The sequence below is a fragment of the Nicotiana tabacum genome, chromosome 3, assembly GCF_000715075.1.
Source record: "Nicotiana tabacum cultivar K326 chromosome 3, ASM71507v2, whole genome shotgun sequence".
Lineage (NCBI taxonomy): Eukaryota > Viridiplantae > Streptophyta > Magnoliopsida > Solanales > Solanaceae > Nicotiana > Nicotiana tabacum.
Genome location: NC_134082.1, coordinates 212,798,617 through 212,863,517, shown reverse-complemented (window position 1 = coordinate 212,863,517; position 64,901 = coordinate 212,798,617). Strand labels below are relative to the sequence as shown.

Here is a 64,901-nt window from a genome sequence, read left to right as displayed (position 1 = left end):
CGATGGAGCTGCAAACGCGAAAGGGGTTGGAATAGGAGCAGTACTCATCTCTGAAACAGGACGGCATTATCCTGTTACGGCTCAACTACGCTTCTATTGCACCAACAATATGGCCAAGTATGAGGCTTGCATTCTAGGTCTGCGCTTGGCTGCTGACATGGATGTCCAAGACGTCTTGGTCTTGGGAGACTCGGACCTCTTGGTACACCAGATTTAGGGTGAATGGGAAACACGAGATCTAAAACTCATACCATACCGACAATGCTTGCATGATCTGAGCAAGCAATTTCGATCGGTGAAATTCAAACACATCCCGAGAGTTCACAATGAGGTTGCGGATGCCTTGGCCACCTTAGCATCAATGCTGCACCACCCTGACAAAATGTATGTTGATCCTCTGCACATCCAGGTCCGTGATCAGCACGCCTACTGCAATGCCATAGAAGAAGAAGTAGATGGCGAACCCTGGTTTCATGATATCAAGGAATACCTCAGAATGGGGATATATCCAGAACATGCCTCTGGAGACCAAAAAGAGCCCTTCGGCGTTTGTCGAATGGTTTCCTCCTCAGCGGAGGAGTATTGTACAAAAGAACCCCGGATTTGGTATTGTTGAGATGCATAGATGACAGTCGAGCAACGACGGTTATGGCAGAGGTACATGCTGGAGTTTGTGGGCCACACATGAGCGGATATGTATTGGAAAGAAAGATACTTCGAACAGGGTGTTATTGGCTCACCATGGAACACGACTGTATCACTTTCGTGAGGAAATGCCATCAGTGCCAGATACATGGAGATTTGATTCATTCTCCGCCAACGGAGTTACATACTATGTCAGCACTCTGGCCGTTTGTGGCATGGGGCATGGATGTCATTGGGCCCATCGAGCCGGCAGCATCCAACGGTCATAGGTTCATTCTAGTGACCATTGATTACTTCACCAAATGGGTCGAGGCTAAAACCTTCAAATCAGTAACCAAAAAGGCAGTGGTGGACTTTGTCCATTCCCATATCATCTGCAGATTTGGGATCCCAAAAGTGATCATCACGGATAACGGTGCAAATCTTAATAGCAGCCTGATGAGAGAGGTATGCCAACAATTCAAGATTACACACCGCAATTCCACCTTATATTGTCCCAAGGCGAATGGAGCGGTCGAAGCAGCCAATAAGAATATCAAAAAGATACTGCGAAAGATGGTGGAAGGATCCAGACAGTGGCACGAGAGATTACCCTTTGCTTTGTTGGGTTACCGCACTACTGTCCGGACTTCCATAGGTACAACTCCTTATTTGTTGGGGTACGGAACTGAAGCCGTAATACCGGCGGAGGTCGAAATTCCTTCCCTCCGAATTATCGCTGAAACCGGGATTAATGATGATGAATGGGTCAAAGCTCGATTGGAACAGTTGAGCCTGATAGATGAGAAACGATTGGCAGCAGTGTGCCATGGTCAGCTGTACCAGAAGAGAATGGCAAGAACATATAATAAGAAGGTGCGCCCTAGGAAGTTTGAAGTAGGGCAGCAGGTATTGAAGAAGATCCTCCCACATCAGGTCGAGGCGAAAGGCAAATTCGCCCCAAATTGGCAAGGGCCTTATATCGTGACCAGAGTATTGTCCAACGGTGCCTTGTATTTGACAGATGTCGAGGGTAGATGTGTCGACATGGCTATCAATTCAGACGCAGTCAAGAGATATTATGCGTAATTTCTTTAATTATGGCAATTTTGGTTTATTTGTTTGTATTTGGCATTTATTGGATAACGAGATGATGGAGGCAATTCTTTCTTCTATCCAAACACTTTTAACCCCTTGCTTCCCCCTTTGAGCCTTAAGTTATTCTTTCATACCCCTCTTTTGGAATCACTAATGGAAAAGACATGAAAAAAAAAATGAAAAGAAGGAAAAAAAAAAGAAGATAAAATCATAAGAAATACAAAAGGTGGGAACTACGTTTGACCTGATTCCTCAAAGAGGATACGTAGGCGCCTCACGGCTCGGTCATAGTATGCATCATAGTGAATATAGGATGCATAATGTACATAGTGTGCATAATAGGCACAGTGCGCGTAACGCACATAGCGCAACATAAGTGTAAAAAATAAATTCCCCAAGCAAGAAAACTGGGGCAGTAATTATGTTTTAAGTTCCAACAAAGGTTTAATTCCAAAAGTTGTAGCACATCACCCATCAAATTATTTTCATTTTTATAGCCTTTCTTTAACCCCACACCAAAACCAACATCAACGTCCAAAAGACCCCCGATCAATATCCAAGAGATGCCAAGTCAGGCAAATAAGGCCGAGAATAATACACCGATCCCCAGCAAAGAAGAGATCATAAGACCGGGATTGAATTGATGGTCAAAGGGGTCTCCAGAAGAGAGGGTCGTATCGATAACACCCCGATTCTTCAATAAAGAAATAAAATGACAGAGTCTTATCGGTGAAAACCTTCACAGGCACCGAAAGGCGACGTAAGATGAGAGATATGAAATGAGAGAGTCTTATTGGTGAAAACCTTCACAGGCACCATAAGGCGCCGGGAGATGAGAGAAAAGAGAGAGTCTCATTGGTGAAAACCCCTCGAAGGGCACTATGAGGCGACAAGACAGATCAACAAAAAGCGACCACATTCGCAACGAAGTGGACAGTCATTTATCATCCCCAGCAAGTCAGACCATCGGGCAAATCGATTGATACAAATAGACTGGGTCGGGAATCTATGGTGCACGTCATGATCACGAGGACCAGTCATGTCCTCCAGATAAGTTCTTCTGAGTTTCTTCTCCCACCAAATATTGGTTCAGAAAGATTTTCTCCTTTTCTAGCTTTTATTTCTCTTCCTAAAATTTGTCTTGAAAAGGATTTTTCAAAGCTTACTACCAGAGACCGAAGGGGAGTTCATCCAATGCAGAATAACACAAACAGTCTTAAAAGCCGGCCCTAGGCAATGCAATAATCGTGCCTCGCAGTTTTGGAGGAAGTAAGCTCCAAAGGGAATGGTTTCGGGAGTAAAAGCAGATTCCCACAGCATGTGCTTAAAGAGAAAGCAGAAAAGGGAACAAATTGAAAACCAGCCCCAGCAGGCTAGAGACCCCTAGCAGGCAATTTTGTCCACTCCCCAATTATGGGGACATAGAGCAAGGAAAAGGGAAGAGAGGAAAAATCATCCGCCGGAAGGGCACCCTCTACCACCACAATTAAAACTAATTAAATCTTTTTATCTGCTGCAGGAAAACAAAGGATTGATGATGGCAGCAAGATGCAACGCCAGGGAAGTCACTAAAAATCGGGGCAGAAAATTTTCTGCCAATTGTCAAAAAGTTTCTCGAAGGAACGGGGGAAACAATTTCAATACTTTTAAGTTCTAGGTCGCCCACCAGTATAATGCGGGAATACATTTAAGTTCTAGGTCGCCCACCAGTATAATGCGGGAATACTTTTAAGTTCTAAGTCGCCCACCAGTATAATGCGGGAATACATTTAAGTTCTAGGTCGCCCACCAGTATAATGCGGGAATACATTTAAGTTCTAGGTCGCCCACCAGTATAATACGGAAATACATTTAAGTTCTAGGTCGCCCACCAGTATAATGCGGGAATACTTTTAAGTTCTAGGTCGCCCACCAGTATAATGCGGGAATACTTTTAAGTTCTAGGTCGCCCACTAGTATAATGCGGGAATACATTTAAGTTCTAGGTCGCCCACCAGTATAATGCGGGAATACATTTAAGTTCTAGGTCGCCCACCAGTATAATGCGGGAATACATTTAAGTTCTAGGTCGCCCACCAGTATAATGCGGGAATACATTTAAGTTCTAGGTCGCCCACCAGTATAATGCGGGAATACGTTTAAGTTCTAGGTCGCCCACCAGTATAATGCGGGAATACGTTTAAGTTCTAGGTCGCCCACCAGTATAATGCGGGAATACATTTAAGTTCTAGGTCGCCCACCAGTATAATGCGGGAATACATTTAAGTTCTAGGTCGCCCACCAGTATAATGCGGGAATACATTTAAGTTCTAGGTCGCCCACCAGTATAATGCGGGAATACATTTAAGTTCTAGGTTGCCCACCAGTATAATGCGGGAATACATTTAAGTTCTAGGTCGCCCACCAGTATAATGCGGGAATACTTTTAAGTTCTAGGTCGCCCACCAGTATAATGCGGGAATACGTTTAAGTTCTAGGTCGCCCACCAGTATAATGCGGGAATACTTTTAAGTTCTAGGTCGCCCACCAGTATAATGCGGGAATACATTTAAGTTCTAGGTCGCCCACCAGTATAATGCGTGAATACATTTAAGTTCTAGGTCGCCCACCAGTATAATGCGGGAATACTTTTAAGTTCTAGGTCGCCCACCAGTATAATGCGGGAATACGTTTAAGTTCTAGGTCGCCCACCAGTATAATGCGGGAATACGTTTAAATTCTAGGTCGCTCACCAGTATAATGCGGGAATACATTTAAGTTCTAGGTCGCCCACAAGTATAATGCGGGAATACATTTAAGTTCTAGGTTGCCCACCAGTATAATGCGGGAATACATTTAAGTTCTAGGTCGCCCACCAGTATAATGCGGGAATACTTTTAAGTTCTAGGTCGCCCACCAGTATAATGCGGGAATACGTTTAAGTTCTAGGTCGCCCACCAGTATAATGCGGGAATACGTTTAAGTTCTAGGTCGCCCACCAGTATAATGCGGGAATACATTTAAGTTCTAGGTCGCCCACCAGTATAATGCGGGAATACATTTAAGTTCTAGGTCGCCCACCAATATAATGCGGGAATACATTTAAGTTCTAGGTCGCCCACCAGTATAATGCGGGAATACATTTAAGTTCTAGGTCGCCCACCAGTATAATGCGGGAATACTTTTAAGTTCTAGGTCGCCCACCAGTATAATGCGGGAATACGTTTAAGTTCTAGGTCGCCCACCAGTATAATGCGGGAATACTTTTAAGTTCTAGGTCGCCCACCAGTATAATGCGGGAATACTTTTAAGTTTTAGGTCGCCCACCAGTATGATGCGGGAATACATTTAAGTTCTAGGTCGCCCACCAGTATAATGCGGGAATACATTTAAGTTCTAGGTTGCCCACCAGTATAATGCGGGAATACTTTTAAGTTCTAGGTCGCCCACCAGTATAATGCGGGAATACGTTTAAGTTCTAGGTCGTCCACCAGTATAATGCGGGAATACATTTAAGTTCTAGGTCGCCCACCAGTATAATGCGGGAATACTTTTAAGTTCTAGGTCGCCCACCAGTATAATGCGGGAATACATTTAAGTTCTAGGTCGCCCACCAGTATAATGCGGGAATACATTTAAGTTCTAGGTTGCCCACCAGTATAATGCGGGAATACATTTAAGTTCTAGGTCGCCCACCAGTATAATGCGGGAATACTTTTAAGTTCTAGGTCGCCCACCAGTATAATGCGGGAATACGTTTAAGTTCTAGGTCGCCCACCAGTATAATGCGGGAATACGTTTAAGTTCTAGGTCGCCCACCAGTATAATGCGGGAATACTTTTAAGTTCTAGGTCACCCACCAGTATAATGCGGGAATACATTTGAGTTCTAGGTCGCCCACCAGTATAATGCAGGAATACATTTGAGTTCTAGGTTGCCCACCAGTATAATGCGGGAATACATTTAAGTTCTAGGTCGTCCACCAGTATAATGCGGGAATACATTTAAGTTCTAGGTCGCCCACCAGTAAAATGCGGGAATATATTTAAGTTCTAGGTCGCCCACCAGTAAAATACGGGAATACTTTTTAGCTCTAGATTTTGGAATCAGTAACCCCACCTGAAGACGGAAGGTTACAACAAAGATCCCCCAAGCAGGAAACAATAAAATCCCCAGCGCCAAGAAGCAGAAGGCTGTACTAAATATAACAGAGTACATTGAAAGATTTTGAACGTGTCTCAGAAGAAGCAGTTTGGGAACGTTGTAGCATGCCAATATAACAATTTTGATGAAGAAAGTCATACCACTGAAGAAACCATTGAAAGATTTAAAGAAGAAAGCCATGTTCCCAGCAAATCAAGCAAAGTGATGAAAACTGGCATTCAAAAAAGGCGAAGGACCAGTATCATCCCCCAAGTTCACAAAATAAGGGCATCAGAGGAAAGCGTTAGCCGACAAGAAAGCAAGGCAACAAGAACAAGTTAAAGATGGACGAGATCTCATGTTCCATAGTCTAGCTTAGCTTCTTGTTTTTCCTTTTAGAACAATGTAACAAGGAGATCAGTGAGCAGTAGCATCCTACAGCAGCATGCAACAGCGCACAACAAACAGCAAGCACTACAGTCACACGGTAGTCCCAGCTACCAAAGTTTCCCGAACTACATTGACCTGATTCCTGTTCAGCCCAGGATATGTAGGAAACCTCTGAAGCAAAGGTTCGGTCAAATCTTTTTCAAAAAATGCTTCACACGGAGTACTCGGACGAGCAAAAATCGTCCGCTTTATCTTTGCGCGAAAACCCTTCGTGTCCTCGTGCAAAGAGGGGCAGCTGTAAGCACGTGATTTTTGCTTCACGGACAATCGCTCCAAAAGAAAATAAAAATAGTGACAAATGATTTCGCTGTACAATTTTTCGAGTTTTCCGTGACATGTGCTGGTAGTCATTTGTGTTTCCGTACAATTTTTCTTCTTTCATTGTATCTTAACGAACAAAATACAAAAATATGTATTTCATGGTGATTAAACCATAATTCGATCAGTAAAAGAAAATTCAAAAAATATATATGCATCTTTTATTCTAGGTTGTGATTTAACCTACTTAAAATTTTCATATGTGTGTGATAATGAGGTTAAGTGATTAAATTAATGATGGTTTTTAATTTCATTTTTTTATTATTATTTATTTTCTTTAAAATTAAAAAAAAAAAAGGAGTAATGAAATTGGTTTGGGCCAAAAAATGAATTAAAATTCGGCCCAAAACCAGGACACAGGTCCAGTCCAAACATAAGCTGCCCGGGTACGTCCCAAACGACGCCGTATCAGCGTCCCTGTGCCGAGCCGTTGATCTGACTCAAACGAACGGTCCTGAATCAGGCCACTCATTCAACCCCAAACGACGTCGTCTTAGGAAATTGATCTGAGCCGTCCAACCCCTTGATCCAACGGACCTAGGCCATTCCCCTTAAACCCGTCAAACCTTGACCCGATCCAGCCTCACCCGGTCTCACCCACTATCAAACCCAAAACGACACCGTCTTCCCTAAGTGAATAGATCCTGGCCATAGATCTCATTTGATCCAACGGCCAGGATCTAAACCCCTAGATCGTATATAAGCTTTCTATCGTACCCCACGCCCCCTATTCGAACCCCCCCTCCACTCATCGTCTTCTCCAAACACTGAAACCCCTCCCCCCGAACCCTAGCAGCCACCCTAGTCTCCTCGCCATTAAAGCCAGCGGCATGAACGCCGGTGACCACCTCCTGAACACCCTAAGACCCCCTCACTCTCCTGAACATGGATCTGTCACCCCCTAGCCTCGAATCACCTTCCTTCGTCTCGAATCTTCATTTGAAGATTCGAGTCGAACCCGGACCTATACCAAACCACCCCATCTTCATACCAGACACTCCCCTGACCCTCCTCGTGACCAAACCAAGCTTGGTTTGGTCCGAATCTACCCACAACTTCTAAAAAACCAGATCTGAAAATCCAGACCTCAGAACACATGCACCTGGGGAATCCGGCCGATCTTGACAGGGGTTTGAGGTCTAATGGACCTTAACCAAGGTGTTCTCGTGTGAGAACACCCTGATTAAAGTTTGTTCGGCCTCAAATGGTCGAAGCTAAGTTGAATTTGGTTCAGTTTAGTTTAAACTTTTTCAGTAAGTTTTCCCTTTCTTTGTTTTAGTTTTTGATTGAGTTGTTAGCATGCTTTGTTGTGACTGTGTGTTATTGTATGATGTTTTTCTTAATTTCTTCCGTCTCTGTCAAAGACCTTTTATTTGGTCGTTTGATTTTCTATGTGTGTTCTGAATGTACTCTGTGATATACATGCTCGTCAATTAGATTAATCGTCAAATAAGTTAACTCATATAGGTTCCCAGTAATTGAACAAAGATATTTGAAGTCATTCGGGACCCTGTATGTGTAGTTTATATGAGCGATTGATTATTACCTATTATAATTAGTATAGTCGAGTATTTCGGCCACGTGATTAGCAGTGAATGGGGTGAGTATCAATTTATCCAAGGTTGTAGGTTAGGGGAAAGTTGTGAATATTTCTACAGCACAATAGAGTGAGACTAGCCAGTTAGGAGTTAGACTAAGAATGCCATTGGTCGTCTATTGATGCAGGGCTTTACCTGCTAGTTTTTACTATACCAGCCATCTATTTCGTATTTCGTATTCTGTATTTCATATCTCTTATAAAACTGTTATTTTATTATGCATTTTTATGGTACTAATATATCGTCTCCTGTTGTTTTTTGGAGCCGAGGGTCTCCTGGAAACAGCCTCTCTACCCTTCGGGGTAGGGGTAAGATCTGCGTACATATTACCCTCCCCAGACCCCACTTGTAAGATTATACTGGGTCGTTGTTGTTGTTGTAAACACACATGTCGAAACCACTATCTTCTAAAGAAGAGAAAAAAGAAAAATGGCTGGAGCCCACCTGGGCATGGTGATTTAAAAGGTTTAAAGGAGAAAATTGCATCTCTTATTTCGGAGGGAATATAATATTATGAAGAGATGAGAGGTCAATAGATTTATGGCTAGGGGGATCAGATTTAATAGATCTCCGATTTGAGTTGTCATGGTTAGTAGTAAAAGCATGGAAGTCGGAGTAAGTGTGATCCATTACTTTAGGAGGATCATCAATCCAATTTTGGTTATCAGAGCCCGATCTTTGGCATCCCAAATAGTTGACAAACAACGAAATCAGTCCAGTGATGACGGAATTTTGAGGGTGGAAGCTCAGCTTCAGGCGTTTATCGAAGAATCGGGAAGAGGATAGATAAAATTGAAGAAAAATAGGAGAAATACGATACGCAAATGGAGGAGCACAAAAAGGATTGAGCTAATGTTGATAGATGAATACATCGAGCGGTACGGATTTTTCTTCCAGCAAATGATACGATTCCCCGACCATTGGAGGCCAATCTTCTGTAGCAGGTATTTGAGAGATAATTCTTCCCTAGTCACTCCTAATGCCTCTTTTGCACTTCATAACACTCCCATATCAAGCCCCAGTCCACTCGACTAGCTCTTTAGTGCATGCAATGGTCTCTGCTGGTGCTGGGCCTTCAATGAACCCACCCCTAAACCCTTCTGCAACAGCTTTTAGACCCTTGTCGAACCCATATCCAATGTTCACCTAACTTTATTACCCTCAATTTACCAGTTCCTATCCCATGTCAACTCAACCATTTTGTTCTCAGAGTATGCCTTTTACCTCAGCCCAGAACTACACAAACACCAATAATCCTTGTGCCACTAACCTTTTTCCCATACCTCTCATATATCCCCTATCCTTACCTGTTTGTTCCCCTGTACCGTTTGGGTCATTTCAACCCATGAATGTTGGGTGGCCTCCGTCGAGTCAAGGCGTGACAGAACCCCAAGGAGTTTCATTTTCAAAACTTTCCAAAGCTAAATTATCATTCCTAGACTTTGACGAACACAATCCTAGGAGCTGGCTGAGGCGCTGCACTAAGTCTTTTGACTTGTACCAGGTGGAAGATAAGGAGAAAATGACATACATGGCAATCCATTTGAAGGATTATGTTGATAGTTGGTTCGATAGCTATATTGTGGACCATGGAGGAAGGGTCTCTTGGGCCCAATTCTGTTTTGATGTGTGTAAGCGATTTGGTAACACACGGCCCGTTGAGATAGTGGTTGAATTTAATAGTTTGGAAAAAAACTACTGATGTTGAGAGCTATAAACGAAAATTTGAGGAATTAAGATGTTTAGTGGTTTTGATTAATCCCATGTTTCAAGAGTCCTATTTTGTTTATTGTTTTGTCGGTGCAATTAAGCCCGATATCTTACCCTTAGTACAAAATGCTAATCCTAAATCATTGATGGAGGTATACAAATGAGCAAGGTTGCATGAAAAAAATCATTCAACGCCCTTTACCAACAAATAACCTCCCAGCTTAATTCCAATATGATGCCCATGACTTTTTCTAATAATCCCAAGCCTGCATTACCCCTGATAAACCCCAAAAACTCCACTGTTGTGAACACCAAAATCTTGCAACAAAGGAACATGACATTAGATATGTTGAGGGAACAGAACATTTGCTTCAAGTGCTATGAAAAATACCACCCTAGGCACCAATGCAAAAATAGAGCTATCAACAACCTGGAGGCAAAGGATTTCGTGGATGCTAATGATAAAATTAAGGAACAGGCCATAGAACCAGAAGCTGAAGCCCACGATCAAGGGGAGGTCAAATTGAATGTTATTATGGGCCATGGAAAGGCCTCGTCTACTATCCGGATTGAAGGGAGAGTTAAAGGGCTAAAAGTGATGGTGTTGATTGACTATGGATCCACACATAGTTTTGTGGAATCCCAAGTGGAAAAATTGGGCTCAACAACTATTGAGGAGCTAAAAAAGCCCTTGAGAGTGAGGGTGGCCAATGGTCAATTCCTATACAGCAGGCAAGTGTGAAACAAGTTTAAGTGAAAGATGCAGCAATTAGATTTCAAATTTCAACTAAGACTACTCAAAGTGGGAGGTTGTGATATCGTCGTAGGGATGGACGGGATAGATTCTATGATGCCTATCCTATTGAGTACTCGGCCTAAATGCATCTCTTTCAACTATGGCACTGAGAGGGTCACATTAATGGGCGTTGAGGATGTGGGCAAAATGGCCCAAATAGATGTTAAGGCTTTTTCCGAGGCAGTACAAAAGGGGCCAATAAAACTTTGTGACTCAAGTATTTTTGGTTGAATCAACTGAGGCCTGAGAGCTAGTCCCAAAAGAGGTGTCCAATCTGTTAGAACAATTTGAAGATCTATTCCAAGAACCAAAAGGACTACCTCCCAAAAGAGAATGCGACCATGCAATTGAATTACAAGCTGGTTCCCAGCCCATTAATTTGAGGCCCTACAGGTACTCATTTGAGCAGAAAAATGCTATTGAAGAAATGGTTGCTGAAATGCTCAAAGCCCGGACTATTACTAAGAGTGTCTATCTTTTTGCTTCACCTGTCTTGTTGGTGAAAAAGAAGGACTTGAGCTAGAGAATATGCGTTGATTATCGCAAGCTAAATGAGATCACAGTAAAAAACAAGTATCCAATCCCAATGATAGAAGATTTGCTAGATGAATTACAAGGTGCTCGATTCTATTCGAAATTGGACTTGCGATCTGGGTACCACCAAATTCAAATGAGGGAGGGGGATGAGTTCAAAACAGCTTTCAGAACCCACCACAGCCTCTGGGAATTAGTGTTATGCCGTTTGGGCTTACTAACTCTCCAGCCACTTTTCAGGCTTTGATGCATCAGATTTTCGGCCCATTCATTAGGTAGTTTGTGTTGGTCTTTTTCGACCACATCTTAGTGTATAGTGCTACTCTAGATGGTCACTTAAGTCATTTACAGCTTGTATTTGATTTATTAAGGGCCAACCAAAGTTGTCCAAATGCAATTTTGGCCAAAGTAAAGTCGAGTATTTCGGCCACGTGATTAGCAGTGAATGGGGTGAGTATCAATTTATCCAAGGTTGTAGGTTAGGGGAAAGTTGTGAATATTTCTACAGCACAATAGAGTGAGACTAGCCAGTTAGGAGTTAGACTAAGAATGCCATTGGTCGTCTATTGATGCAGGGCTTTACCTGCTAGTTTTTACTATACCAGCCATCTATTTCGTATTTCGTATTCTGTATTTCATATCTCTTATAAAACTGTTATTTTATTATGCATTTTTATGGTACTAATATATCGTCTCCTATTGTTTTTTTGAGTCGAGGGTCTCCTGGAAACAGCCTCTCTACCCTTCGGGGTAGGGGTAAGATCTGCGTACATATTACCCTCCCCAGACCCCACTTGTAAGATTATACTGGGTCGTTGTTGTTGTTGTAAACACACATGTCGAAACCACTATCTTCTAAAGAAGAGAAAAAAGAAAAATGGCTGGAGCCCACCTGGGCATGGTGATTTAAAAGGTTTAAAGGAGAAAATTGCATCTCTTATTTCGGAGGGAATATAATATTATGAAGAGATGAGAGGTCGATAGATTTATGGCTAGGGGGATCAGATTTAATAGATCTCCGATTTGAGTTGTCATGGTTAGTAGTAAAAGCATGGAAGTCGGAGTAAGTGTGATCCATTACTTTAGGAGGATCATCAATCCAATTTTGGTTATCAGAGCCCGATCTTTGGCATCCCAAATAGTTGACAAACAACGAAATCAGTCCAGTGATGACGGAATTTTGAGGGTGGAAGCTCAGCTTCAGGCGTTTATCGAAGAATCGGGAAGAGGATAGATAAAATTGAAGAAAAATAGGAGAAATACGATACGCAAATGGAGGAGCACAAAAAGGATTGAGCTAATGTTGATAGATGAATCCATCGAGCGGTACGGATTTTTCTTCCAGCAAATGATACGATTCCCCGACCATTGGAGGCCAATCTTCTGTAGCAGGTATTTGAGATATAATTCTTCCCTAGTCACTCCTAATGCCTCTTTTGCACTTCATAACACTCCCATATCAAGCCCCAGTCCACTCGACTAGCTCTTTAGTGCATGCAATGGTCTCTGCTGGTGCTGGGCCTTCAATGAACCCACCCCTAAACCCTTCTGCAACAGCTTTTAGACCCTTGTCGAACCCATATCCAATGTTCACCTAACTTTATTACCCCAATTTACCAGTTCCTATCCCATGTCAACTCAACCATTTTGTTCTCAGAGTATGCCTTTTACCTCAGCCCAGGACTACACAAACACCAATAATCCTTGTGCCACTAACCTTTTTCCCATACCTCTCATATATCCCCTATCCTTACCTGTTTGTTCCCCTGTACCGTTTGGGTCATTTCAACCCATGAATGTTGGGTGGTCTCCGTCGAGTCACGGCGTGACAGAACCCCAAGGAGTTTCATTTTCAAAACTTTCCAAAGCTAAATTATCATTCCTAGACTTTGACGAACACAATCCTAGGAGCTGGCTGAGGCGCTGCACTAAGTCTTTTGACTTGTACCAGGTGGAAGATAGGGAGAAAATGACATACATGGCAATCCATTTGAAGGATTATGTTGATAGTTGGTTCGATAGCTATATTATGGACCATGGAGGAAGGGTCTCTTGGGCCCAATTCTGTTTTGATGTGTGTAAGCGATTTGGTAACACACGGCCCGTTGAGATAGTGGCTGAATTTAATCGTTTGGAAAAAACTACTGATGTTGAGAGCTATAAACGAAAATTTGAGGAATTAAGATGTTTAGTGGTTTTGATTAATCCCATGTTTGAAGAGTCCTATTTTGTTTATTGTTTTGTCGGTGCACTTAAGCCCGATATCTTACCCTTAGTACAAAATGCTAATCCTAAATCATTGATGGAGGCATATAAATGAGCAAGGTTGCATGAAAAAAATCATTCAACGCCCTTTACCAACAAATAACCTCCCAGCTTAATTCCAATATGATGCCCATGACTTTTTCTAATAATCCCAAGCCTGCATTACCCCTGATAAACCCCAGAAACTCCACTGTTGTGAACACCAAAATCTTGCAACAAAGGAACATGACATTAGATATGTTGAGGGAACAGAACATTTGCTTCAAGTGCTATGAAAAATACCACCCTAGGCACCAATGCAAAAATAGAGCTATCAACAACCTGGAGGCAAGGGATTTCGTGGATGCTAATGATAAAATTAAGGAACAGGCCATAGAACTAGAAGCTGAAGCCCACGATCAAGGGGAGGTCAAATTGAATGCTATTATGGGCCATGGAAAGGCCTCGTCTACTATCCGGATTGAAGGGAGAGTTAAAGGGCTAAAAGTGATGGTGTTGATTGACTAGGGATCCACACATAGTTTTGTGGAATCCCAAGTGGCAAAATTGGGCTCAACAACTATTGAGGAGCTAAAAAGGCCCATGAGAGTGAGGGTGGCCAATGGTCAATTCCTATACAGCAGGCAAGTGTGCAACAAGTTTAAGTGAAGGATGCAGCAATTAGATTTCAAATTTCAACTAAGACTACTCAAAGTGGGAGGTTGTGATATCGTCGTAGGGATGGACGGGATAGATTCTATGATGCCTATCCTATTGAGTACTCGGCCTAAATGCATCTCTTTCAACTATGGCACTGAGAGGGTCACATTAATGGGCGTTGAGGATGTGGGCAAAATGGCCCAAATAGATGTTAAGGCTTTTTCCGAGGCAGTACAAAAGGGGCCAATAAAACTTTGTGACTCAAGTATTTTTGGTTGAATCAACTGAGGCCTGAGAGCTAGTCCCAAAAGAGGTGTCCAATCTGTTAGAACAATTTGAAGATCTATTCCAAGAACCAAAAGGACTACCTCCCAAAAGAGAATGCGACCATGCAATTGAATTACAAGCTGGTTCCCAGCCCATTAATTTGAGGCCCTACAGGTACTCATTTGAGCAGAAAAATGCTATTGAAGAAATGGTTGCTGAAATGCTCAAAGCCCGGACTATTACTAAGAGTGTCTATCTTTTTGCTTCACCTGTCTTGTTGGTGAAAAAGAAGGACTTGAGCTAGAGAATATGCGTTGATTATCGCAAGCTAAATGAGATCACAGTAAAAAACAAGTATCCAATCCCAATGATAGAAGATTTGCTAGATGAATTACAAGGTGCTCGATTCTATTCGAAATTGGACTTGCGATCTGGGTACCACCAAATTCAAATGAGGGAGGGGGATGAGTTCAAAACAGCTTTCAGAACCCACCACAGCCTCTGGGAATTAGTGTTATGCCGTTTGGGCTTACTAACTCTCCAGCCACTTTTCAGGCTTTGATGCATCAGATTTTCGGCCCATTCATTAGGTAGTTTGTGTTGGTCTTTTTCGACCACATCTTAGTGTATAGTGCTACTCTAGATGGTCACTTAAGTCATTTACAGCTTGTATTTGATTTATTAAGGGCCAACCAAAGTTGTCCAAATGCAATTTTGGCCAAAGTAAAGTCGAGTATTTCGGCCACGTGATTAGCAGTGAATGGGGTGAGTATCAATTTATCCAAGGTTGTAGGTTAGGGGAAAGTTGTGAATATTTCTACAGCACAATAGAGTGAGACTAGCCAGTTAGGAGTTAGACTAAGAATGCCATTGGTCGTCTATTGATGCAGGGCTTTACCTGCTAGTTTTTACTATACCAGCCATCTATTTCGTATTTCGTATTCTGTATTTCATATCTCTTATAAAACTGTTATTTTATTATGCATTTTTATGGTACTAATATATCGTCTCCTATTGTTTTTTTGAGTCGAGGGTCTCCTGGAAACAGCCTCTCTACCCTTCGGGGTAGGGGTAAGATCTGCGTACATATTACCCTCCCCAGACCCCACTTGTAAGATTATACTGGGTCGTTGTTGTTGTTGTAAACACACATGTCGAAACCACTATCTTCTAAAGAAGAGAAAAAAGAAAAATGGCTGGAGCCCACCTGGGCATGGTGATTTAAAAGGTTTAAAGGAGAAAATTGCATCTCTTATTTCGGAGGGAATATAATATTATGAAGAGATGAGAGGTCGATAGATTTATGGCTAGGGGGATCAGATTTAATAGATCTCTGATTTGAGTTGTCATGGTTAGTAGTAAAAGCATGGAAGTCGGAGTAAGTGTGATCCATTACTTTAGGAGGATCATCAATCCAATTTTGGTTATCAGAGCCCGATCTTTGGCATCCCAAATAGTTGACAAACAACGAAATCAGTCCAGTGATGACGGAATTTTGAGGGTGGAAGCTCAGCTTCAGGCGTTTATCGAAGAATCGGGAAGAGGATAGATAAAATTGAAGAAAAATAGGAGAAATACGATACGCAAATGGAGGAGCACAAAAAGGATTGAGCTAATGTTGATAGATGAATCCATCGAGCGGTACGGATTTTTCTTCCAGCAAATGATACGATTCCCCGACCATTGGAGGCCAATCTTCTGTAGCAGGTATTTGAGAGATAATTCTTCCCTAGTCACTCCTAATGCCTCTTTTGCACTTCATAACACTCCCATATCAAGCCCCAGTCCACTCGACTAGCTCTTTAGTGCATGCAATGGTCTCTGCTGGTGCTGGGCCTTCAATGAACCCACCCCTAAACCCTTCTGCAACAGCTTTTAGACCCTTGTCGAACCCATATCCAATGTTCACCTAACTTTATTACCCCAATTTACCAGTTCCTATCCCATGTCAACTCAACCATTTTGTTCTCAGAGTATGCCTTTTACCTCAGCCCAGGACTACACAAACACCAATAATCCTTGTGCCACTAACCTTTTTCCCATACCTCTCATATATCCCCTATCCTTACCTGTTTGTTCCCCTGTACCGTTTGGGTCATTTCAACCCATGAATGTTGGGTGGTCTCCGTCGAGTCACGGCGTGACAGAACCCCAAGGAGTTTCATTTTCAAAACTTTCCAAAGCTAAATTATCATTCCTAGACTTTGACGAACACAATCCTAGGAGCTGGCTGAGGCGCTGCACTAAGTCTTTTGACTTGTACCAGGTGGAAGATAGGGAGAAAATGACATACATGGCAATCCATTTGAAGGATTATGTTGATAGTTGGTTCGATAGCTATATTATGGACCATGGAGGAAGGGTCTCTTGGGCCCAATTCTGTTTTGATGTGTGTAAGCGATTTGGTAACACACGGCCCGTTGAGATAGTGGCTGAATTTAATCGTTTGGAAAAAACTACTGATGTTGAGAGCTATAAACGAAAATTTGAGGAATTAAGATGTTTAGTGGTTTTGATTAATCCCATGTTTGAAGAGTCCTATTTTGTTTATTGTTTTGTCGGTGCACTTAAGCCCGATATCTTACCCTTAGTACAAAATGCTAATCCTAAATCATTGATGGAGGCATATAAATGAGCAAGGTTGCATGAAAAAAATCATTCAACGCCCTTTACCAACAAATAACCTCCCAGCTTAATTCCAATATGATGCCCATGACTTTTTCTAATAATCCCAAGCCTGCATTACCCCTGATAAACCCCAGAAACTCCACTGTTGTGAACACCAAAATCTTGCAACAAAGGAACATGACATTAGATATGTTGAGGGAACAGAACATTTGCTTCAAGTGCTATGAAAAATACCACCCTAGGCACCAATGCAAAAATAGAGCTATCAACAACCTGGAGGCAAGGGATTTCGTGGATGCTAATGATAAAATTAAGGAACAGGCCATAGAACTAGAAGCTGAAGCCCACGATCAAGGGGAGGTCAAATTGAATGCTATTATGGGCCATGGAAAGGCCTCGTCTACTATCCGGATTGAAGGGAGAGTTAAAGGGCTAAAAGTGATGGTGTTGATTGACTAGGGATCCACACATAGTTTTGTGGAATCCCAAGTGGCAAAATTGGGCTCAACAACTATTGAGGAGCTAAAAAGGCCCATGAGAGTGAGGGTGGCCAATGGTCAATTCCTATACAGCAGGCAAGTGTGCAACAAGTTTAAGTGAAGGATGCAGCAATTAGATTTCAAATTTCAACTAAGACTACTCAAAGTGGGAGGTTGTGATATCGTCGTAGGGATGGACGGGATAGATTCTATGATGCCTATCCTATTGAGTACTCGGCCTAAATGCATCTCTTTCAACTATGGCACTGAGAGGGTCACATTAATGGGCGTTGAGGATGTGGGCAAAATGGCCCAAATAGATGTTAAGGCTTTTTCCGAGGCAGTACAAAAGGGGCCAATAAAACTTTGTGACTCAAGTATTTTTGGTTGAATCAACTGAGGCCTGAGAGCTAGTCCCAAAAGAGGTGTCCAATCTGTTAGAACAATTTGAAGATCTATTCCAAGAACCAAAAGGACTACCTCCCAAAAGAGAATGCGACCATGCAATTGAATTACAAGCTGGTTCCCAGCCCATTAATTTGAGGCCCTACAGGTACTCATTTGAGCAGAAAAATGCTATTGAAGAAATGGTTGCTGAAATGCTCAAAGCCCGGACTATTACTAAGAGTGTCTATCTTTTTGCTTCACCTGTCTTGTTGGTGAAAAAGAAGGACTTGAGCTAGAGAATATGCGTTGATTATCGCAAGCTAAATGAGATCACAGTAAAAAACAAGTATCCAATCCCAATGATAGAAGATTTGCTAGATGAATTACAAGGTGCTCGATTCTATTCGAAATTGGACTTGCGATCTGGGTACCACCAAATTCAAATGAGGGAGGGGGATGAGTTCAAAACAGCTTTCAGAACCCACCACAGCCTCTGGGAATTAGTGTTATGCCGTTTGGGCTTACTAACTCTCCAGCCACTTTTCAGGCTTTGATGCATCAGATTTTCGGCCCATTCATTAGGTAGTTTGTGTTGGTCTTTTTCGACCACATCTTAGTGTATAGTGCTACTCTAGATGGTCACTTAAGTCATTTACAGCTTGTATTTGATTTATTAAGGGCCAACCAAAGTTGTCCAAATGCAATTTTGGCCAAAGTAAAGTCGAGTATTTCGGCCACGTGATTAGCAGTGAATGGGGTGAGTATCAATTTATCCAAGGTTGTAGGTTAGGGGAAAGTTGTGAATATTTCTACAGCACAATAGAGTGAGACTAGCCAGTTAGGAGTTAGACTAAGAATGCCATTGGTCGTCTATTGATGCAGGGCTTTACCTGCTAGTTTTTACTATACCAGCCATCTATTTCGTATTTCGTATTCTGTATTTCATATCTCTTATAAAACTGTTATTTTATTATGCATTTTTATGGTACTAATATATCGTCTCCTATTGTTTTTTTGAGTCGAGGGTCTCCTGGAAACAGCCTCTCTACCCTTCGGGGTAGGGGTAAGATCTGCGTACATATTACCCTCCCCAGACCCCACTTGTAAGATTATACTGGGTCGTTGTTGTTGTTGTAAACACACATGTCGAAACCACTATCTTCTAAAGAAGAGAAAAAAGAAAAATGGCTGGAGCCCACCTGGGCATGGTGATTTAAAAGGTTTAAAGGAGAAAATTGCATCTCTTATTTCGGAGGGAATATAATATTATGAAGAGATGAGAGGTCGATAGATTTATGGCTAGGGGGATCAGATTTAATAGATCTCCGATTTGAGTTGTCATGGTTAGTAGTAAAAGCATGGAAGTCGGAGTAAGTGTGATCCATTACTTTAGGAGGATCATCAATCCAATTTTGGTTATCAGAGCCCGATCTTTGGCATCCCAAATAGTTGACAAACAACGAAATCAGTCCAGTGATGACGGAATTTTGAGGGTGGAAGCTCAGCTTCAGGCGTTTATCGAAGAATCGGGAAGAGGATAGATAAAATTGAAGAAAAATAGGAGAAATACGATACGCAAATGGAGGAGCACAAAAAGGATTGAGCTAATGTTGATAGATGAATCCATCGAGCGGTACGGATTTTTCTTCCAGCAAATGATACGATTCCCCGACCATTGGAGGCCAATCTTCTGTAGCAGGTATTTGAGAGATAATTCTTCCCTAGTCACTCCTAATGCCTCTTTTGCACTTCATAACACTCCCATATCAAGCCCCAGTCCACTCGACTAGCTCTTTAGTGCATGCAATGGTCTCTGCTGGTGCTGGGCCTTCAATGAACCCACCCCTAAACCCTTCTGCAACAGCTTTTAGACCCTTGTCGAACCCATATCCAATGTTCACCTAACTTTATTACCCCAATTTACCAGTTCCTATCCCATGTCAACTCAACCATTTTGTTCTCAGAGTATGCCTTTTACCTCAGCCCAGGACTACACAAACACCAATAATCCTTGTGCCACTAACCTTTTTCCCATACCTCTCATATATCCCCTATCCTTACCTGTTTGTTCCCCTGTACCGTTTGGGTCATTTCAACCCATGAATGTTGGGTGGTCTCCGTCGAGTCACGGCGTGACAGAACCCCAAGGAGTTTCATTTTCAAAACTTTCCAAAGCTAAATTATCATTCCTAGACTTTGACGAACACAATCCTAGGAGCTGGCTGAGGCGCTGCACTAAGTCTTTTGACTTGTACCAGGTGGAAGATAGGGAGAAAATGACATACATGGCAATCCATTTGAAGGATTATGTTGATAGTTGGTTCGATAGCTATATTATGGACCATGGAGGAAGGGTCTCTTGGGCCCAATTCTGTTTTGATGTGTGTAAGCGATTTGGTAACACACGGCCCGTTGAGATAGTGGCTGAATTTAATCGTTTGGAAAAAACTACTGATGTTGAGAGCTATAAACGAAAATTTGAGGAATTAAGATGTTTAGTGGTTTTGATTAATCCCATGTTTGAAGAGTCCTATTTTGTTTATTGTTTTGTCGGTGCACTTAAGCCCGATATCTTACCCTTAGTACAAAATGCTAATCCTAAATCATTGATGGAGGCATATAAATGAGCAAGGTTGCATGAAAAAAATCATTCAACGCCCTTTACCAACAAATAACCTCCCAGCTTAATTCCAATATGATGCCCATGACTTTTTCTAATAATCCCAAGCCTGCATTACCCCTGATAAACCCCAGAAACTCCACTGTTGTGAACACCAAAATCTTGCAACAAAGGAACATGACATTAGATATGTTGAGGGAACAGAACATTTGCTTCAAGTGCTATGAAAAATACCACCCTAGGCACCAATGCAAAAATAGAGCTATCAACAACCTGGAGGCAAGGGATTTCGTGGATGCTAATGATAAAATTAAGGAACAGGCCATAGAACTAGAAGCTGAAGCCCACGATCAAGGGGAGGTCAAATTGAATGCTATTATGGGCCATGGAAAGGCCTCGTCTACTATCCGGATTGAAGGGAGAGTTAAAGGGCTAAAAGTGATGGTGTTGATTGACTAGGGATCCACACATAGTTTTGTGGAATCCCAAGTGGCAAAATTGGGCTCAACAACTATTGAGGAGCTAAAAAGGCCCATGAGAGTGAGGGTGGCCAATGGTCAATTCCTATACAGCAGGCAAGTGTGCAACAAGTTTAAGTGAAGGATGCAGCAATTAGATTTCAAATTTCAACTAAGACTACTCAAAGTGGGAGGTTGTGATATCGTCGTAGGGATGGACGGGATAGATTCTATGATGCCTATCCTATTGAGTACTCGGCCTAAATGCATCTCTTTCAACTATGGCACTGAGAGGGTCACATTAATGGGCGTTGAGGATGTGGGCAAAATGGCCCAAATAGATGTTAAGGCTTTTTCCGAGGCAGTACAAAAGGGGCCAATAAAACTTTGTGACTCAAGTATTTTTGGTTGAATCAACTGAGGCCTGAGAGCTAGTCCCAAAAGAGGTGTCCAATCTGTTAGAACAATTTGAAGATCTATTCCAAGAACCAAAAGGACTACCTCCCAAAAGAGAATGCGACCATGCAATTGAATTACAAGCTGGTTCCCAGCCCATTAATTTGAGGCCCTACAGGTACTCATTTGAGCAGAAAAATGCTATTGAAGAAATGGTTGCTGAAATGCTCAAAGCCCGGACTATTACTAAGAGTGTCTATCTTTTTGCTTCACCTGTCTTGTTGGTGAAAAAGAAGGACTTGAGCTAGAGAATATGCGTTGATTATCGCAAGCTAAATGAGATCACAGTAAAAAACAAGTATCCAATCCCAATGATAGAAGATTTGCTAGATGAATTACAAGGTGCTCGATTCTATTCGAAATTGGACTTGCGATCTGGGTACCACCAAATTCAAATGAGGGAGGGGGATGAGTTCAAAACAGCTTTCAGAACCCACCACAGCCTCTGGGAATTAGTGTTATGCCGTTTGGGCTTACTAACTCTCCAGCCACTTTTCAGGCTTTGATGCATCAGATTTTCGGCCCATTCATTAGGTAGTTTGTGTTGGTCTTTTTCGACCACATCTTAGTGTATAGTGCTACTCTAGATGGTCACTTAAGTCATTTACAGCTTGTATTTGATTTATTAAGGGCCAACCAAAGTTGTCCAAATGCAATTTTGGCCAAAGTAAAGTCGAGTATTTCGGCCACGTGATTAGCAGTGAATGGGGTGAGTATCAATTTATCCAAGGTTGTAGGTTAGGGGAAAGTTGTGAATATTTCTACAGCACAATAGAGTGAGACTAGCCAGTTAGGAGTTAGACTAAGAATGCCATTGGTCGTCTATTGATGCAGGGCTTTACCTGCTAGTTTTTACTATACCAGCCATCTATTTCGTATTTCGTATTCTGTATTTCATATCTCTTATAAAACTGTTATTTTATTATGCATTTTTATGGTACTAATATATCGTCTCCTATTGTTTTTTTGAGTCGAGGGTCTCCTGGAAACAGCCTCTCTACCCTTCGGGGTAGGGGTAAGATCTGCGTACATATTACCCTCCCCAGACCCCACTTGTAAGATTATACTGGGTCGTTGTTGTTGTTGTAAACACACATGTCGAAACCACTATCTTCTAAAGAAGAGAAAAAAGAAAAATGGCTGGAGCCCACCTGGGCATGGTGATTTAAAAGGTTTAAAGGAGAAAATTGCATCTCTTATTTCGGAGGGAATATAATATTATGAAGAGATGAGAGGTCGATAGATTTATGGCTAGGGGGATCAGATTTAATAGATCTCCGATTTGAGTTGTCATGGTTAGTAGTAAAAGCATGGAAGTCGGAGTAAGTGTGATCCATTACTTTAGGAGGATCATCAATCCAATTTTGGTTATCAGAGCCCGATCTTTGGCATCCCAAATAGTTGACAAACAACGAAATCAGTCCAGTGATGACGGAATTTTGAGGGTGGAAGCTCAGCTTCAGGCGTTTATCGAAGAATCGGGAAGAGGATAGATAAAATTGAAGAAAAATAGGAGAAATACGATACGCAAATGGAGGAGCACAAAAAGGATTGAGCTAATGTTGATAGATGAATCCATCGAGCGGTACGGATTTTTCTTCCAGCAAATGATACGATTCCCCGACCATTGGAGGCCAATCTTCTGTAGCAGGTATTTGAGAGATAATTCTTCCCTAGTCACTCCTAATGCCTCTTTTGCACTTCATAACACTCCCATATCAAGCCCCAGTCCACTCGACTAGCTCTTTAGTGCATGCAATGGTCTCTGCTGGTGCTGGGCCTTCAATGAACCCACCCCTAAACCCTTCTGCAACAGCTTTTAGACCCTTGTCGAACCCATATCCAATGTTCACCTAACTTTATTACCCCAATTTACCAGTTCCTATCCCATGTCAACTCAACCATTTTGTTCTCAGAGTATGCCTTTTACCTCAGCCCAGGACTACACAAACACCAATAATCCTTGTGCCACTAACCTTTTTCCCATACCTCTCATATATCCCCTATCCTTACCTGTTTGTTCCCCTGTACCGTTTGGGTCATTTCAACCCATGAATGTTGGGTGGTCTCCGTCGAGTCACGGCGTGACAGAACCCCAAGGAGTTTCATTTTCAAAACTTTCCAAAGCTAAATTATCATTCCTAGACTTTGACGAACACAATCCTAGGAGCTGGCTGAGGCGCTGCACTAAGTCTTTTGACTTGTACCAGGTGGAAGATAGGGAGAAAATGACATACATGGCAATCCATTTGAAGGATTATGTTGATAGTTGGTTCGATAGCTATATTATGGACCATGGAGGAAGGGTCTCTTGGGCCCAATTCTGTTTTGATGTGTGTAAGCGATTTGGTAACACACGGCCCGTTGAGATAGTGGCTGAATTTAATCGTTTGGAAAAAACTACTGATGTTGAGAGCTATAAACGAAAATTTGAGGAATTAAGATGTTTAGTGGTTTTGATTAATCCCATGTTTGAAGAGTCCTATTTTGTTTATTGTTTTGTCGGTGCACTTAAGCCCGATATCTTACCCTTAGTACAAAATGCTAATCCTAAATCATTGATGGAGGCATATAAATGAGCAAGGTTGCATGAAAAAAATCATTCAACGCCCTTTACCAACAAATAACCTCCCAGCTTAATTCCAATATGATGCCCATGACTTTTTCTAATAATCCCAAGCCTGCATTACCCCTGATAAACCCCAGAAACTCCACTGTTGTGAACACCAAAATCTTGCAACAAAGGAACATGACATTAGATATGTTGAGGGAACAGAACATTTGCTTCAAGTGCTATGAAAAATACCACCCTAGGCACCAATGCAAAAATAGAGCTATCAACAACCTGGAGGCAAGGGATTTCGTGGATGCTAATGATAAAATTAAGGAACAGGCCATAGAACTAGAAGCTGAAGCCCACGATCAAGGGGAGGTCAAATTGAATGCTATTATGGGCCATGGAAAGGCCTCGTCTACTATCCGGATTGAAGGGAGAGTTAAAGGGCTAAAAGTGATGGTGTTGATTGACTAGGGATCCACACATAGTTTTGTGGAATCCCAAGTGGCAAAATTGGGCTCAACAACTATTGAGGAGCTAAAAAGGCCCATGAGAGTGAGGGTGGCCAATGGTCAATTCCTATACAGCAGGCAAGTGTGCAACAAGTTTAAGTGAAGGATGCAGCAATTAGATTTCAAATTTCAACTAAGACTACTCAAAGTGGGAGGTTGTGATATCGTCGTAGGGATGGACGGGATAGATTCTATGATGCCTATCCTATTGAGTACTCGGCCTAAATGCATCTCTTTCAACTATGGCACTGAGAGGGTCACATTAATGGGCGTTGAGGATGTGGGCAAAATGGCCCAAATAGATGTTAAGGCTTTTTCCGAGGCAGTACAAAAGGGGCCAATAAAACTTTGTGACTCAAGTATTTTTGGTTGAATCAACTGAGGCCTGAGAGCTAGTCCCAAAAGAGGTGTCCAATCTGTTAGAACAATTTGAAGATCTATTCCAAGAACCAAAAGGACTACCTCCCAAAAGAGAATGCGACCATGCAATTGAATTACAAGCTGGTTCCCAGCCCATTAATTTGAGGCCCTACAGGTACTCATTTGAGCAGAAAAATGCTATTGAAGAAATGGTTGCTGAAATGCTCAAAGCCCGGACTATTACTAAGAGTGTCTATCTTTTTGCTTCACCTGTCTTGTTGGTGAAAAAGAAGGACTTGAGCTAGAGAATATGCGTTGATTATCGCAAGCTAAATGAGATCACAGTAAAAAACAAGTATCCAATCCCAATGATAGAAGATTTGCTAGATGAATTACAAGGTGCTCGATTCTATTCGAAATTGGACTTGCGATCCGGGTACCACCAAATTCAAATGAGGGAGGGGGATGAGTTCAAAACAGCTTTCAGAACCCACCACAGCCTCTGGGAATTAGTGTTATGCCGTTTGGGCTTACTAACTCTCCAGCCACTTTTCAGGCTTTGATGCATCAGATTTTCGGCCCATTCATTAGGTAGTTTGTGTTGGTCTTTTTTGACCACATCTTAGTGTATAGTGCTACTCTAGATGGTCACTTAAGTCATTTACAGCTTGTATTTGATTTATTAAGGGCCAACCAAAGTTGTCCAAATGCAATTTTGGCCAAAGTAAAGTCGAGTATTTCGGCCACGTGATTAGCAGTGAATGGGGTGAGTATCAATTTATCCAAGGTTGAGGCGATGGTGAACTGGGCAGCCCACGTCTGTCAAAGAACTGAGGGCAGCATCAAGACTTGAAGGGTTTTCTGCTTTTTCTTTCTTTTTTAGGCTATAGCTGCCATTCAACTGGAGCCGGAGAACCCTACAAATCGTGATGCAATGCTTTTAGTCTTGTTGGAGGCAGAGCTAGGATCGGAGAGCACACAATTGGGAAACCAACTTCAAGGTTTCATAAACACATACTAGTTGTTTTTGTTAGTCAAGTCATTTAGGTTTTTGAAACTAGATATTTAATGTACCTGCTAGTGCTGCAAAATAAGGCAGTAATTTGTGTTATACTCCAGTTTAATTCGGTCAAAATAATTTTGAGGTATTTGGTTGTTGTTCAAGAGTGATCGAATTCTGTGCATCTGAGCACCAACGATGTTAATTTGTCCTATATTCCTAGTGTATGATTTGTGTATATTGTTCACGTCCCTTAAATTGCATATTAGATGTTAAAACCTTGTTTTCCTTAAACTGATACACATTAAGCAAGCTTCAGGGTGAAGTTTTATCAATCTGGCTTTCAAATGGTCATGTATATAGAATCATCTGTTAGAAACCATTATGCCAAGTAAAACACTATCTAATGTTAATCATATACTCTTGTAAATATCGCATCAGCATCTTCATGATTCTCTTTGGACAAAGAATTTTATCAGTTTTCCCTGTTTTCTCCTCCCAACATCAAGTTATGAGAAGATAAAGTAGTAGAGCTATTGGGTTTTCTGAAACTTCTATACACTCATCGTGGGAATAATACATGCAACATTGTTTATTTGTTCGAGTAAAAATCCTTTCATGCCTAGACATGCTAAAATTGCAACTGCAGAATCATTACCTCTAGCTTTGCCTTGTGCATGAATGTGTGCATGAGCAAGAATGTTTCGGATCTTGCTGTTATAGTATGTAGTATTAACACATGGCATCATGCAGAACTTGCTTCCATTTCTTGGATCTCTTCTTAGGAAATCCAGTGAAGCGTATCAGAACTTTTCCGTTATAAAAAGCGTGAGGGAAAGTGAAAATCTACAGGTATATTTCATTTGGGTTGTCTGGCTTCATTTTTACCTATTTCTTCTTCCTTTGGCCCCCCAGCCAGGGTTTAGGTGGTTAAAGGGCGGTTAGCTAGTTCTATCAATGTAGAGTACATTGATTTTCTTTACTGGTTTGAGAATCATCTTTTTCTTTTCTGTTTTTCTGTTTCATGGCAACAGCCAGTTGTTATATTTGCTATTTAATTGTTTTAGAGTTTATGTTAGAGAATTTCAGGGAATTTGTAATTAATCCTGGAGTATTTAATTTCTATTAGTAGATTATTTAGTAAAGTTGTAGTTAAGTATTTGTTGTCTTCATTACAAAGTTGTGTGTACACAACGGGTTAAAGATGAACTTTATAACTAAAGAAAAGCGGTCCTGAAGATCACAAGTGATAGCATGTGCGCTTCTTTGCAAGAAGAAGATTGGGACCAGTAATGAAATGTTGGCTATTCTTTGAAGTTATTTGCTGTAATGGTGTAAACTTGCTGTCTGTTTTGTTTTGAACATAAATGGATGTTAGTTTCGATATGTTTAAGATTTAAAACCTGCTATGGATTTACATGTTAAGGACAACTGGTCTCTATAGCAATTTCGTAACTAGAATTGTAGCTGATTTCACATGTTTGTTTAGATCTTAGCATGTATATCTCATTGTCAAATACCAGCTGCTTATATTAGAGTATTAACTACTGAAATTTGAGCTTGCTTTCATGATTTCTGATAAATTAAAGTCTAGTGCTTGATTTGAAGGTCAATAATTGTGGATCTGGCCACATGTTGGTTCGATTTGCAGTTTAAGGCTTGAGCGCAGTTGCATCTCTGTTGGATCTTTGTTGCTTGGGTTTGTTATCCATTAAGTATCAGTTATAGTCGTGATCATAGTGAGGTACTTTGCAGTCTATTCTAATGGGGAGAGAATTGTGCACTTTGTTTGCTTCAGAGACTCAAATATATAAATGCAGTTGGAAGAGGTTCCCAGTTGAGGAAAAGATGATAATGAGAACTTGGATTTGGAAGAATTTAGTTTTCTTGGTTGCTTTATATGGGGCATTGATCCATTTATTCCTGAAAGGAGGACACTTCTGCTGATCTACTTTCCGTGTTTCTGGAAGCGTTCTGGTGGTACAATTGTGCAAGCAAAGAATGATGCTTTTCAAAAAGGAATGTGTAATGCACATTTATGTTGTACATTATGTCAATGTGGAAGTTAATATAATCGATTTGAAGCTGTGTAATGTCTGTATTAAAAAGGATTGAAGCTTGTTGTTGGAGATGGTTTATAACTTATTTATGCAGAGTGTCTGTCTGCAATGCTTTATATGCAGACAGTTTTCTTTGTTGATCGTAGTTCCATGTAAAAGCAAAGAGCGTCTTCCTTCTTTTTTGGGCAAACCTCACTATTAAGCATGACAATAACATCAAGCATTGGTTGACGACCGTGGCTCTTGTGAGTTTGCATCAACATTGAATTGTATGTTAGGCAGCACATGAGGGAAGTCAAAGACAGTAACCTTAGCACCACGAATTGCAGCAGCAGCTATCCCAATATCACCTGTTCAAGAATACGAAGGGGTGGATCCCCTTTTTCTTGACCTTTGAATAAGTCGGAAAGGGGAGTTGATGTAACATTGGTGTTGTCAAGATGGGTGACCAATACTGGTGTTGGCAGGCGGACCTTGAGTCGGTGTTGCTTGCAGAGGCAGATTCACGAATTTAATGGGTTCAAACTTAAACTGAACTCATCATACTGGTAAAACTATGTGTTCAGGTCTAACATTTTGTTAAGATTTTAATAGGTTTTGTGGTTCATATGAATCCATAAACTCTAGGCTACATCTGCCTCAGGTTGCTTGATGACTATGTTCTAGGTATACAGAAATCAGATCATGTTCCTACTTATCGTGCGGCAGATTTAGTCTTCATTAGGAATTAGAATTTTAAGGTTGGTACTTGGTAACTAGGCTTCTGTCACAGGGCTGATTTGTGTCACTCGAACTTAGCCCGAGGTTCACCTTTGTGCGGCAGTCAAGCCCGGCCTTGACTTCAGCCTTTCCAACACTTGGTTTTATTTTTAGGGACGTTTGCACTTAGAATGAAAATAGGCAGCAAAAACAGTAGATAAAGGCACACACGATATACAGGAATTTCTTCCCAACTTGTATTAATATGTAAATACAAGAACACAATAGCCAACCCTGTGGCCAAGACAAAGAATTCCCTGCCCCAAAATGGTTTTCCCACCCTTAGGAAATGACTTAGACGTATTTGGCTTCAGAATGCCTTAGACTAAGTTTTCTGCCCCGTTTTAGCCAGCCTAGGCAAGTAATTATAAGGCTACAATCAGTTGACAAGCCCCAACAGATGGGCAACAAGTTAAGACAAAGTACAAAAACATGGGCACACTTTTAGGCCATGATCAGCATGTCTTGGAAGATGTTGCAACTGCCAACTGCTTCCCATGTGCTTGGCACATGTTTTCCAACTGCTGCTTGTGCACAGCATGTGTCTGATTTTCGCCTAGCTGCTTTGTGTCAAGGCTGGCATTGTGCCCAACCTTGCCTTTGACACTGCTCCGTACCAATGTCATTGCCACAGCTTGCCGCCCACTGACTTAGCTGCACACGTTTATTGTCAAAGCTGCCCGTCCATGTCAAGTCGCCGCCGACTTGATCAAATCTGTCCGTAACATTTGCCATTGCTTGTCTCGCCTTGCCTTGCCATGTCTTTTCCCCTGTTTGACATGGCTTTACCTTGTCATTGTTTTGCCAACCCGCACATCTAAGTAAAATGCGCCTTGCTTCCGTTCAAGGTGCGTTTGTCGAACCCTGCATTGTCCGTCATGCCGAGCAGCCCTTCATGATGTTGCCCCATTTTTCAGGTTGTATGCCAAGGCCATCATGAAAATCCTTGTCACAACCCACACCTGACGAGGACCTTTGTCAAGGGGCTAACAAACCACCCCCACCAGAAGAATTCGTCGTCCTCGACGAAGCAGCTTCCGCATTTTTCAGCACCACCATAGGCCCTAAATATGTTGTTGCTTGCCCATGTTCTTCCTCGTTTGTCTCATCTTCACTCTTTTCTTCAGCAAACAACTGAAAGCCGTTCAATTCTTGGACAATCCCTCGCCATATGTGGCCCTTTGCAAATAAAACAGCCATCAAACTTGTTGTTTTGTCCCTTGTTTGTCGAAGGTCCAGCACATTGCTTTCCCTTCTCATTGCCATTGCCCTCAACAGCATTACCCTTGTCATTTTCGTTTTTCCTCCACTCTTTTACCTTGTCCTTGTTCCCATTTTTGGATTTTGAAGTAGTAGAAAAATCAGAACCATCTTGTCCCAACCGAAAATCACCCAACACATCCGCAGCAGCAATGGCACTAGGAAAGTCTTTCACATTTTGCCTTCGGAGTTCCATTTGCGCCCACGACTGCAACCCGTAAAGGAAATTATGCAGCTTGTCTTCTTCAGACATGTTGCTAATATCCAACATCAAAGAACTAAAATCCTTGACGTAATCCCTAACTGTTCCAGTTTGTTTCAACTTCTTCAAACGATATCTAGCAATCCAGCCCGCATTGCTAGGAAAGAATTGATCCTTCAACTCTTTCTTCAGCCCTTCCCAAGAGTCAATTTTTGGCCTACCAGCACTTACATCATCTGCCACGCGCGTACGCCACCACGTACATAGTCATAATGGGGACTTTGTCTTCATCTTGCACTTTGGCAGCATGGAAGTACTGTTCCATATACCACAGGAAGTTTTCGAGTTTCTTGGCACTCCTTGCGCCATTGAACTCTTTAGGCTCCGGAATTTTGACCTTGGTACGATCTACCCCATGCTGTGTTTCATCATTGCCAACAGCACGACGCAGCAACCCATTTTTCGTTTTCAGATCTGTGCACTCCTGGCTCAGCCTATTCATCTCGGCCTCAAGATAGGCGAGACGTGTCAAGATAGTCAGAAATTGATCCCCATCAATAGTTCCAATGAGTGCCTCTAATGCAGTAACCTTTTCCCTCAGTTCTGCGTTGCCACCAGCCATTCTTCAAAAAATTCAACCACTGAACGTTGTGTCTTCACCCCGATCCAATCTGACTCTGATACCAATTGTCACATGGGTGATTTGTGTCACTCGAACTTAGCCCGAGGTTCACCTCTGTGCGGCAGTCAAGCCCAGCCTTGACTTCAGCCTTTCCAACACTTAGTTTTATTTTTAGGGACGTTTGCACTTAGAATGAAAATAGGCAGCAAAAACAGTAGATAAAGGCATACACGATATACAGGAATTTCTTTCCAACTTGTATTAATATGTAAATACAAGAACACAATAGCCAACCCTGTGGCCAAGACAAAGAATTCCTTGCCCAAAAATGGTTTTCCCACCCTTAGGAAATGACTTAGACGTATTTGGCTTCAGAATGCCTTAGACTAAGTTTTCTGCCCCGTTTTAGCCAGCCTAGGCAAGTATTTATAAGGCTACAATCAGTTGACAAGCCCCAACTGATGGGCAACAAGTTAAGACAAAGTACAAAAACATGGGCACACTTTTAGGCCATGATCAGCATGTCTTGGAAGAGGTTGCAATTGCCAACTGCTTCCCATGTGCTTGGCACATGTTTTCCAACTGTTGCTTGTGCACGGCATGTGTCTGATTTTCGCCTAGCTGCTTTGTGCCAAGGCTGGCATTGTGCCCAACCTTGCCTTTGACACTGCTCCGTACCAATGTTATTGCCACACCTCGCCGCCCACTGACTTAGCTGCACACGTTTATTGTCAAAGCTGCCCGCCCATGTCAAGTTGCCGCCGACTTGATCAAATCTGTCCGTAACATTTGCCATTGCTTGTATCACCTTGCCTTTCCATGTCTTTGCCCCTTTTTGACATGGCTTTACCTTGTCATTGTTTTGCCAACCCGCACATCTAAGTAAAATGCGCCTTGCTTCCGTTCAAGGTGCGTTTGTCGAACCCCGCATTGTCCGTCATGCCGAGCAGCCCTTCATGATGTTGCCCCATTTTTCAGGTTGTGTGCTAAGGCCATCATGAAAATCCTTGTCACAACCCACACCTGATGAGGACCTTTGTCAAGGGGCTAACAAACCACCCCCACCAGAAGAATTCGTCGTCCTCGACGAAGCAGCTTCCGCATTTTTCAGCACCACCATAGGCCCTAAATATGTTGTTGCTTGCCCATGTTCTTCCTCGTTTGGCTCATCTTCACTCTTTTCTTCAGCAAACAACTGAAAGCCGTTCAATTCTTGGATAATCCCTCGCCATATGTGGCCCTTTGCAAATAAAACAGCCATCAAACTTGCTGTTTTGTCCCTTGTTTGTCGAAGGTCCAGCATATTAGTTTCCCTTCTCATTGCCATTGCCCTCAACAACATTACCCTTGTCATTTCCATTTTTCCTCCACTCTTTTACCTTGTCCTTGTTCCCGTTTTTGGACTTTGAAGTAGTAGAGAAATCAGAACCATCTTGTCCCAACCGGAAATCACCCAACGCATCCGCAGCAGCAATGGCACTAGGAAAGTCTTTCACATTTTGCCTTCGGAGTTCCATTTGTGCCCACGACTGCAACCCGTAAAGGAAATTATGTAGCTTGTCTTCCTCAGACATGTTGCTAATATCCAACATCAAAGAACTAAAATCCTTGACGTAATCCCTGACTGTTCCAGTTTGTTTCAACTTCTTCAAACGATCTCTAGCAATCCATCCCGCATTGCTAGGAAAGAATTGATCCTTCAACTCTTTCTTCAGCCCTTCCCAAGAGTTAATTTTCGGCCTACCAGCACTTACATCATCTGCCACGCGCGTACGCCACCACGTACATAGTCGTAATGGGGACTTTGTCTTCATCTTGCACTTTGGCAGCATGGAAGTACTGTTCCATATACCACAGGAAGTTTTCGAGTTTCTTGGCACTCCTTGCGCCATTGAACTCTTTAGGCTCCGGAATTATGACCTTGGTACGATCTACCCCACGTTGTGTTTCATCATTGCCAACAACACGACGCAGCAACCCATTTTCCGTTTTCAGATCTGTGCACTCCTGGCTCAGCCTATTCATCTCAGCCTCAAGATAGGCGAGACGTGTCAAGATAGTCAGAAATTGATCCCCATCAATAGTTCCGATGAGTGCCTCTAATGAAGTAACCTTTTCCCTCAGTTCTGCGTTGCCACCAGCCATTCTTCAAAAAATTCAACCACTGAACATTGTGTCTTCACCCCGATCCAATCTGACTCTGATACCAATTGTCACAGGGGTGATTTGTGTTACTCAAACTTAGCCCGAGGTTCACCTCTGTGCGGCAGTCAAGCCCAGCCTTGACTTCATCCTTTCCAACACTTAGTTTTATTTTTAGGGACGTTTGCACTTAGAATGAAAATAGGCAGCAAAAACAGTAGATAAAGGCACACACAATATACAGGAATTTCCTCCCAACTTTTATTAATATGTAAATACAAGAACACAATAGCCAACCCTGTGGCCAAGAGAAAGAATTCCCTGCCCCAAAATGGTTTTCCCACCCTTAGGAAATGACTTAGACGTATTTGGCTTCAGAATGCCTTAGACTAAGTTTTCTGCCCCGTTTTGGCCAACCTAGGCAAGTATTTATAAGGCTACAATCAGTTGACAAGCCCCAACTGATGGGCAACAAGTTAAGACAAAGTACAAAAACGTAGGCACACTTTTAGGCCATGATCAGCATGTCTTGGAAGAGGTTGCAACTGCCAACTGCTTCCCATGTGCTTGGTACATGTTTTCCAACTGCTGCTTGTGCACAACATGTGTCTAATTTTCGCCCAGCTGCTTTGTGCCAGGGCTGGCATTGCGCCCAACCTTGCCTTTGACACTGCTCCGCACCAATTTCATTGCCACAGCTCGCCACCCACTGACTTAGCTACACACGTTTATTGTCCAAGTTGCCCGCCCATGTCAAGTCGTCGCCGACTTGATCAAATCTGTCCGTAGCATTTGTCATTGCTTGTCTCGCCTTGCCTTGCCTTGCCATGTTTTTGCCCCTGCTTGACATGGCTTTACCTTGTCATTGTTTTCCCAACCCATACATCTAAGTAAAATGCGCTTTGCTTCCATTCAAGGTGCGTTTGTCGAACCCCGCATTGTCCGTTATGCCGAGCAGCCTTTCATGATGTTGCCCCATTTTTCAAGTTGTGTACCAAGGCCATCATGGAAATCCTTGTCATAACCCACACCTGCCGAGGACCTTTGTTAAGGGGCTAACAACTTCCAAAAAAGCAAAATGGGACATTGGTTGGCTTGGTTAACAAATGATGGTCTCCTATATTTATCCAACATCATGTAATCAATCTGATGAGTTTCTACAACACAGTTTACTAACATGGATCTGAAACAGCCTCTCTACCCTTATAGGGTAGGGTAAGGCTGCGTGCACATTACCTGCCCAGACCCCCAGACCCCACGTATGGAGAGCCCACGTATGGGATTAAGCTGGGTTTGTTGTTGTTGTAGTTTAATTAACATGGATGTTTGAAGTTGAACACTTGAAGATATTTGTCAATCTGATGTTTTTGTCATGCTTTATAAAGGGGAAAAAAGATGAGGCAAGAGATTGAAGCAGAAAACTATTAAGACAAATTTCATATTCTAGTTTATGGGGTAGCAATGGAGACAGGATAGGCGACTTTGAGTGCTGAAAACGTGATTTTTGATTTGTGAAAGTAACAAACTTTAGACCTTTAATTTCTATGATTTTTGAAAGATCTTAGATTGAACACCTAACTTAAAAGATGTCCAGGAAGCCGTTGTTGGATAGTTTATGTTGGAATAATGTGTTGGGTACCCCAAAAGGGACTTGTCCAATATGGATTGGAAAAAGCTAGTTGTTTTTCACTTTATTTACAATTATTCTTTGTCTAAGTCTTAAAGATCAAAAAGGGATTGGGATTGAACGCCTAAATTCAAAAATAGTTAGATTTATAAGTGGTCATTCAAAAATAGACACAGTTTCAAAAGTAATCGAAATTTAGTCACTTTTCATGTAAAGATTGTAGAAAAATAGATTGTCTTAACTAGAAAACATAAAGTAGATGCAGAGAAGCTAAAAGAGATATTCTGTAGAAGGGCTTATTTTATTAACTGAAAGTGGTGTGCCTTTTATATGCTTACAAGCTCGTAAAGATAATATCTATTCATAACACCCACTTGACTAAAATCTAGGAAATGACCAGAAAAACAACAACCAAATTAGAAAAAATAGCAACTGACCTAAAGACTCTGTCAACTCTAGTAAAAGACTTATTCAACTCACAGTAAATAACTTCATCCAGCCAATAAACTTAAAAGAGTATTTGAATTAGTTCCCAACATTCCCCCTTGATTCAAAATCACATACACCAAGGCATAACATAAAGTAATTGTATTTTGCCGGAGGAAGTGCTTTAGTAAGAATGTTTGTTGCTTGCTCTTCAGTGCTTCAACTCAATCAACCCCTTTGTAACTAGTTCACGAATAAAATGATGTCGAATGTCTATGTGCTTCGACCTTCGATGAAATATAGGATTTTTGGTCATTACAATTGCTGATAAATTGTCACAAAAGATTTTTGTTGCTTCCTTTTGCTCTTGGTAAAGATCTGCAAGTATCTTCCTTAGCCATAATGCTTGACATGTTGATGACATTGATGTAACATATTCTGCCTCTGAAGATGGCAACGCCGATGTTGCTTGTTTCTTTGAGCTCCAAGTAATCACTGCAGAACCAAAAGTGAAAAAATTCCCAGAGACACTTTTCCTATCATCCAAAGATCCTGCCCAGTCACTATCCGAAAAGTCATACAAATTAAAACTAGAACATCGAGAGTACCATAATCCAAAATTTATAGTTCCAGCAATATAGCGCAAGATTCTTTTAGCTGCTCCAAGATGATGCTTTGAAGGTTTATGCATAAACCTCGAAATAACTCCAACCGAGAATGATGTATCAGGACGGGAGTGAGTCAAACAAATCAGGCCTCTAACTAAGCTTCTAAAATAGCTTCCATCAACTTTTTCAGTACCATCTTCAAGTTGCAGCTTCTCATTTACATCCATAGGAGTTGGCACTATTTTGCAATTAAGCATATTGAACCTTTTGAGCAAATCAATGGCATACTTCCTTTATGAAATGAAAAATCCATCTTCTCCTTGCTTTACTTCAAGTCCAAGAAAATAGTGCAACAATCCCAAATCTGTCATTTCAAACTTATTCATCATGGAAGATTTGAAATCATATATAACAGAGTACGTTGAGTCCATATATATCATATCATCAACATACAAACATACCAACAAAAGATCATTTTTTTCATACTTTCTTCACATATAAAGTTGGTTCATTCTTACTTCTTTCAAATCCATTTTCTCTAAAATAGGAGTCGATTTTGCTGTACCATGCGTGCGGAGCTTGTTTAAGCCTATAAAGTGCTTTCTTCAGCTTGTACACTTTGTTTTCCTTTACTTTCTTTACATAGCCATCTGGTTGGGCTACATAGACTTCTTCTTTCAAGTCGCCGTTAAGGAACGCAGATTAACATCAAACTGATAAACTTTCCATTTTAACTGTACAGTCAATGCTAAAAGGATTCTTACTGTTTCAAAACAAGCAACTGGAGAGAAAGTTTCGTCAAAGTCAATACCTTGTTGCTGCGAATATCCTTTTGCTACCAGTCTGGCTTTACGTTTCTGCACACTCCCATCAATATGGTATTTTGTCTTGAACACCCATTTTAATCCTATTACATTTTTGTCGTCTAGAAGATCCACCAAATCCCATGTTCCATTTTTCCTTATTGCCATAAGCTCTTCTTCCATTGCACACCTCCATTCCTTTTTTGTTGAAGCTTCTTCAAAGCTAGCTGGATCTGTTCCAAATAAAGCAAAAGTGCATATTTCATAAATATCTGCAAGTAATCTAGTCTTCTGTGGAGGAGTCTCATCAGAATCTTCTGAGTCGGGCACCATCAATGTTGAGCTGTTTCCAACTGGACTAATGTTACTGGAACTTTCTGAAGAGTGGCTTGGTGTATTAACAAAAGGCTGACTTTCTCCTTCACTAGGAAAAACTTCATCTTCCATTACAACTTGTGAACTTTTACTGCTGCTTTCCCATTTCCAACATGAGTTTTTATCAAATGCCACATCTCTCCAGATAATCACTTTGCCATTTGTGGGGTTATATAATCGAAAAGCTTTGGATTCAGAGCAATATCCAATAAAGATGCACTTTTCAGATTTTCCATCAAGCTTTTGATGATGTTGAGAATTTATTAAAGCATATGCAATACAACCAAAAATTCTCAAATGACTTACCCACGGCTTTCTACCTTTCCAAGCTTCAACTGGTGTTTGACCCATGACTGCTCTTGTCGGAGATATATTGAACAAATAAACTGCAGTATGAATTGCCTCAGCCCAAAACTGATTCGGAAGATTCTTGCTCTTCAGCATGCTTCTGGCCATCTCCACCACGGTTCGGTTCTTTCGCTCAGCAATTCCATTTTGCTCCGGAGTGTAAGGTGCAGTCAATTCCCTGTGAATGTCATTATCTTCACAAAACAACTTAAACTCTTGAGATACAAACTCACCTCCTCTGTCTATACGAAGAACCTTAATTTTAGTACAAATTTGGTTCTCAACCAATGCCTTGAATTTTTTGAAGTTTGCAAAAGTTTCTGATTTGAACTTCAAAAAATATACCCAACTCATACGACTATAATCATATGTGAATAGTAGAAAATATCGAGAACCAGCAAGCGATTGCATATTCATAGGACCACACAGATCTGCATGAATAATTTCAAGACAACTAGTAGCTCTCCATGATTTTCCTATAGGGAAGGATTTTCTATGTTACTTGCCATATATATAACTTTCACACACATTTTCAACAGATTTTATGTTTGGCAAACCATGAACCATTTTATGTTGACTCAACAGCATCAATCCATTCATATTCAAGTGTCCATAACGTAAATGCCACAACTTAGATTCTTCAAGATTTCTTTCACTAACAATCAATGCTTGTTCTAATTTTGAAATTTCAATAGGAAACATTTTGTTCTCTGTCATATGAATACTTGCTAAAATTTGACCCGTCTTTTTATTTTTAATAATACATAATCCATCATCAAACAAGATAGAGAATCCACTATTCAATAATTGCCCAACACTTAGCAAGTTATGAGCCAAACTAGGAGCAAAGAGAACATTTTGAATAAGTTTTACTTTACCTTGACTCGTTTGGACAGACATAGTACTTTCACCTTTAACATGTATTTCCTTGTTATCTCCAAGCCAAATTCGCCTCCTTTTTGTCTCATCTAACTCTCTGAATACTAACCTTTCTCCAGACATGTGATGGGAGCAGTCACTATCAACAAACCAAACACCAATCTTATGATCCATGATAGTAGAGCGAGCCATGAAAAGCATGCTTTCTTCTTGTTCTTCCTCTGCATAACTAGGTTGATTGTTTTTTGTACCAGCAGTTAGGTCCTATGTGACCGAACTTGTGGCAGTTGTAACATTGCACTCCATTTCTACCACGTCCAAATTGGCCTCTGCCTCTACCACGTCCTCTTCCTCTAAAAGCACCTCTCCCACCACGTCCTTGTGTTCTTTACTCTGGCGACTTCTCATTCTGAATTGGAGACTCTTCCTTAACTTGAAAAGCTTGTTCTTCATTCTTCTCAATCGACTTGTTGATTCGTGACTCGTAAGATTGCAAAGAGCCCATTAGTTCATCAAATGAAAACACAGATAAGTCGTTTGATTCCTCAATGGCTGCAACCACATGATCAAACTTTGGAGGTAAACTTCTTAAAACTTTTGCTACTACAGTTTCATTACCTCATCACTATATGATTTTATTTGACTTACAATCCTAGTAACTCTTGATAAAAAGTCTTGCACATATTCATTATTTTTCATGAACAATGTTTCAAAATCGCGGCGAAGAGATTGTAGTTTTACAGTAATTACCTTTGAAGAACCTTGAAACTCCTTTTTCAAGATCAGCCACACTTCTTTTGAGGTTGTTGCTGCTGCAATTCTTGAGAAAATTGTCTCATGAACAGCTTGCAGAATAAAGAACAAAGCTTTGGCATCCTGATTTCTGACTTCTTTTAATATCCTCTCATCCTCTGCATCCGGCTCGTCCACATCAACGAACTCATTTTCAACTAAGTACCACAATTCTTGAGACTTAAACAAGGTCTTCATTTGATACTCCAAAACTCATACTTCTCGCCATTGAAGATGGGTATGCGTGGTTGTGAAGAAGAGGAAATAGCATTTGTTGCCATACCTTTTTGTTTTTCTTGTATTTCACTCCCTCACGTGTTTCTCTCCTTATCCCTCTATCGCCCAGTCAAAGACCGAATGCAGGCTCTGATGCCACAATGTAGAAAAAGAGTTTGTCTTTAACTAGAAAACTTAAGGCACATGCAGAGAAGCTAAAAGAGATATTCTGTATAGGGGCTTATTTTATTAACTGAAAGTGGTGTGCCTTTTATAGGCTTACAAGCTCGTAAAGATAATATCTATCCATAACACCCACTTGACTAAAATCTAGGAAATGACCAGAAAAACAGCAACCAAATTAGAAAAAATAGCAATTGTCCTAAAGACTCTGTCAACTCTAGTAAAAGACTTATTCAACTCACAGTAAATAACTTCATCCAGCCAATAAACTTAAAAGAGTATTTGAATCAGTTCTCAATAAAGATAAATATGAACAAAAACACTATTCAAACTCCGAAAAATACTCCAGCATAATATACTGGAGTTACGGTATATTATATAGGTCCAGCATAATATGCTGGAATTTCATACACAACTACTCCAATCTCCAGTATATTATACTGGAACTTTCTACGTGTTGGAGTTCCAGCATAATATGCTGGAAGTTCATACATAGGTGCACCGATTTCCAGTATATTATGCTGGAACTTTCTGTGTTGCAGCAAATAATGACTATTTTAATGACTTTGCAAATGCTGACTATTTTTGAATGATCAGTCCGAAAACTGGCTAGTCTGTGCTATTTTTACCTAAGAAAGTTGGGGCTCAAGCAAACTGGGTTACTTATGCTTTTTAATTGGAATTTTTACATTCTCATGCCATATAGTAAACTATATTACCCTCCATGCTTAACTTTTAATATAATTACCTTCTACATATCTAATTACCATTTATGTACCATTTTAGGATTTTAATGGTATTAATTAGTCTTCTAATTTTACTCAATCGTATATTCACACTCCCCCAAGTTTCTCTCTCCAAATCCCACCACCTCACTCACGTACCAAACCACACCCCACGATTTCCTCTTCAATCACCCATGATTTCCTCTTCTAAAACAAGCGAAAATCTGTAACCCCTCCACCATTGACAACCATTAAAAAGCTTTGAGTCTTTGAATTCGAATTTGGATTTTCAAAAGACATTTGTTTGTTTGGATTGGATGTTGTTGCAAAGAATTGAGAATTCTCTATACGTCTCTCTCTATCTATCAATCCCAAATTTCAGTAATATAAAGCAAAGGAAAAGAGAGCAGCAATTCCACCATTGACAACCATTAAAAAGCTTTGAAGCTTTGAATTCGAATTTGGGTTTTCAAAATCATTATTTGTTTGGATTGGGTGTTGTTGAAAATAATTGAGAATATGGTTTGGAGTTTATATCTCAATTTTGAGGGGTCTTGGTGAAGATTAGACTTGGTTTTGGCTGAATTTCAGATTGAAACTCGAAGAAGAAAAAGACATGACATACATTATATTACAGAAATTGTAGAAAAATTGTAGACTGTTGTTTATTTATTTTTCTTTTATTCATTTAACTATTGTATGAAAATTGAACAACATTGCTTAAAAATTGTATTTAAGTGGTATATATTGTAGTTGTATATAACTAAGTAGAAATAATGTACACAAATTGTAGATAATTTGTATAATATATAATTAGTTGTATGAAATTTTTTTTTTACTATGTATAAATCAGATACAAAATATACAAAAGACATATTGTATAAAATTTGTATTTAAGTTGTATGTTATTGTAATTATATTTAACTGGGTAGAAATAATGTGTGAAAGTTGTAGAAAATTATAGATAAATTGTAGATAAGTTGTATAATATATAATTAGTTGTATGAAATTTATTTTTACTATGTATAATTAGTTGTATGAAATTTGCTTGTCTTGGTATACTTGTCCTACTTCAATAAAACTTGATGTACTATCTGTTATTATTATACTTTCATATTCCTCTATAACGGGAGATGTTGACATATCAAGTAACTTTAGTGTTCCAGACGAACCTGCATGAAAATAAAGATAAATTCTGTTATGAGCAGTTTGTAGAAATTTTGTAAATAATTTGTAGAAACATTGAAATTTTGTATTTCATATTAATTTTTCAAATGATATGAAGTTTTATTGCAGAATATATGTATAAATTTTATAAATATTGTTTGAATATATATATATATATATATATATATATATATATATATATATATATATATATATATATATATATATATATATATATATATATATATATATATATATATACTCTGACATGTAGTTTATTTTGTAGATAAAGTGTAGGACATTGATATACAACCAGAATTTGATAGAAAATGTAACAGTACAAACCTGCAACTATGTTCTCATTGGTGATACTTAATTCCATATTGAAATCGTGAACAATTATATATAGCGGATATGATCATAAGTTTTTGTTTTCCTTTTTCGTCTCCATGTATACACAACTATAATATAATACCACTTAAATACAATTTTTATATAATGTTGTTCAACTTTCATACAATAGTTAAATGAGTAAAAGAAAAATAAATAAACAACAGTCTACAATTTCTGCATATAATGTATGTCATGTCTTCTTCTTCTTCTTCTTCTTCTTCTTCTTCTTCTTCTTCTTCTTCGAGTTTCAATCTGAAATTCAGCCAAAAACCAAGTCTAATCTTCACCAAGACCTCTCAAAATTGAGATATAAACTTCAAACTATATTCTCAATTATTTTCAACAACACCCAATCCAAATAAATAATGATTTTTGAAAACCCAAATTCGACTTCAAAGCTTCAAAGCTTTTTAATGGTTGTCAATGGTGGAATTGCTGCTCTCTTTTCCTTTGCGTTGTATTTGATTTCTATAATTTTTTCGGATGTATCTATCATTAATTGTTGTGCTATTGTAGAAATCAATAGACTATAACTCGCATCCTCATCGACTACAATGCCATCAACCTGAAATTCTCTAAATCTCCCATAGCTATCTCAATTCTCATTCAGTTATAGCATAATTGGGATTTTAGACATAATTGTGTTTGTTGCAGAAGAATTGTATAGGATTTAGTCATTTTTGTTTTGTGAAATCAGCAAAAATGTTGAACACTGTGTATCGCAAAAATAGAGTCGCTAAATTTTGAATCGAAACAGCCGATAATATTAATGCGTGATTTGCATTATAAAATATCTGGAAGAATATTTAATTCTCCAATATTAGCGCGCCTAAATAAGGAAGCCTACAACTACAATGATTTTTTATTTAATGAATTGTCTATATTTTGTAGAAATACTATTAGCATGACGGGTAATATGCAAACTATGAATATATTTGGTAATATAGTTTCCTATATGGTATAGGAAAGAAAATTTCCCTTTTTAATTTTATTTTGTTATTTATGGTGATCCAACTCACATTTTGCAAAAAGATATTTTTGCTTATGCTTATTAATTTTATTATCTTATATTTGCCTTACCCATGCTTATTATCTTATATAACCGGTATAATTAATTTTCAAACTAGCCAGTACAAATTTATTAAAGGATGATTCTGATATTAACTATACTTATAGCCTGTTTGGCCAAGCTAGAAAAATCAACTTATTTTGAGAAGTGCATTTTTCAAAAGTGCTTTTGAAAAAAATACTTTTGGAGAGAAGCAGTTTGTGTTTGGCTAATTACTCTGAAAAGCATTTTTGAACAATAATTTGTGTTTGACCAAGCTTTTCAAAAAGTGCTTTTAATTATCAAATTACGAATAAGAACATAAATAGATTTACTTAATAATTAATATTATAAATAAATAAATAAATAAATAATCTCAAAAATTTGTTATTACAAGCAATAATTAAATCTTTTCATTTTATTTAAGTAAAATATGAAAACAAAATTAAAAAGTACTTTAATTATTTTAATATTATTTAAATATATTATAAATCATTCAACAAATATAAAAAAATTCACCCCTCAAGTCACTATATATTAGAAAGTTATCCTAAAAATAAGAAGAAATACTTATACATTAATATCCTAAGTATTAAGTTTAACGGTTATTTCGGTATATACTATATTTTGTTAAGGGTATTTTTGGTAAGAAGAAAAGTCAAAACTGTTTCTGCTTCTACTTTTGGAAAGAAGCTATTTTTTTCTGTTTCTCAGAAACTGCTTCTACTTTTTCTCAAAAGTAAAGTGCTTTTAAAAACAAAAGTACTTTTGGCCTTTGGAGAAGCTTGACCAAACAGACTATTAGTCGTTGGTGATTAATCTTTAACTAACCGTTAGTTAGCTCTTAATCTAAAGCTAGCCGTTAATCCTCTACTTATATATGAGGTGTTTTGGAGAGCTAAAGACACTGATTTTCAAAAACTTTCTACTAGGTTATTCTCTTCTATTTATACTGCTTCTATTTCCAATTTGTAGTTAGAAGAGTTTGTTGATTCCTAAAAATTACATCTATTTTATTTATCACTGTATAGATAAAATATCTTTAAGAACAGTGTCCTTCACGCATTTCAATCTAAACCTATGAGCAAGAAGTGTTGTTTCTTTCACTGTTAATATTGAATTCTCTGCTACTGTATAGATAACTTCAAGCCAGAATTTGACTTTTTTCAATTTGGTCAAGAATGACACCGTGGACATGGAATGGGAAGTTTGTTCTTTCCTCTTCCTTTTTCTTTTGTCATCTAACGAAGTCTTCTTTAATCTGTATCAGAAAAAGGAAGTGTGATAGAGATTGGACGTAGTTTTTGGTCTTTGTTCCTTCTACTCGAATTACAGAATATATTTATGTATTTGTGTTACAAAATCTATTTAATATTATGTAAATAATTTATCCCGAACCCAATAACTTATCACGTCCTAAATTTATACTCAAAATCCTGGATTCACTTCTGGACGGATTTATTAATCTATTTACTCCATTTATGTGAGCTTCTCTCGTTACCAGGTCAAGTTCGGATAAAAGATGAAAGATACATTAAATCTACATCCGCATAAAACTAATCAATTTTGTAATAAATTATAGTAGTAATACAAAACGTGTCAGCTAGAGAAACATTTTTGAAAGGTGGCGTTATAGGTAACAAAAAGAAAAAAGATAAACAATACTACAGAAGCTAAATATTAAAGGTATTTTATCCAAAATTACTACAGAAAAGCTAAATAATTGTGGCAGCCTCCCTAAATTATCCCTTTGTTCTCAATTTGCTAAAGCACATAATTAGAGTGTTATTAGCTGATTAAGATTTATTTAGCTTTTTTATATAGCTCTTTTGTTGTGGTTCCTAAAGTTAAACAGCTAGTCAAATTTACTTTGGAAAAAATGACGTTATAACAACTGGTAGTTGGTTGTTGCATATTTTGCATTCCAAGTCTGTTGCTTCAAGAAATACGTAAAATAATTCTCCTACCAATGAAAACGAAGCAGCAAATAGATCTCTAAAATTATGTCAATAACTACGTAATTTGTAGAATTCGACTGCATTATTTGGAAATAAATTGGCGTAGAAGACTGGAATTAATGCTCTTCAATTAGTACAAGTATTAGTAAAACGTGAAATTAAATCCAGTCCAGCTATTTTAATCAAATTTCTTCAGTCCTACAATTTGAGATATTCTCTAAATTAAGAAAAAGATACGTAGGATTTACCAAACATTGACTTTGGACATCATAATCGAGCAATGATAGGCCTATTCATAATAAATAGTTGATCAGTTCATTTTACGTGATAAAATACTCTTGTACTTTTTTTTAATAGTTGATGTCTTTGTGTATTTGAAAATTAGTTTTGATCCTAACGTTTATATTAGCATAGTTGATATGACTTTGTGTTTTTTCTTGTTTTTCGTGAGCCGAGGGTTTATCGGAAACATTCTCTCTACCTTCAAGGTGGGGGTAAGGTCTGCATACAGGGGCAGATTTAGGGGGGCGCAAGGGGGATACACTGTATATATAAGGCAAAATCTGTTTTTTACCTCTATATATTAAGTTTTGAACCCCCTTAACACAATCCAAAAGTGTAGTTTAGTGGTCAAGGTGGTTCAAAATCTATATAAGGTCATGAGTTCAATTCCCACTCGATACAATATTTTTTTTGAACCCCCTTCGTGGAGATCCTGCCTCCGCCACTGTCTGCATATACACTCTTCTCCTCAAACCTCACTTATGAGATTACACTGAGTTTGTTGTTGTTATTATTGGTTTATTAGAGAAAATTACTACTCTCTTTGTTCCAGTTTATGTGAATCTATTTCCTTTTTGGTCCGTTCCAAAAAGAATGAACCCTTTCTAAATTTGGTAACAATTTAGCTTAAAGTTACAACTTTACCCTTAATGAAAAGCTTTTATAACCACACAATACTCTGGCCCCATTTGGACTTGTTTAGGACCATAAATTCCAAAAGTCTTCATTTTTTACTTAAACTCAGTGCCCAGTCAAACAGATTCACATAAATTGGAACGGGGGAGTAATATCTTGCATATTTAATTTTTGTAAAAGTCTTTATTCTCCGATCAAATAATATCACATAAAATGATATGGAATACATATTTGACCAAATCTATTAACTTTGGTCCAAATCATACATTATCTTAAGAAATTTATTTAGTATATATAAATTATTAAATTAAAACTCATTAAGTTAAAGAACTAAAAGCTTGAACCTATAAATTTTAAATTCTTGCTCCGCCCCGGCGTAAAATGTGATCATGGAATAGTAGATAAAACAAAATCCGAACGTTGGAGATTGGGATTGAGTTCAAACAATGTGGGTCCAACCCTCCAATTGAAAAATATACTAAAAATAAAAGTCTTAGCCAAAGTCTGAAAAAGAAACCCCAGAATTCCAGAACCCCAAGCACTTGGCCGAATTTAAAAAATGACACCTTTTTAGCTTCTTGTCTTCTACTCTTACTCTATGAGTGGCCTTTCTTCAAACAACGTGTATCTTATTCTTTTATCGCCCTTTTTCATTTGAATTTCAAATTTAAATTCTCTGAGAGAGAGATTACATGCCATAAAAAAACAATTTAAATAACGGTAGAATAATAAATCTCTAGATTTTTCAGGTTCCATTCTTGTTCTCCTGTTTTTTTGTTGCAGACTGATATGATGGCAGATTCAGCTTGTCTTATGCATGCTTTCTCTTATGCTTCTCCTATACCCAATGAAGCAAAACAGGTATAATTAAACATCCACTATTTATTTTTCTAGACTCTCAAAATTTAAAATCTTGAAATTTTTGGGCATGGAATTGAGTGAGGATTTGTATATACAGGGGAACCCTGTGCATGCACTTGGGGAATCAAGTTCCTTTTGGGAGATTTATGTCAGAATCATTGGATTGGGATAAATGGTCAACTTTTTCTCACAAAAAATATGTAGAGGAAGCTGAGAGGTATGCTAAACCAGGTTCTGTTGCACAGAAAAAAGCTTTCTTTGAAGCTCATTACAAGAAAATTGCTGCTCAAAAGGCTGCAGCTTTGCTTGAAAAAGCCAATGAAGAAAACCCTAATTCTGAAATCACCCAAAATTCAGCCCCTGATTTAGTAACAGATTCCAAAGTTAGTGCTTCATTATTAGTTGGTGAAGGAATTGCTGATGTGGAGGAGAGAGAAAATGATGCCCCAGTGGAGGGACCTGGTACTCCTGAAGCTATGGAGACAGAACCATCAAACCAGATTGAGAATGGGGAGAATCAAGAAACAGTTTCAGGGTCTGAGATTAGTGAAACATCTCACACTGAGAAGCCTTTGCTGAAAACTAAGGTAAACGTGTGTTCTTTACAGTCCTTTGGCCTCAATTTGGATTTCTAATATTTGTCAATTAGTGGCGAAGCCAGAAATTTTCCTTAGGGTTTTCAAACTTGAAAGAAGTAAAAAAATTCCATGACAAAGGGTGTTCAATATATTATGTTATATATGTCTAAAACCTAATATTTTACCTATATACGCAGTGTAATTTTCCGACGAAGGGTGGTCAATTAGTGGCGAAGCCAGAAATTTTCCTTAGGGTTTTCAAACTTGAAAGAAGTAAAAAAATTCCATGACAAAGGGTGTTCAATATATTATGTTATATATGTCTAAAACCTAATATTTTACCTATATACGCAGTGTAATTTTCCGACGAAGGGTGGTCAATTGACCACCATTACCATAGTGTAGCTTCGCCCATGATGCCAATACTATAGGAAATTTTGGCTTTGTGAAAAGCATAGTTAGTCCCAAATACGGATAAAAGGTTGCTGGTGAGTGGAAAAGTAGCTCAACTATGAGAGAATTTATATAGATGACCCTAATTAGTTTGTAATAAAGGCCTAATTGAGATTAGTCAAACATCTCATACTGAGAAACCTTTGCTGAAGATGAAGGTAACTATGTGTTCTTTACAGTCCTTTGGCCTATTGGATTTCTAAAACATGCCAATACTATAAGAATTTTGCCTTTGTGAAAAGCATAGTCAGTTATTAAAGGTTGATGGTAAGTGTAAAAATATACAAGTATGAGTGAATTTATATGGATGACCCCAATTAGTTTGTGATTAAGGCGTATTGATTGATCGATGTATTGATTTTGAATACTATATTGAACTGATTTATCTTATCTGATTCAGCAGAGCTCCAGCTCTAAACGAGATGACGATGATGCTGCATTAGTGACTAGCAAGAAAAAGTCTGCTTTTTCTTCATTCAAATCATCTGTTTATTCTAGAAAATTTAAAGTCCCACCTTCACCTGCTAGGCATGACATTCCTCTTGATGTCGATAAAGAAAACAATTTCACTCCAATCACAAGAAATTCCGCTTTAGACCTAAAGAATGAAATGAGATCAACCCCAAAATCCTTAAGTAAACTGATCAATCTTACTGCTGCGAAAGAGTCTAATAAAATACCTCCTCCACCTCCCCCTTTCAAGAAGGATAGTTCAATGGTCGCTCCTACTGCTGGCGCGGCAACTAAGAAGTGCGCAACTCCTCTCAAGACTCCCATGGTAAACTTCTTTATATAAATGCTAATCCTGATAATAATCTAGGATTCTCTAAGATTACTTGTCTTTTCAACTACAGGCAGCATCAAATGGTGCATCAAGTCGCCCAATGACAACGCCATCTTCAGAAAGTAGAAGGTATACTTCCATATATATCACTGTATACAATCTTTCTTATGTAATAGCATTTCATTGAAGCATTGCTTCCACTGACAAACCACTAACATGGTTCTTTGGTTTTCGTATCTTCCAATTTACAGGATCAAAACACCAATTCATCCCTCAGCTTCAGGAAGTAAAACAACGGGGCCTAAGTGGAACATTTTATCTTCTGTGTAAGTGTCTATAAAATGATGACTCTGGCTTCAAAATGTAGCATAATCATTTGTACATTGAAACAAATCGAAGTAGAACTTTATTCTCTTAACATGTTAAAACTGCTATTTGGAAGTCCCATTTAAGTAGCCAGACTTTGCGGTATTTCAAAACAAGTGGATTTTGGTGAATACAGTTTGAATGCTGGAGACTTTGTAAAAAAAATCTGAGATGCAATTTTTTTTCCACTTGAACTTAGTTATCTCCGCACAGGAATAGTTTCATTTTTGTCAACAAGAGTATATTGGTGCGTCAATCCATCATGCACCATAACAGTGATTGTATTCTTTCTGCAAAGTATCCAATTTGGGGTTATTTAGTTTAAAATTGTGCCACTGTTGTTTGCCATTGGATCTCTCTTACCTTTGGTGTTCCCTGTTCAGTTCCAAGTCTTTCACGGCCTACCGAAACAAATTACAATCACCAACTTCATCTACTCCTTTCCACTTGAGGACAGAAGAAAGAGCTGCACAAAGAAAACAGGCGAGTGTAATATTTAAATTTATAGTAGGATTTTTATGTGGGTTATATCTCCCTTTGCATTATGAAAACTCCAATGTTCTCATATATCTTGTACTTGTGCAAATATTTTCAGAAGCTTGAAGAGAAATTCAATGCCAAGGAGGTAAAGAAAGTCCAACCACAAACGACATTAAAGGTTTGACTCCTTATGCAAAGCTTCCCCTATGGCTTGTATAATGTTTGTCTGTACCATGAATTCTGCACCTCCTATTTTCTGAACAACGAAAACAAAGAAAAGTAGTGTGTGAACTTTGACCAACCTTTACTTAGGAATGAGATCATAATATAAGTTCAAAATCTTTTTGGGTATGGTATGCAGAATTAAAGTGGTTAAGCTCAAGATTTTAGGGTAAAGATTTAATAATTCCTTTTCAGTTTTTTAATATTGGATTAATATTTTTTTTAATATTACATTAAAAATTATTGAAAGAATAATTATTTAATACTACTAAGAAAAGACTGTCAATTGATCCAAACAATTGTATCTTGTCCTATAAAACAGAAATTGCCTTACCTTTGCCAAGTTAAGCATACAGAAATGAGCAATCTAAGACTTCTTAACCTTCTCATGTTTATGATCATGCTAAATTATACTTTGCTGCAAAATTCTTTCTTATGAAAAGTTCTGTTTAAAACTTTTGAATGCTGTAAGGGGTGTGATTGTCTTTGTACTAATGCAATCGGTTTGGTTGTATCCAAGAAAGGAGCAAAGATTTTGCAGGAGTTGGGTCGAGAAGGGGTTATTTCCACCCTGAACATTTCGGTAGAAATCGTTACAGAGCCACTTCTGGTCTTTTCACTTGTAGTCAATTTGGGAGTTGACATTTCCTATTCTTTTCCTCCATTTCTCCTCTTATGGTTTCTAATAATAACAAGGAAAGGTTGCTCTATAGTGTAGAAAAATTAAAGTGTCTAACATTTAGTTATACATATGCACATGCTTAGCATCATCTTTTCTATTCTTCGCTTTGGAGTCAAATATTGGAATAAGATGTTTAAGCGGAAGAAAACTAACAATCTTTATATACACATGATTCAGATTCAGTATAAAACACATCTAAACCATCTTTAGCATCTGTTACTCATGCTAATGGCTTACAAATGCAAATTGGGTTTGGTACTTACAAATGCAAATTGGATTTGGTACTTCTTTTTGTTCCCTGAAAATGCTTAATGGAAAGAGACGAAGTTTACACACCTTTAATCCGCTCTTTTCATATCCTACAGTACTTTTTCTTACCAAAATTTCTAACATTGGAGTGTCATTTTAAATTGCAAATGATCAATATAAAGTCAAATTCGTATCAACAAACAATACAATGTTGCTTGCAGGAGAAAGCAGAATCGGAGTTCAGGAAACTTCGGCAAAGCTTTTGCTTCAAAGCTCGCCCCCTGCCTGAGTTCTACAAGGAAAGAGAAACAGCAATAGATCCCAGAAAAAAGGTACCACTACATTGTATTATTCCTTCATTATTCAGTTATTATTAAAAGCTACTTTTGTCCCCACTTTTTTCGTGATGACATAAATCAACTAGGCTCCACGATGAATGACAGTCTAGACACTGAACTGATTATTGTGATCAGCATCCTTCTCCGCGATTTTCTCCTACTATATATTCTTGGTAGCAGCATTTCATATGGTTTATTTTTTGTGCAGACTCCAGTTGCACAATTGCCCAAGCTTCGAAGAATGCCCTATCCAAGCTCAAAGCAAGGCTTAGTCTCGAAGCCTGCTTCTGCATCTTTGACCAAGAATGACTCTTGCATGAATCCAAGAAAGAAGACTTGTTGAAAACCTATAAAATTTTCGTTCCTTGCAAAGAGTAGTATTTTTTTTAGAAATGCCTGGTCCTCCTCAAACTCTAAAATCTTGTATAAAAGCCATCTAGAGGCAGGAGATGCATGTGTTATGGTTTAGAAAGAGTTGTAACCCTGTGTCCTTGTATTTAGCCTTTGAGATCGTTAAATTTTCATTTCACAACGATTGCATTGTGAAATACAAGACCAGCTCAATTTAGTTAGTATAACATTTTTAGCCAAATTATAAATCTAAGGCTTGTGTTTGCCTGTTGTGATCATAAGCATGTGTATGGTACTATCCGTACATGTGGATCCAGGATTTAAGCTTTGTAGGTTCAACATACAAGGTTTTTACCATTGAATCTATTATATTTTTAAAGTTATGGATTCATATCTTTTATTTATTGTAATGTTAGTAATTTTTACCTATAAGTTTATGTTCCGCGTCGAAAATACTAGGTTCCTGATAATTCTAAACTCCATCCGCCCCTGCTACCCGTGGGCGAGACTGATATATAAACAAGATGGTAAATTGTGAAAGAAAGGGAAAAGGGAGAGGAAAGGCAAAAAATGTTTAATATTTAGCCGACGACATTGCTGAACCACATATTTTATTTTTGTAACTTACGGCTTGTTTGGATGGTTGTTATCTATCGTATTGTTACTTTAAATACAATGTTTGTTATGATTGTTACTTAAATTTTATTGTAGCCTATCGTTAAATCCGTCGTTACGTAATGATGAAATGTGTCACTTATGTAACGGCCGATTTGGTGTGGTCGCGTCGTTTCCTTGGGTTTTTCTCTCAATCTCACCCTTCAACAACAACAACAACAACAACAACAACAACAACAACAACAACAACCCAGTATAATCCCACTTAGTGGGGTCTGGGGAGGGCAGTGTGTACGCAGACCTTACCCCTACCATGGGGTAGAGAGGCTGATTCCAAATAAGACCCCCGGCATCCTTCCCTCCAAGAACTTCCCACCTTGCTCTTGGGGAGACTCGAACTCACAACCTCTTGGTTGGAAGTGGAGGTTGCTTACCATCAGAGCAACCCCTCAATCTCACCCTTCATAAGTATTAAATAATTTTATTTTATCATTTACCCTACCTTTTTATATACCGTATCAAAATTTTTTGTTATAATATTGCAAGTTTATTCATTATATTACTGGTGCATGATACCATAAAACGACGATAAAATGACATAATCCATTCAAACATTGTATTCATCAAATAATACAGTACAGTACAATACAATACGATATAATACGATACATTATGAAACGAGAAGTAACAACCATCCAAACAAGCTGTTACTCGCCCAAAATAGAAAAGGCAATGCAAAAATAAGACGGTTGTTCGGTGCATCTAAAAGGATAACAATAACAATAAAAAAGGAGTCGTACACAATCATTTCCTTACACGACACGATCATCTTATATTGGCACAAAAGAATATGGAAGATGCTCATATTCTCGGTGAACTGAGTCAGACAGCAGCTACGAACTCTGATCCTTTTTTTAAATAATGGTAATGCACATAAACTAATTTCATAATAATAAAATTTAATTCGTTAAATAATCATTTTTCTAACCATTAGGTTGAATGCATATACAAAAACTGCAACTTTCTCACAAATCAACGCCATCTCATTGCTGTAAAATAATCAATTTATTTGACAAGTAAATACAATTACAGAAATGGAACAATATTGAAAGGTCACAATATTAAATACAAATACAATAAGAACGCACCCAATTTTTACATTTCTTCCACCACACACCAATCTCCATCTTCTTCAACTTTTTCCCACACAAATCCCACCTCACAGAAACTCATTCTTTCTTCATCATCATCCCCATTATCTTCACATTCATCAATCTCCTCAATCTCAACTCCAGGTGTTGACCAATTGGAGTCAACTACCAGTTCCGATCCAATTTCGTCGTTAAAATAATCTCCATCAGGGGCATCATAGTAAATTCCATGATCATCATCATGATCCATGTAATAAGAATAATCACTATCCAAATGATCCAAAAGTCCAGAAGCCGAAAACCCAGAAAAATTCAACCCAGGTCTGGAATCAACAACTCTCCAAGTAATCAACCTATAATTCGAAACAACGTCGCCACGTCCCTTTAATTTTTGAGTTCCTTTAGTTTTGTCCTTCGATTTTCCAGCTGGGTGAATATGGCAGCTGTTGCATCTGGGCCTACCGCACTTGCCTGTGAACTTGGAATGGTTACAGGGCTTAGTTGAAACCTTTGTAAAAAGCCCAGCGGTTGGTGGTGAATTGGACTTGTTGATGTACCTTGGCTCGGGTTTTGGGTTCCAAGAAGAAGGTAAAATTGGGTAAGTACGAACCATACCGTGTTGGCGACCTTCTCTCTTCATTTTTGGTTGAATTTTTTGTGAGCTTAAAAATGGTTGAATTGGTTGTAGAAATGGTGATGGATTCGGTTTATATATAGGAAGAGTAGAGAGTTTTGGAGGTGGAAGAGGTGGGAAAACTTGGGAAGCAAGGTGTTTTAATTAGTCAACACAACTTAGCCATATGCTTTTCCTTTTCTTGGGTGCGTGTCTTCCAAGCCTAATTCAAAATTCCCAACAACCGCTCACACCTCATTTAATACTAATACATGGAACAGGATAAAAATAAATCCTCATTTACTGTACAAAATATTAGGATTATTCGTATTAGTGTTAAATCGTTTTATATTTTCCTATGCTCTTAATGAATATTCATATATCGGAAACAACCTCTTTATCTCCAGACTCCACTTATGAGATTTTACTAGGTTATTGTTGTTGTTATTGTTATTATTGTTGCACCTAATGGAGATCTATACTTAACTGAAGTATAACTGTAGGGTAAGTTTAAAACATGATTAAAAGTAAAGGGGTAAATCTAATGCTGTTTTTCCGAAAATCTTAGCACATGAAATTCACCCACTATATACCGAAGCTCTGTTAAGGTCAATGGCAAATGTAAAAAAAAAGGTGTTGATGACAAGGATAACAATAACCCATAGTATAAGTTGCGAGTTCCATAATGATCACGGGCATAAAACAGCAGATTGCAGATTTTTACAAAGTGAAGTTGATCATTTATTAAAACAAGGATATCTTACTGAGTTGTTCAGCGAGAAAGGCAAGCAAGCTTACATGAAGAACATGCAGGAGCCTCCAAAACCACCTTCTCCCAAAAGAACTGTTAACGTTATAAGTGGGGGTGAAGACATTAATGGTGTGTCATATACTGCAGCTAACAAAACTTCCAAAGTAACTATTATCTAAGGGAAACGGGTGCGACATGTTTTAGAAGAAGGCAATATTACATTCAATGATGCAGATACAGATGGCGTATTAATCCCTCATAACGATGCACTGGTAATATCTTTAATTGTGCATGATACTAATGTGAAACGAGTTTTGATTGATCCAGGTAGTTCCGTGAATATTATTTTGCTAAGAGTGCTACGTGAGATGCAAGCTGAAGATAGAGTAATACCAAAGGCGCATACTCTATCTGGATTTGATAATTCCAGTGTCGTCACGAAAGGAGAGGTAACACTCATCACTTTTGCTGAAGGGGTCGTCAAAGATACAAAGTTCCAGGTAGTAGACATGGAGATGGCTTACAACATGATTCTGGGGAGACCATGGATCCATGAAATGGATGTTGTTCCTTCAACCTTGTATCAAGTTATCAAATTTCCATCGCCATGGGGAATCTGTCAAATTCGCGGAGATCAACATACATCCAGGGCTATTAACTCCGTTGCAGATACAAGCACGAGAAGTGAAGGCAAATAGCAATCACAGAAGGCAGTTGAGGACATCACAACACAAACCTCAACTGAACAAGGGTGAACAGATGTAGACTCAAGGCCTGATACCATTCAAGAACCAGAAGAGAATGAAAATATCAAAACAACGATAGAGGAATTAGAACCTATCGTGTTATTCGCTCAATGGCCTGATAAAAAAGTCTATGTCGGAGCTAATCTTGACCAAGGAATGAAAGGTAAGTTAATTGAATTTTTGGAAACTAACATGGACTGCTTTGCTTGGTCCCACTCCGACATGACAGGAATACCACCGGAGGTGATGACTCATAAACTAAATGAAGATCCGTCATATCCTCCTATGAAGCAAAAGAAAAGAAAGCAGGAAACTTTCAAGAATCAGGTGATTCAAGAAGAAGTCCAAAAATTGCTAAAAATTGGTTCCATTCTAGAGGTAAAATATCCTAACTGGTTAGCCAATACTGTTGTGGTTCCAAAGAAAAACGGTAAGTGGCGGTTTGTGTAGATTATACAGATCTTAACAAAGTCTGCCCTAAAGATTCTTTCCCACTACCACATATAGATCAATTGATTGATGCAACTGCAGGTCACGAATTGTTAAGTTTTTTAGATGCATATTCAGGTTATAATCAGATTAAAATGGATCCGGGAGATGAAGAAAAAACTTCATTCATAACAGACAAGGGGACTTACCGTTATAAAATAATGCCCTTTGGTCTAAAGAATGCAGGTGCAACGTATCAGAGGTTAGTTACCAAAATGTTTCAGGAATATTTAGGAAAGACAATGGAGGTATATATAGATGATATGCTTGTTAAAACTCAGTACTCAAAAAATCGCATATCACATTTATCTGACACATTTTCAATTTTGCGCAAATTTAATATGAAGTTAAATCCCGAAAAATGTGCATTTGGCGTTGCATCAGGCAAGTTTTTGGGTTTTCTTGTTTCTAACCGTGGAATTGAAGTAAATCCTGCACAGATTAAAGCCATTGAGGAAATCCCTGACATACTTTCAAACAAGAAAGAAGTTCAAAGATTAACAGGGAGAATTGCGGCCTTGGGAAGATTCATCTCTAAATCATCAGAGAAGTGTTTTAAATTCTTCTCAGCCCTTAAGAAGCAGGATCATTTTGAATGGAATGAGGAATGTCAACAAGCACTTAGAAATTTGAAAACGTACTTATCAAATCCACCTTTGTTGGCAAAACCAAAGGCTGGGGAAAAGCTACTCCTCTACTTGCACTTGCGTTAATCATGGCATCTAGAAAGTTAAGACCTTACTTTCAGTGTCATCCTATCGTTGTGGTAACTACCTATCCTTTACGTAACATATTACATAAGCATGAGTTATCAGGTAGGTTAGCTAAGTGGGCAATAGAGTTATGTGAATACGAAATTGCATACCAACCTAGAACTGCTATAAAATCACAAGTATTAGCTGATTTCGTGGCTGATTTTAGTTAGGGAATACAGTTAGAAGCAGAAAAAGAATTACAGGTGTTCAATGGAGCTAACCCAGGAACTTGGACTTTATTCACTGATGGCTCATCTAATGTGAGAGGAGCAGGTTTGGGGGTAGTATTGGTACCACCTACGGGTGAAACCATTCGGCAAACTATTAAATGTCATTCCATAACTAACAATGAGGCAGAATATGAGGCTATGATTGCAGGTTTAGAAATGGCACGGGAACTTGGCATAAATCAGATTATAATCAAGAGTGATTCACAACTCGTAGTTAATCAAATGCTGGGGACTTATACAGCCAGGGAAGCAAGGATGCAGCAGTACTTGGAAAAGGTACGGGAGTTGATAAAACAATTTCAAGATTGAAAAGTTAGACAAATACCTAGGGACGAAAATCTTGAAGCAGACGCCCTAGCTAATCTCACATCTGCGGCAGACGTGGCAAACGATGCAAATGCCTCAGTAATACATTTATTTCATTCAGTTCTTGATCCTGATGCGAATGAGGTAAATTTTAATAACTTAACTGGGATTGGAGGAACGAAATTGTTGCTTTTTTGCAGTATGGAACCGTCCCTGATGACAAGAAAAAGGCTTATGCGCTTCGAAGGCAGGCCGCTCGGTACTGCTTAAAACAAGGAAATCTATATTGTAAAATGTTCGGTGGTCCCTTAGCAAGATGCCTTGGAACTTCGTAAACAGAGTATGTAATGAGAGAAATGCACAAGAGTCATTGCGGGAATCACGCAGATGGAAGATCACTAGTAAGAACCTTAATTAGGGCAGGTTATTACTGGCCTAAAATGGAAGAGGAGGCAGAAAGTTTCGTGGCCAAATGTGATAAATGCCAGAGGTACGGTAACAATATGCATAGACCTGCAGAATTATTACATCCGGTCATTGCGCCATGGCCATTTATGAAATGGGGAATGGATATCGTAGATCCATTACCGCAAGCAAAAGGACAGGTAAAGTTTGTGCTTGTTTTCACTCATTATTTTACTAAATGGGTAGAGGCAGGTGCATTCAAACAGGTGCGAGAAAAGGAAGTCAGAGACTTTATTTGGCGGAATATCATATGTCGATTCGGCGTACCAAAGGAGATTGTATGTCATAATGGTCCTCAGTTTATTGGAGCTCAGATCACGGAATTTTTTCAAAGCTGGCAAATTAAAAGGATTACGTCAACACCTTATCATCCGGTGGGTAATGGACAGGCAGAATCAACGAACAAAGTCATTATCAACAATTTAAAGAAATGACTAGAGGAATCAAAAGGAAACTGGCCTGAAGTGTTACCTGGAGTTTTATGGGCATATCACACAACTGCAAAAACAAGTACAGGAGAAACACTGTTCTCAATGGTTTATGGAGCTGAGGCTTTAATTCTAGTTGAGATAGGGGAACCAAGTACACGGTTCACACAGGCGACACAAGAATCTAATGACGAGGAGATGCGGGTCAACCTAAATTTACTCGAGGGGCGGAGAGAAGCTACTTTAATAAGAATGGCAGCACAAAAGCAAGTCATAGAACGATACTACAATAGAAAAGCACGCCTCATGTTCTTCAAAATTGGGGACTTCGTGCTTAAAAAGGGTTTTCAGTCTACAAAGGTAGCTAACACAGGGAAATTAAGTCCAACATGGGAAGGACCCTACAGAGTGCGTGATGTTGCAGGAAAAGGAGCATATGAACTGGAAACAATGGATGACAAGATACTACCTTCGCATTGGAATGCTGTTCATTTAAAGAGATACTATTTCTAAGGAAAACTCACGGTCAGGTATAACCATTTTAAATTTCATTTTTGAATTGTTAAAATTTTACTAACGATTTTAGATGATAGGCAAAACGCTAACCCGTACTAAATGATGAGTCACGACCTGTAAGGCACATAGAGTAACCTCAAATTCCTGGCCTAAGGTTACAATTATTCTGATAGAAATGCAAACGGGTTATGCAGTCTTCATCTATCATCGTCCCTCCGAGTCCCGTATGTTTTTCCTTTTTAGGAAAAGGACCAAACGAGAGAAACTATCAAGTGCTCGAGGCTTCATACTTCAACACTCAAACACTTGGGGGACTACATAATATACACGGACATATGTATAAAGAAGGCAAAGCAGATTAAGGAAAAATCAAGCCTGAAAGAGTCAAGTACAGAGTAAAAGTCATAAAGCCACGAGCTAAGGCCAAAGAAAAACCTCACTATAGTTAGGGAAAAGGCTATGTACTAAAATGGGTTATAAGGAAAAACCTCGTGTCTATTATTCTTCTTTTAAATCTGTTACAAGAAAAATAGTTACGAGAAAGTTATAGATGTAATTCAAATACATGTAAAGTTTTATTCGGAACTAGACAAGGTTCAAAAATAAAAACTTGTCAAAGTTATTTCAGAGAAACATGTGTATTCCTATTTCTTTTATCGTATGATAACACCATTATGAGGTTGAGACGTCTTCTTCATTAAGTGTCGGAATATAAAAGGGCCCTCTTTTATAAAACTCATGTTTAAATTAATCATGAGGTTAACAGAAGCATTTTTCGGAAAACAAAAATGCAAATTATTCTGTAAGTTCTTAAAAATAAAGGCGAGAATAAAGCAAGCAGAAGTTTAAGATAAAAAACTTCTTAATATGTAAAAAAAATCTAAGACTAAGTTCGAACTTAGTCATAAAACTACGAAATTGTTTAGATTGCCCCATTAAAAGACTTGGGGACTGGTGTTTCCAAAATCAACCCTCAAATGAAGTTAAGGGTTTGATTACAATCTTCCAAAATCAAAACAAAAACAAAATCATTTGAATGATTAAAACCGGTCACTGAGAAGTTTGTGGTATTGAGGCAGGAACGTCAATAGCAGTGGGCTCAATTTGGGCAGGTGCATCAACAGGTGCGGTTTCAACTTGGCTTGCAACAACAGGCTCGATCGGGTTTGAAATAGTCATGATACCCATATCAGCTTCAATATTCATGAGAGCTTCAACCACGGGAACTTCATCCACGGGAGAAGGGAAGCCCTGAGTTTGTTGAGCCTTTTCAATGGTTTTGTTGATTTTAGCTAACTCCAACTCCAGGTTGAAGTTTTCTTGGCCAGCTTCAAGTAGGGTATCACGACGGGAATTCAAAAAAGCCCAACTTGCCTCAACAACAGATTTTTCTTCAAGGATCTCATAATCCTTTTCCCAAGCAGCGATCTCATTTTTTAGCTCTTCATTTTTAGCCAAGGCGGAGCTGTGGGAAGCTTGAAGAGAGGCGTGGGAGCATTCTAAAGCACGCACCTTATCAGTAGAGATTCTGAGGTCTTCTTGTGCTTGAGTCAAATTTTGCACAAGCTCCCCAACGTAAACTTCCTTTTAGTTTAAAAGAGCCTTTAATTCTCTGATCTCTTCACTAGCTTTAGATAGCTTCTTTGAGAAGGAGGACTCAAGAAGCTCTTTTTCTTTTTCTGCTTGGTGTGAAGAGGCTTTTATAACCGCCAATTCTGAAGTTAAAGCCCGTACTCGCTGCTCTAAGGTATTCTTGCTCTCTTGTAAGTTCTCTATATCAAGCTGAGCACTCTCAAATTGCCCCTTCCAATTGGTTGCTTCCAATTGAGAGTCGCGTGCTATCTTCTCCAAAGGGGCAATTCTTTTCATCAATTATATGCCGATAAGATTGGCCTAAAAAAAAGAAAAAATAAGAATCCCAAAGATGAAAAATTTTGCAAAGTAAAGGGAGAGAAGGAAAATACCTTCAGAGTGGCATGCATGATATCATTCATTAAAGTCAGGGAACTGTGGCTCTCCAGCTTTGCTTTTTCAATTGGGCCAATAAGAGGCTCCAGCCATACATCCGCCTGACCTGACTTTCTCAAAAGGCTGCTCTCAGCAGGAATTTCAATAATTACCCGCCTCATAGCGGCACTTCTACTTGAAGAGCCCGTTTCAGTATGATGAACGATAGGAGGGGGAATAGTCAAAGGAGGAGCCGGAGAAGAGGTAAGAGCAGTAGAAGAAGGAACGGAAATAGCTGAGGCCAGTAAAGAAGGAATCACAGGCACGGATAATGAAAAAGACGATAAAGGTACTTCGTCTAAAACAGGCCCGACATCTTCACGACCAAATCCACTGATGAAAAGTTGGCAATAGACTCACGAGTATCGTGGGGAGTGACGTCATCATCAGGAATTATTATTGGGGTTTCAACAGGTTCGGTAAGAGAAACCGAAACTTCAGCTTCGTCATCGGAAACGATGTGTCTACTAACTCGTGGCCTCGTTACCAAGGAACTCTCATTTTCCTCTTCTTCAGAATTTTCCTCTTCAGCAGCCTTCCTTTTCGCAGAAGAGGAACCCAAGACTATTTCTCGGGCTCTCTCTAAAGAGATACGGGTTCCCGAAGGAGTACAAGTTCCCAAAGAGACACGAGAGGCTGCAATTGCTTCAGTAGTAACCCCTCGAATAGCAAATCCTGACAAAAAGAAGGATAAAAGTTAAAACAATAAAGGAGAATATAGGCACGAAAAGAACAAAATGTGAACTATTACCATGAGTCTTTACCTTCCAACCAAAGCGGTTAGAAAGTGTTTTTCAAGATCTACCATCCGTTGGTGCGATCTTCAGCAATTTATCTACCCAACCACGGAAATTGGGAACATCCCCCATAAATCCCATGGTTGCTAAAAAGGGGGGGGGGGTAAAATTAGAAAAGCTGATAAACTTGAACGAAGAAGGTATGAGAGGGATAAAAGACCTACATGCAAAATTCCACTTCTCAGGGAAGGGAACATTATCTTCACCCACTAAACCAACAGTGGGGGCAACAACAAATCGGGCATACCAGTCACGATCCTTGTCATCTTCAAGGCTCACCAAAACCCTCTTACTCCTGGCTACTAGTGTAAAAACACCATTACGAAAAAGCCTAGGTGAGTAAAGATGAATCAAGTGAGGGAAAGTAAAAGGAGCTTCAGCTTTAGTGGCTAAATGCCTTAAACAGGCAACAACCCTCCATATGATTGGGCCAATTTGACCCAAGCAGACATTGAAGAAACGACAAAATTCAAGAATGACTGGGTCGATTGCTGGTCTAAACCCTAAAGTAAAAGGGTAAGTGTAAACAAAAGAGAACCCAGTTAAATAGGAAGTAATTCTCTAATTCGGATTAGGGATAATAATGGGATAATCATTACTCCAATGACAGTCCTTACGAACCACAGGAGTCAAAACCTCTGTAATTTGAGTGGGGTAAGCATCGACACGATCTAATGCGGAAACCTGGTTTCTAAGAGATTCCCTGTCATGGTAAAAAGACAATTCTGAAGGGACTATCTCATCTACTAAAGGTTCGCGTAAAGGTTCAGAATGATCTTTACCCCTAGAAGAAGATTTGTGAGAAAGGGAACCTCTGGTTCTAGAGGAAGGACCAGAACCAGAAGAAGGCATAGACGAACCACCTCGAGTAGATCCTAAACTATGAAGTCTACCTCCCCTTCTGTGCCTAACAGGGGCATTGGGGAAGGAGTCAGTAATGGAAACTCTCTCAGGGTTAGGGCTTGGAGAAGACATATCAAAGAAGAATGATTTAAGGAAGAAGTAAACAGAGATTTGGAGAAATAAGTGTTCAAGAAGCTTTATGTGATAAAAGACAAGGGAAAAAATTATATTTATACCGATAAGCAACCGCCAAAGGTAAAAGCGCGGAGGTGGAAAGACCATAATTATGATAACTGGCACTTCATTAATAGTGGAACCGTAAAAACCTTGAAAAAGGCTGCAAAAACTGCAGAGCCAATGAAAAATCGATACGTGTACGGAATATTAAATGGAAGTGACAATTGAAGCGTCAATTTTGTCATAGCATTAATGGTGACAAAAATTCTCGTTTTAATGAAATCCACTTCCCAAATATTCAATTGATGAATAAATAGAAAGCGGGGGGACTATCTGTATTGGAAAAAATTGCATTTATATATGTAAGTGACATGTTGAGACACGTGGACTGGTCAAATAGTCAAAGAATTATAATTAGTCAAGAGGCACGGGGAACAATAAAAACGAGAAAAGGCAAAGGAAGAGGCACGGGAGGACATTTGAAGAATTCAGCGCTCGTACCTATTTAAGTCATTTATCAAAAAGAATGGATCTGACCATAATAAAGAGCGCAAATACGAAATTCGACAGGCATTAAATACTGGATACGTTAGGGAATTTGTATTGATTATAATGATTGTGTAACGTAGCATTCAATGTCTTTAATTATTAATAATAGCCTCATTATGATTTGAGGAAAACGCATATCTTCAAGATACCTATAAAAGGGAGGTATCTGGTCACTTGTAAACACAAGATACAATTGGAATATACTTTGATTCACTTGTTTTTTTCCTGATTACACTCTGGTTACTCCAAATTACTTTCTTCTACATATTCTCTTGATTATCAGTAACCCGCGTTCTTCTAAATTTTAGCTTTGACTGAAATTCTATTTTTTGGTTAAACAATGGATATAATTAGCATGAACGACCATTGTCTCCAATATTGATTCAGCTTCTGCCAATGGGCAGCAACTTGTCAATCTTTGACGTATGAATTGGCCCCTTCCTTAATGCTCTTGAAACTGTAGCAATTCCCTTGAACAAACAAACCAATATGTCCTCCAGCTCTTTCAAAACACGCACGCCTTTTACTATATAGAGAATGATCCCATGTTGTACTTTACCTTGATCGTGTGCCTCTATCTGAATCCAGCAATTAAAGTTATCCTGTTGTTGTGTCTTGCATATGAAGTAACCTGCTTCTTCATGAGATTCCACCATGTCACACGCAGCATAAATTGTTTCCACTGTCCAAATAAGGACGAGGACAGCATTTTTGCACAGCATTGCGCATGATTTCCCATCATTATCCCTTTCAAACTTTGCATGAGGCCTACGCTGAGATGTTATGCTAGTGAGATACATTGAGGTTTGACTCCACAATGCATCCATAAGACCCATTTTCCTTCGCAAAAACCTGTATCTGCAAAGGTCCTCTTTAGAAAAATCTGGGCAGTAGCTTTCATTCTCTTTCCAGCAAATGAATGCATCTGGTGTGTTTAGTGTGATGTGGTTGCTGGTAGTATTCCTATTGACAAGTAGAGTACTAGGGTGTTTTAGGCTAATCTCAAATGTTTATAAATATATAGGTTCATGTTATATCTCAAATTAATATACAATAATAACTTGGTTTATAATTATATATTTATAAATATTTAATTATTTTTTATATAAAAATATAGGATCTATATAAAAGTTATTGGATTCCTAAGAACCAAGTAACTATAATCTAGATCCGCCACTGACAGCTCACACCTCATTTAATACTAAATACATGGAATAGGATTTAAAAAAATTACTCATTTACTGTACAAAATATTTTAATTTACTCTCAAGTATATTTTAGGATTATTCGTATTAGTGTTAAATCATTTTATATTTTCCCATTCTCCTGATGAAGATCCATGCCTAACTGAAGCATAACATAGTGTAAGTTTAAAACATGATCAAAAGTGAAAGGTAAATTAAACTTTTTATTCCCGAAGATCTTGACACATGAAATTCACCCACTTTATACGAAGCTTCGTTAAGGTCAATGATGGATGTGAAAAAGTATTAATAATAAGAATAACAATAACCTATAGAATAACAGAAGATAAAATTGAGATATTTCGTGCAATAAAAAAGTAAATTTAATTTATTTGCAAAATTATACGAGGCTAATTAATAAAAATTAAGCGAATCTGCCAGCTGTTATTAAAGTATATATGACATTTTCATATATTGTTAATGACACTTTCAGTAGTTTTCTCTTTAACTACCGTTTTGTAACTATAGATGTGGGCTTAGTGTTTGTATATGTATATAAGCAACTTTTTAATTTTTACTCTAAGTTGTATGTATAATTTGGATCGAAAATAATTGATGAATCACAAGGCCATTTTATGTACAAAACTTTGAAATGCTGGGTATAAGGTAGATGGTAGAGTCCAAATAAAAGCTGCTTCATGAATTTTTTCCCCAAAAATCACTTTTAGCACACAATCAAAACTATTTATATCCAGTTGCCTCAAAATTATATAAAATTTATAGATTTTTTATAGGCAAAATACATAAAGCGCCCCTTTAAGTTGTCCTCAACAATCAACTGAACACCTCAACTGAAGTCATTTCCAGCTAAACACTTTATTTATTCACAAAAAAAGATCAACTAAACACCCGACCATGTCAATCCCCATTGCGTGAAATGCACTCTCTGGGATGGGAGTTGCTTACCTAAAATTAGGTTTTTTCTTTTTTTTTTCTTCCTAAAATAATGTGGAACCTACGCGAGTTTCATCTTCTTCCTTCACACCTGTAACGACCCGACTGGTCGTTTTGCCTTTTAGAACCCCGTCCCCCTAAATAAAACTTCCCACACTTGCTTTAACTCATTTGAGACTCGCGGGGATGGTTGGTTCGGGAATTTGAAAGGATTTGGGTTGAAATATGCTCATTTGATTCCTTAAGATTTTCTTAAAAGGCTAAGTTTGACTTTGGTCAACATTTTTAACAAACTGACCTAGATTCATATTTCGACGGTCCCGGAGAGTCCGTAGGAAAATATGGGACCTTGGCGTATGCCCGGAATCGAATTCCGAGGTCTCTAGCCCGAGTAATGAATTTTTTATTAGAAATTGTTAAACTGAAATTCTAAGGATTTAAAGAAACTGAATAATAATTGATCACACAGGTATCGGGATCGTATGTTGCTTCCGAAGCCCGGTACAGGTCCAATATAACATTTAAGACTTGCTCGCAAAAATTTGGTGTCAATCCGAGTAGTTTAAGTGCGT

At 38.9% G+C, this 64,901-nt stretch overlaps 3 protein-coding genes and 1 long non-coding RNA gene across 5 annotated transcripts; 2 read left to right on the top strand and 2 right to left on the bottom strand.

Moving 5' to 3' along the window:
• Window positions 1-25,573: 25,573 nt before the first annotated feature.
• On the top strand, window positions 25,574-28,076 carry LOC107812083 (uncharacterized). Of its 2 annotated transcripts, none has more exons than XR_012704551.1 (3): window positions 25,574-25,879; window positions 26,632-26,730; window positions 27,530-28,076. It is a non-coding gene; the product is annotated as an uncharacterized LOC107812083 (long non-coding RNA). The 2 variants fall into 2 exon arrangements; XR_001654062.2 differs by having other exon boundaries at window positions 25,575-25,879; window positions 27,487-28,076.
• Window positions 28,077-35,187: 7,111 nt separating this feature from the next.
• Window positions 35,188-35,811, bottom strand: LOC142179277 (secreted RxLR effector protein 161-like). Its single transcript, XM_075248993.1, has one exon. It carries the CDS (start codon window positions 35,809-35,811, stop codon window positions 35,188-35,190), a length of 624 nt encoding a protein of 207 aa, XP_075105094.1.
• Window positions 35,812-46,041: 10,230 nt separating this feature from the next.
• LOC107812081 (uncharacterized) lies at window positions 46,042-50,994 on the top strand. The gene is given in 10 exon segments (XM_016637114.2): window positions 46,042-46,250; window positions 46,348-46,377; window positions 46,379-46,837; window positions 47,682-48,059; window positions 48,136-48,194; window positions 48,317-48,391; window positions 48,815-48,914; window positions 49,027-49,089; window positions 50,286-50,396; window positions 50,611-50,994. Coding segments are annotated over 10 exon segments (1,482 nt in total). The 5' UTR covers window positions 46,042-46,178; the 3' UTR covers window positions 50,746-50,994.
• Window positions 50,995-52,301: 1,307 nt separating this feature from the next.
• LOC107812082 (uncharacterized) lies at window positions 52,302-53,298 on the bottom strand. Its single transcript, XM_016637116.2, has one exon. The coding sequence runs from the start codon at window positions 53,157-53,159 to the stop codon at window positions 52,524-52,526; it is 636 nt and encodes a 211-aa protein (XP_016492602.1). The 5' UTR covers window positions 53,160-53,298; the 3' UTR covers window positions 52,302-52,523.
• Between the last annotated feature and the right edge of the window lie 11,603 nt (window positions 53,299-64,901).

Bases quoted from the DNA above. Each gene is read 5' to 3' on its own strand.
- LOC107812082 (XM_016637116.2), bottom strand. From the start codon at position 53,159: ATGAAGAGAGAAGGTCGCCAACACGGTATGGTTCGTACTTACCCAATT.
- LOC142179277 (XM_075248993.1), bottom strand. From the start codon at position 35,811: ATGGATGTAAATGAGAAGCTGCAACTTGAAGATGGTACTGAAAAAGTT.